The 72089-nt window shown below is 32.3% G+C and overlaps 1 protein-coding gene across 4 annotated transcripts; it reads right to left on the reverse strand.

The window, feature by feature from the left end:
* Positions 1–40877: 40877 nt before the first annotated feature.
* On the reverse strand, positions 40878–53040 carry LOC103573028 (uncharacterized). 4 transcript variants are annotated; one of them, XM_053738484.1, is made up of 7 exons: positions 52823–53040; positions 51217–51319; positions 49494–49567; positions 48385–48592; positions 42434–42560; positions 42187–42361; positions 40878–41282 (listed from the first exon to the last, which is right to left on the reverse strand). In XM_053738484.1, the coding sequence occupies exons 4-7, from the start codon at positions 48474–48476 to the stop codon at positions 41032–41034; spliced, it is 645 nt and encodes a 214-aa protein (XP_053594459.1). In that variant the 5' UTR covers positions 48477–48592; positions 49494–49567; positions 51217–51319; positions 52823–53040; the 3' UTR covers positions 40878–41031. The 4 variants fall into 4 exon arrangements, 2 of the variants coding, with proteins under 2 accessions (XP_053594459.1, XP_053594460.1); XR_549147.1 differs by lacking the exons at positions 48385–48592; positions 49494–49567 and having other exon boundaries at positions 42117–42361; XR_549148.1 differs by lacking the exons at positions 48385–48592; positions 49494–49567; positions 51217–51319 and having other exon boundaries at positions 42117–42361.
* Positions 53041–72089: the final 19049 nt, after the last annotated feature.

Consider the following 72089-nt stretch of genomic DNA (forward strand, 5'->3'; position numbering starts at 1 on the left):
CTTGTATCTATTTTTCCTGTGTGACTAGGCTTTAGGGGCGGTTTCGGGAATATTCCGGAAGTCGTATGGACCCGGTGATTTTTCTGTAAACTTTTAGTATTTCTTAGACAATTTTCTGAAACTTGCAGAGACGGCCGAGTGATGAAAATATTCTTTCCGAATCTTGTATAAATTTTTCTCGTGTGACGAGGCTTTAGAGGCAGTTTTGGAAACTTTCCGGAGGTCATATTAACCTGGTGATTGTATTTATTTTTCGCGTTAAACTAGGTGTTAGGGGTGGTTTTGGGGATCTTCCAGAAGTCGTAGAGACCTGGTGATTTTTCTGTACTCTCTCAGCATGGATGAGAATATTCTATTAAAATTTCAGTTGCGGCAGAGAGATAAAAGTATTTTTTTTCGGCTCTGGTATTTATTTTTCTCGTTCGACTAGGTGTTTGGGGCAGTTTTGGGGGTGTACCGGAGGTCGTAGAGACCTGTTGATTTTCCTGTACTCTCTCAGTATAGATCATTAGATTCTGTTAGAATTTGAGGAGGGGCAGATTAATAAAAGTACTTCTTCCGTCACCTGTATTTATTTTTCGCATGTGACTAGGCGTTAGAGGTTGTTTGAAGGATGATCAGGAGATATGCCAGGTGAATTTGCTGCACTCTCTCAGCATGAATCTAAAGATTCTGTTAGAATTTCAATGGGGACTGAGTGATAGTAGTATTTTTTATCGACGTTTATATATATTTTCTGGTATGACTGGTTTTAAATATTAGAATAAAATTTCAGTATCAAGAATAACTTTGATGATTAATTATTATTAATTTTCTAAATAAGATCCTTGAGTATACCCATAGTCGCTGACCAAAAGTTGTGATGTACCATTACATGATCAATACATGGCCCTATAATCGCTCAAAGACAATATTACTTAAAGTCCCAGGAAAAAAATCTCATGTCTGACCATATATGATCATATATAAAAATCTCATGTCTGATCATATATGATAATATATGAAAATTGGCCATGTCTGATCATATATGATTAGATATGATCATATATAATTAGATATGATCATATATAATTAGATATGATCGTATATGATTAGATATGATCATATATGATATACATATAGGTTTGAAAAAAATTTTTAAACTAAAAAAATAATTTTTGAATTTTATCGTTCATTAACATTAATTGAAAATTATTTATTTATAATTAGTTATTGATTATATTTTAGTTATTGTTCACTCATTATTAATTTTTCTATCGACAAAAAAGTATTCGGTATTTTTCTGGGATTCGAACCTGGATCCTTCTTCGTATCAATTGAAGCTTGTACCACTCTGCCAAACCATAGATTTAATAGTTGGGTCTATCCAATAGGTTTATATATTGTTCTTTGAAATCTCAACAATCATTACGTTTATATTGATATTTTACATGATATTTGAGTAGTTTGTTTGCTAATGTGAAATCAGAAGTTTTTTTTATCTTCAACGAATTAAAAAAATAATATTTAAACTTAAGTTTAACTTAAAAGTTAAACTTGAAATTTAAACTTAAGTGTTATCATATATGCTCGTACCTGATAATATCTGATTTTATATGCGTTAAACTTCGCGTAAAGATTTTTCATGTCTCTTTTTCCTGACTATATCTGATTTCATAAAAGTTAAACAACTTGTAAGAAATTTCATGTATTATCATATATGTTCATTCCTGACTATATCCGATCTTCTACGAGTTGAACATTATTAAAAAAATTTTATGGTCCTTCATATATGATCATGCATGATCATATATATTCTTATATGGGTTGTATATCGGTTAAAATTTTTTTATATTTTTTCATATCTGTTCATATATGTCCATACATGATCATATATGATCTTATATGGCCTGTATATCAGTTAAAAACTTTTAATGTATCTTCATATATGTTTACACACTAACGCAAAAAATTAAAGGAACAAAAAATTTATAAATTATTTAGTGATTTTGGGAAGACTGTAACTTTGTGAAAAATAATTGTATTGAGATTTAAAAAAAAACATCTTATAGCTTGAAATTTCTAGTTTTGGTGCATTTTCATCAAAATTTTTAAAGAGCTCTGGCTATTGCGCAAACATGAGAAATACCGTGAGACAAAAAATTTCTAAATTTTATTTTTTCCGAAGAGCCTACTGACCGTGGAAAAATTCTTTCAACTAAACCAATGCATAGGTCGTTTAGCAAATTTATTCAGCTTGAATTTGGCTTTTTTTTAACCTTGTAGGACGATTTGTCGCAGATATATCAGCCTTCAAACAAAAAATGATTCCTTTGGCTTTGATCATGGATATTTCAGGTACTAATGATCGCACAGTAAATTTAAGGGCGGCGTTAAGAACTTGAAGAAATTCTCTATAAGATCCATTTATCATTTTTCTTAAAAAAAATTTTGTTTTATTTTCAACATCCATTAGAAGTAAGTACAAAAAAAGGACTTTCAAAAAAAGGGCATCCACCACTACTCTGGAAATATTGATGAAAAGACTTATGTTGACAGGGACTTTTCTAGCTTAACGTACCCCCATACCCCTGTCAATTTTCAAATTATACTATCGAACCATTTTTTGGGAATGATCGATCAAATTTTTGCTAAACAATTAAAGGAACAAGTTTTGTTCTTTTAATTGTGTAATCATAATCAAAATGAAAAAATAATTTTTTCCGACTTTTTCACACTTGCATTGGTTACTCAGCAAATGCGAGGAAATTTCGAAAACATTTAAAAAAAATTGAAACTTTTTTTATTGTGTTCGAAATTTATTTTGTGAATTTTTTTTTCTTTTGTCATTTCCTTGCATTTAGACATTTTTTATCTCGCGGTATTTCTCATGTTTGCGCAATAGCCTGAGCTCTTAAAAAATTTTAATAAAAATGCACCGAAACTAGAGATACTAATCTATAAAATGCTTTTTTTCAAATCTCGATACAATTCTTCTTCACAAAGTTACAGCCTTTCAAAAATCACAAAAAAATTTATAAAATTTTTCTGTTCCTTTAATTTTTTGCGTAAGTATATATGTTCATAGATGTCCGTATAAAATCATTTACGATATTATGTGTGTATCATATATGAACATTTATGACTCATATATGAACATATATGACTCATGTTTGATCTTATACGGTCACATCTAATTATGTATGGGTCATTCTCAGTTAAGACGTAAATTCGACGTCCATGGTAAAAAATCATTTTTTTTTTTAAATAATTTATTAAAAAAAAATGTAATTATCTTTCAAAACTTGTGCTTACGTAAGTGACTTGAGTGAATGAAGTCTCTCCCCTGGTAAGTTTTATTTTAAAAATATTTATCTAACAATTTTAATTCATCTGTATATTTACTTCTTGTTGTGTATAGATTCTGTTTTCTTGGTTAATTGCGTACAATACATACATTTGTCATTACTTCTGTTTTTGTTACTAAAAAGTATCTCCCCTGTGTGTATCACCTCTGTCTTGTACATGCCAGGGGAAAGATACGATATCCAGGGCAGATATGAAAACTTCAAACTAGAATTGTTTTACTGTTTTTTTATTGTTCAAAGGTTGCATATTGTTATTTAATTTAACGGCTGACGGCTCTGAGAATTCCAATTGATACGCGAGACCAATTTAATTTATAAGCAACAATTTACAATCAATTCGGCCAATTAATTATTAAATCCGGGGCCTTAATTAATTGTAGTTTACCTCAATACCATATTTTGCAATCAACCGATGAGCTGCTAGCTGAGTTCTGCCTTTCTTCTCTATAAGCTGATGGTCGGCTGGATTTAGCTGGTAGTCTGTTTTTCTTAATTTTGGTGGTCTCGTCTCGTTCTCTCGTCTCGTTCCAATTAAATTATCCTTAGTGTTATAATCTGACAATGATCAGTACAAAATAGTAATTATAATTTATTAGAGGTAAGGGCCAAGGAGGGACTGATAAACAAAGTTCCGCACACACTTATATCTTCTTCGATTCGGGTCTCTTCGATTCACTCCCGAAAAAATCATCCCCACTAATTGATTAGCCAAGGAGAAGGACAAATGTTCGGGTCTCACTGATTAGCGACACCCGGTGACACGTCGAATAACTTAATTTAATAGACCGAATAGTATTTAGGAACTGTTATCGACCCTGGACAAATTCAAATTTAAATTAAATAAATAGTCTTGGGAATGTCATTTACCCTGTTACAAGGTTTATCATTAGTGGCTGTTTTGAGGATGTTCCGGAGGTCATTTGGATCTGGTGATTATTTTGTACTCTCTGAGCATGGATCAGAAGATTCTCTTAAAATTTCAGCGGGGACCGAGTGATCAAAGTATTTTTTCCGTCAATTATATTTATTTTTCCCGTATGACTAGGCATTAAGGGCGGTTTTGGGAATGTTCTGGAGGTCATATGGGCCTGGTGATTTTTCTGTACTCTCTTGGCTCGGATCAGAAGATTTTGGTAAAGTTTCAGCGGGGGCCGAGTGATAAAAGTACTTTTTTCCGACTCTTGTATCTATTTTTCCCGTATGACTAAGCGTTAAGGGTGGTTTTAGGGATGTTCCGGAGGTCGTATGAACGTGGTGATTTTTCTGTACTCTCTTAGCATGGATCAGAAGATTGTGGTAAAATTCTAGCGGGGGCCGAGTGATAAAAGTTTTTTTTTCTATTTTTTCCGTATGACTAGGCGCGTTAGGGCATGTTTTGGGGATGTTCCGGAGGTCATATGTCTAAATTTTTTTTTATTAGTTTTATAATTTGATTTTTGAAAACAATTTTGGAAAAATTATAAAAAAAAAAAAAAATAATAAATAAATAAACTTAAAAGCTGCTAGTGACAATAAGGTCAAGCTGTTTGATTCTAATGAATTTTCTTTAACAAAAAAATTTTCGATAATTTAGCACCGTTCAAATGATTTTGTTTTAGAGACTACACATACGTCTGAATTTTACGCTCCAAGTCTTCCATTAGGACTATTAAAAAATAATTGATCGTGAATGGTTCAATGATTCAACAGCACCCACTAACTTTTAATAAAACAAAAAGAGTGCGTGTATCAGTGTGTACATGCTGAATAAGTGAAACTTCTTCGGCTCATATTTATTAAATACTACAATAAAGTTTTATTTTAAATTAATTGTATGGTAATCTTTAGTTAACATATTTATTATTAATCTTATCATCATTATTTTGAACAGTATATCAAAATGTTATTAGAACGGAAAAGGTATTAGTACACTGTGAAAAATTTGCAGACTGAACGTGGAGTCAATCCAAAGTGAACGTGGAATTAATGACTTATTATTTTAAAATATTAATTGTAAAAACAAATTACTAATACATTGTAAGCTTAGGTCTTTGAGACTTGGACATTTGTATTGAGTACGGAAATAATTACGAGTTTCCTTTCCATATATTCAGGTGAAATGATTTTCAAAAATTATAAGCAGCTGATAATAAAACTTGCACAAATATAATTCCACTGATTCACAAACTGTCGTATGATTTATGTTACTATACCAAGAGATAAAATTTCATATTGCACCGAAACATCAAATATTCCCATAAAAACTATGTCATTATAGCTATTTAATAATTTGATATTTTCACTTTGTATTATATGTACGAAATTATAATTTGGTGAGTTACTAAAATATTTCATGAATTAAAAACGTCATATTTTAAGTTTAATTATTAATATCTGAATAAATTATTCATTTAAATAATCATGTTTCTAATTAAAAGCTGTTTCTATTAAATATAAATTTATTTAAGTATTAAAACTTGGGACCGGAGTGAATGCAGATTGAAATAAATTCCGCGCACTCCGAAATCACTTCATTCATAAAAAAGTCCTTATTCACTCCGAATGCGAAGTGTTTTTTTTTAAACTGCGGAACTTCTAATGACGGAGTGAATTCGGATTTGAATAAAATCTGTATCCAATCTGGATTTATTCCTGATTTTTTACAGGGTATAAACAGAATTTTCACTTTTAATAAATGATAAACTCGAAATATTTTATTGTCTATATTTACAAAAGTATTATTGTTATTGCTCTATTTCAGTTATATTTTTGGTGTTTCGATATGTACATTTATTATCGAAGGATAACGATAACGAATAAGGAAAATGTAAGTTTTGCTCTGAATATCATATAAAAATTTCGAGAACACTCCATCGATCGTTGTATTTGATTTCGTTGTTGATATCATCCTGTTATTACCTAAAGAGAGACTTCAAATATCTTTTAGATATTATATTGTCACATACCGGAAAATTTCCAATATTAATTAAAATATTTTTGAATATTTAATTTCCTATTAATGCCCAGGTTTGGCCTCGTTAGAGTGTCTATAAACCCCTGGTGGGCCGTGGTCCTCGATTATTTTATAAATTATTATTTTATTCGGTCACTATATTGTTTATTAGGGTGTGGGATTTGGATAAACCTGGACAGCCGGTGGCAGCGCCCAGGACTGGATTAATTATTAGGTCGCCGGTCTCAGCGTTCCTAATAGTAGGACAGGAGGTGAGGATCGCCGGTATCAGTGTTCCTTAATGTACGGGTGAAATCGTGGGGTGCCCATGACACCCCAAAATAAGGAGTTAATTGATTTAAAATTAATTGTGGTTTATTAAATATTTATGGAGAGTAGAGGTTCGAGCTCTATGAGCTCTCTCCAAAGACTGACTATTTAGTCGTTATAAAAATATAATAAAGCCAACAGAATTGACAAAATGTTGACGCTGCGTCTCAGGTTCCCTGTGAGAGAATCGTCGTGGCCCGGGTCTCATGCGTCGTCATCTGTTTAGACTATCTGCGAGCCACGGCGATCCCCTTATCGCAAGAGGTTTCCGTTACATTGTTGGTGATGAATAAAATAATATCGCCAACAAAGTAACGATTTATTGATTTATTATTTATTTATGATTCTAGGAAGTGTCGAACCGTTTATTCGCCTACCGTGGCGAATAAATAATTCGAGACGTCAAAAAAAAATTTCTAAAAGTTTTATTTAAATTTCATTAGAGTCAGAACGTAACAATATCGATTTTAATGAGTTGTGACTTTTTTCATTAGAAATTTGCTCCTCTTTAAGGGGAAATGTCACTGGACTTCTCTCTCACTTTTAAATATTAAATGGGACTATCTTTCTTGCACTTGTATAGTTAATGAGAATTTCAAAACAATTTTTCGGAGACGAATTAGAATTTTAAAATTACGAAATTTTTAGCTTTTTATTTAGGTTTCGAAAAATGCTAAGAACTCTCTATTTTGGGTTTCCAGTGTTTGTCTGTGAATTAAAATGAATCGACAATAAGTTGACATTACCGGATAAGGAACTTTTTTTCAAAATTTTAAAAATGTTAATAGATTTTGAGTTATTAACGACAAACTGAGTGCCATTATTTATTTTTTGATTTGTTAATAAGAATTGAAATTTTTTATGGGCTAATACATCCCCGAGAATATTTTTTGTAGACGTCATTCCAAATCGAATGAGCTATTGCTCAAATTGTGAGAGCTTTGTCAAGAATTTTCACGTTTTTAAACTCGTTGATTAGCCTAATAATTTTAAAATACATACTTATAAATCGCTATACCACACTCTGACTATGATCAAAATCAATTTTGCAAACACGCTAATTTTACCAAGGCGTCCAATTGATTCAAATACACATAAACAAACTAAATGTCTGGTATATACTGTAACATATATATATATATATATATATATATATATATATATATATATATATATATATATATATATATATATATATATATTTATTTATTTAGTGGTTGAGGGTATAAATGAATTATATTCAAATATATTATTCAAACCAACTAATACTGTTAAATAAATGTTTTATTTAACCAATGTAATAATTAACACAGTAAAAAGAAAGTATACAAAATGAATAATGCTTGAATGCCTGTCCGCAGTTCAGCGGTGTATCTTGTAATGTCTCAATGAATGAGGTAGAGACGGAATATGGAAAAGTCGATGTTCAGCGTAGATTGCCAAAATTGATCGATCGTAATTATTGTAGCAATGCTACAGAACACCCTTTGTTTTTTTTTTGTTTTTAAATTTAATACAGGATAATAAAAGTAGTGAAATATTTACGAATGAAATGAATAGATAACTAAGTAAATGAATGAGTATAATGCAGTGGTGAACTCTTACTTTGTAAAAAAAAACTTTTATTTAGAAAAATTTATGATCGTGTAAATTTTTAAATATTAAAGCGGACAAGACGTTTTTGGGTCTCGGTTGCTATGTTATTCGGTGGGGAGTTTGTTATCGTAATCGTCATGTCGATTGGATTTGCCTCGTAAACCGGCTTCAATCTGTCCACTGAAATAGCGATTTGTCGTCCACGAAAATCGACGATGAAGTATTTATCGTGTCGAGTTATTACACGATATGATATAACAGGGCTATACTGTTACTCTGGTCGTCCTTATATCAAAGGGCGCCACTGGAAGTGATAACGGCCTCCCAGAGCCGGATCTTAGATCGTCAGGGTCGGTGTAATTTGTTTAATTGTAAGAGAAGGATTAGGGAAGATGATTTACAAATAATTATACTAATTTAAATTAACAATTTTTACCTTTTTATTTAATAAACCTTTTGAACCTCATGACCTTTATAAACCTTATAACTCTTATCAACCTTATAACTTTATAGACCTTACAAACCTTACAACCTTATAACTTTATTGACCTTATGACTTTTATAAACCTTATAACTTTAGAACCTTATAAACCTTTTGTACCTTTAATAAACCTTTATCACTTGTAAACCTTTATCACTTATAAATCTTATATTTATTAACCTACAATATTTCACTTCAACCTAATTTATTTATTATTGGCATTTTACACACACTCACTCACACAATTATTTGCCAACTACCTTCGGACTTTTTTTTTCTTACTTCTAATTTTAAAATTGTTTAACCTTCGCGAGCCTTAATTAATATTACAATAACTTTAATTATTAGAGTCCTGATCTAATTTTCTCATGCACTCACTCGGTCCCCTGGACGTTATTTCACACACACACTGATTTTAAAAAAAATTTCCCTCAATTTCAAATAAATTAATTAATTCGAAGAATGTAATCAATTATTAATTAATTTATTATTTACCTTCAATTTTCCTTGGTTATTATTTCTTTTCACTGTCGTTACCAATTATTTTACTCAAAATTCCAAGACTTCAAACACGTTTACCCAAATATTCAAAGTTCTGCCATTGCAATTTCACATCTTCTACGTCGCCTATTTCAGGTACTTCGATTATCACGATAATTATTCTTATTTTAATTTCTTAATTTCCTCAATTACTTGGTTTTATTTAATTATTTATCGTTCCATTTATTAACTAAATTTTACTTATTCACTTACTATCCGTGACTTTGACCGCAAACCTTATTACAACTTTTACTGTGACAGTTTACTATTAATTTTATTTATCACTTTTTTATTTGTTTTCTTATTTAATTTACTTATAATTAATTAATTTTAACGACTAGTGATTTGTGACTAGATTCGACAGTTTCCGGTGCGTGAATTCCACGATTCACCTGGAAGCTTTTAGAATATTTCCGGCTACCTGTTAGAAGTTAATTAATTATTTTATATAATCTAATTCCGGCTTAAATTTATGAATTCTGATGTACGAGTTTACTTAAATTACAAGTGATTAGATGCGACGCTACCTGTAAAGTGAGCGAATAAACTAAAATAGATCTGGTTTAGGCGTGAGGAATTAAACAATTAAAAATTACACAGTTTTTATCAATAAATAAATAAGCGATTTATTTACACTTATTTACACCTTAAATTGTAAGAAATTATGATTAATAGCGAATGCGACAAAACAGACACGTGATAGCGAATGCAACTTTAGTGATAAGATTCAGGAATATAATTGACACGTGGTCAGAGCGATTATCTAAGCGGCAATTATTTATAATATAATTATAAGTCACAATTAATGAATTTACTCTCAGTAAATAGCAGCCTTAGTATACTGACTAAATAAAGAAAGAAATTAGCGTACGGGTTGATTTAATATCACATAAGAATTAATAAGCGAAGCGATTTCAAGAGCACGAGGTAACAAGTAGCGAAGCACGTTGTAGAATGTGGAAGATGGTAGCGTCGTTGAGTCGTCGAGAAGCTTGGTGTCGACGTGGCAGTCTTGCTGCACATAACGAATTTTCCCATTGGCTTAAAAGCGCGCCAACAGGTAGCAGTTAATAGCGAACTCTCTCATTGGCTGACCAATATAAAACGAATTATGTGATTGGCCAGCTTGTAGCGGGTTCTCAGGACGTCTTGACACGGTCCTGAATTAGAAATTGTATGTACCGGGCCCAAATAGCGAGTGACCCGGCACTATTCTGACCTTCAGTCCGTAGCGAGTTCGGCAACTCCCGGACTTAGCGGAAATGCACGAAGCTTGATTCAAATTAGTCAAGCTCGTGACTGAACAACATTTTGTAGCACAGCGGTTGAAGTTGCGTGTGGGTTGCTCCAGGTAAAGGGAGAACTTCGCTGATGTTGTTATTATTTGGAAAGGTTGCAACGATAACGGATGTACTTGTACCCACGGCATTGTTATTATTGTTAGCAGTACTGTTAAGCATACTGCCAGAAATTTGGTCAAGATCGGGTTGTTCCTTGACATGACTAGTAACTGGCACATTAACGCTGGGTGACGAATGAGGCGGGAATTGCAATAAATTATTGAGAAAATTATTGTTATCATTGTTATTAATATTCGGTTGGAATTGATTCTTTACTGGCGTTCTTGGCAGCATAATGACTAATTAATGATAACACGGTGCAGTGATTTAATTATAATTTTAATCCTTAAGAAAATACTTGAGTTAAAGTAATCGGATTATTATAAGTTATCTATAATATTCAATAAAAAAGTGATACCGATCAATCTCGAAAAATAAAATCTACTTTCAAATATAAGTTATTTAATTTATTACAATAAATTAGTAACTGTAAAGAATTTAGTTTAATAATAAATAATTTAAGCCTTCGAAATTTTAGTTTTACTTTGAACAAAATTTTACAGAGAATCTACGAAGCCGGACACGTAATCGCAAGATAATCTCTCGTGTACTATAAATTTTAAATATTTATTCCAGAACGTTTCGTTACTACAGGAATTTACTTGTGAATTTTTTTTAACAGTTTTATTTTTAATATAGTATCAAGAATATTATACTAAGTTAAATAAATATTTGGGTGTTGGGTAACGAAATGCGTAGTATATATACGCTCAAGGTTAGGATTCAAGACAAGAATAATGACAATAACAACCCGGCACACAATATTATAATGACTTATTCACAGGAATTATTGATATTTTAAATAATAAATATTGGACACAAAATAAAATTTTATAAAATCATGAATGACGGATGAATAATAAATGAAATAAATAATTGCCTGTATTTTGCCAATTTAAAATTATACAATTAATTCAAATAAATTATTAAGAATTTCTTATTATTTATTTGCCGTAAGGAATTTCACACAATCCTACCAATCGTTTGATTAAAATTAATGCGCGAAGTCCTTGTTCGAGCGCCAGTTGAGACAAATCGCTTTTTATACTCGCGATCTTTACCAGCAGCCACCAGAATTCGCGGTTTGAACCCTGGCTTAGGCCGGCCTCTACGAAATTTATATTACTAGGACAACACAGTGAGGTTCTCGCGATGAGAGAAACCTGCACTTATTCGATCACACTACAGACAGGAACTAGATAAAACACCTTGCGGTCATGCACTCTCAAATAACTTAATTATTATAGGAAAATTGGCTAAAAATGTAGGCAAAGTACAGGCAATATAATAAAATATAATGAACAATTTATTTTGCCAGGTATAATAATAAAATTACTTACAATTATTCGAAGTATTAAATTTGTGTGATATCGTGTCGCTCGTCAGCGGCAACGATTCCAATATATTGTTTAGGTGCGTGGCACAGATTCTTTATAAATTTTCACTCGTTAAATTAATCTTATAATTTAATCTTAACAATAATGAAATAAATTAGTTAACATGAAAAGTTTAAATTTCTAATAAACTTCTAATACTAGTGTGGCGAATATATCGCTAGAATAATTTACAATTTTTACTTTATAATTTAATAATCAATAGCACGTGCGCGCTTATTGTGACCCAAGATCGAAGTGAAGTTCAATCACCGCAAGGTCTTAGGGCCGAGTTTTTGGGCTCGCTCCCACTTATTCTCACGGTCATGCGTTGAGGTGATAATTAGTCATGTGACCATGGCTCTATGACTCTATTGTTATGTGGGTGACGCGACGATAGCAGGGAAACCAGAAGGCTGAGGACGACGAAGACAATCTGCATTGTTTCAATATATATATATATATATATATGTATATATGTATATATATATATATATATATATATATATATATATATATATATATATATATATGTATATATGTATATATATATATATATATATATATATATATATATATATATATATATATATATATATATAAATTTTTCAACGAATGGTATTTTTGAACACTACTTGTCTAATTATATAATAAGTTGTGACAAAATTTCTTTAAAAATTGACCATAAGGACAAATACAATAGTTAGATTTTAGAAATATTTACCTAATAAAATATATCTAAAGTCTAAAAATAAGACCAAGTTAACGGCATAACTCAATACAAAAAATAAGACAAAATTGAAGACTTATAAGAAGTTAAAATCAAAGACAAAATTCGAGGTTGAGAATAAGACAAGTTTCAAGACCAGCAAATAAGATACAAATCAGAACTTAAGATAAGATAAGATTCAAGACAAAAAGTAAGACAATATTCAAGATATAAGGTAAGTCGAAATGAAAGAAAAAAAGTAAGACAAATTCATATTAAAAAAGTAAAGAAAATTCACCTCTGAAAATAAAAAAAATTGAAAACTGATAATAACTAAGTCTGACACTGAATATAAGATCAACTTCAAAACGAAAAGTATTTCATAATCCAAAATATAAAGTAAAAAAAAATTACCACTGCAAAAAAGACGAAATTCAAGACTGACAATTTAAAGTCCAAGACTGAAAATAAGACAATATTTAAGACGAAATGTAAAAAAAAACGTCCTGGTAAATCTATTTTCGCCAAAGTAATGAAATTTTGAAAATAAAAGAAATTTTTTTTCAAAAATTCATAACTCTGTTTTTTTGATTGGGTAAGATAATTTAAAAAAAATATAAGAAATGCCTTCATTGAGATAGAAAATAAGAAAAAGTATGACAGAGAGATTATTCTTGCCAAGTCTGGTCGCACCTAGTATTATAGTCGAATAATAGGGCGCCACTGAAAGATGGACTCGGTCTTCCAGAACCGGATGTAAAATTTTATTTTAATTGAATTAAATTAATTTATTACTCAGTGTCGTTTAAAATCTTTTGTGAGAGAGAAGAGGAATCGTAGAATAGGCTGAAATAATGTTAATCCAAATTTTAATTAATTTAAGCACCTTGCTTTTATTTTTATTAACCTTATGACAATATTTATTTCTTATGACAAACTAATATACTTATGACAAACTAACGCGTCCCCTGGACATTGCTTGAGACAAACTAAATTTTCCTTATGACAAACTAATAATTATCTCATCTCCCGGACGGTTACTTATGACAAAATAAATTTGCGTCCCCTGGACGGTAAATCTTAATATTGTCCCCTGGACATTAACCTTAACCAAATTTAATAACTCGTCCCCCGGACGGTAAATGTTACCATTAATTTAAAAATCATCCCCTGGATGTATAATTATTTAAAACAAAGATGTCCACCGGACTTATCACAGACACAGTTAACTTTACTTAAAACTACTGACCCTACTTTGGACTCTATTTTATTTCATGACATCACTTTCTTTTACTCAATTATTAGAACTTGATTTTTCAATATAATATGAAAATTTTTCAAAGTAAGTAAAATTTTACTAATCTTATTCAACTCACTTATTTTTATTAATTAATTAATTTTTGTAAATTTATTGAGTTATTAATTAATTAATTTTCACTGATAAGTCTCACTAACATTTGCTTCCAAAATTCATACATTTAATATACTCAAATTTTTCTAATAAATATCCTTACCACGTATTTCAATACTCAACTCAATTTACTGACAAAATAATCCGTTCTCAATTTTTACTCGATGCAATTTTACCGTAAATTTTCTAGCGTCTTAAAATTCTGATTTTCCAATTTTATAATTTTAATTAAAATTATTTTTAAATTATTTTAAAAATATTTTATAACTAATTTTACGACTAAAATTACGTTTAAAATTTGATTAGAACATTCAGCCAGCGAGTTGGCGTCACGAGGCCTGAAATTAAAATTTTACAACACGGGAAAATTTGTCTAGAGCGGCCGACAGGCCTGGGATACTTTTATTAATAATATTGAATTTAAAGTTTAAATTATTTATTGAACGATTCATGCGGAAATTTATTTTATTCCAGCTGAGAGGCCTCGAATAAAATAAGACAGCTAAATTAATCTAATTAGACAGCTAAATATTAATTAATAAAACGCGTCGTTCCACGTGAAGCGGACGTAGACTTATATATTTACCTTGGTTATCTTTTGCGTCCTGTTACTGTCGTCGCCTGGACAACTCTCTCGATTTCACGTTCCGCAGTCCCTTATATCGTCTCACTTTCAGTTCACTTCCCCGGAAACCTATTTCCACTTTTCTTAACCTAAGGAAATGGCGAACGGACTGGCCTTAGTGATCCATGCGACACCCGGTGATTAGTCGCATCACTAACTCGCAACTTACGAGGTCGTTGGCCGGTTATTGGCGGGAAACCAAATTTAAATTCAAATTATTTAATCACTTACGTTCATAAATTTACCCTGTTACAAAAGTTATCCTCGAAATCAGGAGGGGTTGGTTTCAAAAGTAATCGATTTAGCGTGGAATGCCCCAAAAACATAATTGTGCTTTAATTGTCCGTAATCCTGACTCTAATAATGAAAGCATATTTATTATTCACAATTCTCAGTTAGTAAATTTGAAAAACGTATCATAAGAGTATATTTGAGGTTGCAATTGCGTGTTTTGTTTTCGTTCTTCAAGCTTTTGCAGAATTCAAACTTTTTGAAATAAAAAATTTATGTATAAATTGAAGTTATAACGTTCGCTTCTATTTGACACGTCCCACGGTGGAGTGTCGTTAGTGTTCAATAGCCGTCATAGCCCTCCGATGGTAGGAAATTGAAAATAATACCAAAACAAACGTCCCACTGGGAGATATTCCAAATCTCCCTGGACATGCAGCTCTGCTCAGGCTGGGTTAAAAAACCTGGTTGGGCGCCAGTTCGTGTGCCCCACGAACAAATTCAAATTTTAAATATATTAAAAAAAAAATGAAAATGAAAATAAATTAAAATACAGGAGAGCAGTTTCAGATTTTAGGAAGAGGAAAGTAAGAAAAAAATAGCAGTAATTTAAATAAATAAAATCTAAATAACTACCGGGTTGATGATCATTTGCTTTCAAATATATTTTAAATAATAAAATTAAATACTCAGTTGTATCGCATATCCCAATTAAACAATATCAAAGATAAAAATAATAAAAAATCACTTACAAAAATGATACGGGTATGCGTATACAAATTACAAAATAATAATAACGTATAAACAATAAATATATTGCACGCACAGAAAACTAATTTAACGCATGTAAATCATAATATCACTCGCCCGTAATATTCAAAAAAATTATAAATATTTGTGACTGATAATAATCGTAAAATAATATTTTAATATTTGTAAATTATGGTATCACTCGCACGTGATAGTTCAAAATAATAATAATATATTCATAAAATGATCTTTAAATATTTTAAATAAATAGTTCTCGTAAATTAAACCACTAGTGACTGCTATGCAACATTTGCATAAATCGTAACCGCAAAAAAATAATAGATTTAATAATAATAATTAAAATTAATAATAATGAATAAAATAATACTTCAAATAAACTTGGTAATTACTAAACAAAAGGTATCCTAAAAACGCCAGTTGCGCAGAATTTCTGCCTCAACAACTTCCCTTGATATTATTTAATTAGTAATTATTTGTAAAAGAATCACTGATTACTAATGATTACTATCCCATATAATAATCATTTACAAAAGTAATTCACTAATTTATATTAAATTATTGAGAACCCAGTCGCATATAATTTGTTATAACAAAAATAATATTCAATCCGTGGAAATACTAACAAACATTATCCAAATATTTTTCCCACTCGATATTCGGTAACGATAAACAATACTAAAAAATGTCACTAAATACTTTACTATCCACTGGGCTCAATAATTACTCAACTCATCATATGCTTAAGCAAATTATTAATACTGGCGATCTGCTATCTCTCTTACTTTCATGAGATTGCAAATGGCCACCAACGCGGGAAAACAAAATTACACGCCAATGAAATAATCAAAGGTACTTACAGTCATCAATGTAATACAATATGCGTATAAGCTCCATTGGTGAACCAGCAAAAAAACTCAATCAGCAGCAATTATTACAAATGTTGGCAACTCAAATTGCAATTCACATATTATGCTTTATTAGCCAAAACCAAATGGCGTCTCAAAAAATGCTTTGCTAGCTTATAAGACAGGCACACACCCTGCTCTTACAATTGTTTATCCACGTCTGACCATGGCAGCACGTGAATCTCATGTCGGCGCCATTTTATATTTGTATCTCACTTTACCCAATGGAGTTTTATACCTGTCGCATATTAATTTGTAACCAGTACCACCACCCAGGTATAAGATGTTAACTGTGTAATTTCACCTGTTCCCAACGTTAAATGTCCACTTCCTTCTCCTTTTATTAATTATTATTACCATATAATGCAAAATAAACCGATGATTTATGCATGACGATCATAAATTCATTTATAATTAAATAACTTTATCGATGCCAACTGTTGCGTCGACGCGCATGCGCCGACCAACCACAATAATCACAAGCACATAAATGAAATGCATAATTATTTTCCTAGTATTCTAAAAATCTGCTTTTATGCACAACTTAATCAGTGAATTCTCTTGATTATCACACAATTTATACCTAAGAAAACAATCAAGTAGAAGTTCTCACATATTATTGGTCGATTAAAATGTTGAATATCTCAAAAACTACTCAAAATTTTCAAAAAGGGTCGAAGGAACTTTATGCTTAGAGTCGCCTCCTCTATCTAAATTTTCTCGCTGTAAAAGTAATTTTGGATTACCCTGTATATATTCGTACATAGAAACAATTGAAAAATATGTATTCCCATGTATTGCTATATATGTCCAAATAAAGTTACACATGGTCATATACCGAATTTGAGATATATGAAATTTTCGTGTTCACTTTTATGGATGACCATAAGACTGTTTCAAATTAGGCGACCATTTTTTTTTTTTGGTGAATATTGAAAAATCGAAAGGGTATCTTCAAATATGGCGACAGTTGAAATTTGAGCTCTTAATATTGATATTTAGCATTGGCTATTGATAATTTAAGATTTTTCATTTAGTAACATGGTACAAAATACATAACTTCCGAAAAATCAAGACACAAAAAATCTCATCTCAAAAATTTTGTAGCAAATTTACTGACCTACGAAAAAAGGTTACCTGCGTTAATATCCCCGGACAAAATATCCCCGACAAAATATCCACGACAAAATATCCCCCGACACGATATCCCCGCGACAAAATATCTCCAGACAAAATATCTCAGGATAAAATATCTTCATGACAAAATATCTACGAATATTTAGGTTGACTCCAAAATTTTTAATAAAAGCAATGCAAGATAATAAGAAAGAAATAAGTATGTCAATTTCTTGTTAATTTTACTTGAAAAATTGTTAAGTATTATTTTACAGTCACATTGTAGAGAATTTTATTTATAAATTTGCTTACCTTGCTTCCAAGAACGTCCCAATCACATAATCCGTTCGAGAGATATCGTTGACGGAATAATAAATGTCAAATCTGTATCTGCTTCTTTTATCGAATAACATCATAATTACTGAACAACATAACTAAGAACTAATATGTTCTTCTTTACGCAAGTCATTGGAAGTGACTTTTTAAAAATCATCATATTCGTTCGTACCACGATATACTTACACGATATAGATACAACGAATCACGTAAACTTATTTTTGAGCTAATTATTGAACATAATTGTCAATAAAAATGTGAAAAATTTTATTAATTATTTATTCATTATTTTGGATTCCAAATTTTTCAATTTTAATATGATACGCAACCCTTTTGAGCTTGAAGCGCTCATATAAAGAGGGAAACAAAGGTATTTTCGAGCTCGAAGAGTATTTATACTAATATTTTCGAGATCTTAGAGCTCGAAAACAGCGGGAAGTTACGGGGCTGGCCAACCGATGCCCAGATTTTTTTTTACAGGTTTTGGGTGTGTGTAATCACAAAAATATGTTAACACAAATGCGTGTAATAGTATTTGCCTTTTTTTTCAGGCATTTTGTGTGTGTTCAAATGCAAAAATATCTGAATGCACCCGCTTGCAATAAAATTGTGCCCTTTTTTCACACATTTCTTCATTAATTATTCAACGATAGGGATAATTTGTCAATATATATTTTGTCATGAACATATTTTATCCTGAAATATTTTGTCTGGAGATATTTTGTCGCGAGGATATTTTGTCGCGGGGATATTATGACGGGAGATATTTTGTCGTAGATATTTCGTCGTGGATATTTTGTCCGGGGATATTAACGCGTGTCACCACGAAAAAAGTCTTGTATGATTTTTGCATAAATTCAATTATTCACAAGATATCCGATGTCAAAGTTTCATACAATTCGAAGAACTTGTTTTTGCTTGTTCAGAATTTTATACTATGTCAACTCATGAGAATTCAGAAATTCTCAATATCGTTTTTTATAGGAAATTGAATGCTCTACAAAAAAAAGTCTTCTGTCATTTTTTGATAAATCCATCTGCTCAAACGTTACTGGAGCTTGAAGTCAAGTTGGAGTAAATTTCGAGATCTTTTCACTTTTCCGGCGAAACTATCGGACTTATCATCAAATGTCATGATAACTTTTTTGTAGACAATTTTATTTTCTACAAATTATCTCTGGTAAATTTCTTTTTAATACTGCATAAATTTGTAGAAAATAAAATTGTCTACAAAAATGTTTTTATGACATTGTTGCGTAATTATCAAATATTCGCGCCAGACCATTTGATATCTCCGCGCTCTACGTTACCAGAGGTGCTGCTATCGACGCGCCTTCTGATACTCGGAACTCAAACTCAATAGCCAGCTACGCGGCAACTGCCATTATTCTACAAACCATGTTATAGAACACCACGTATTATTTAATAACAACGCAATCCTATTATTCATCAAGCAACATCTAGCTCATCACTCAACGTCATAATTAAAATCAACGTAATTCATACTCGCTGAATTATCAGGTATTTCTTGTCATTCATATTTTATCAACTTTCTCTCTTGTTTCCAATGATGTGTTGAATCAATCTGTTATCTACGCTTGGTAATTGAAGTTTATTTGTGTATATTTAAATTGTCCAATCGAGTTACCTCACAGGAGGCACCAAAAATGTTAGCGGGAAATAATCCCTTTTTTATTAATTTATTTATTAGATTATAATTCACCTGAAATGAAACTGGATTAATATTTTTCAAATTAAATGAGTTGAGGATGGAGGGTGAATGGTTGAACTAGGTGATATTAAATAAAAGACGTGGTTGGGTATCAAAATGAAGAATATATTTTGACCCAAAAAATTAGGGAAAGCACTACGGCATAAAACCCTTTGAAGATGTTACAATGATGAGACACGAAATATTATTATAAGAAGAACGATGATAACTCGTTGAACAATCGGTACAAGAACAATATGGATATATGCGTGTATGTGTGCACGTGTATGTAATATGTATGTATGAGCGTATGTAGTTATAAAGTACGCGATGCGAAATCGGCGTATTTAGTCTGTGAGAATTTTAGGCACTATATACACGTCTGTATATAGGCAAGAGTGATCTAATTGTCCGCGGCGAAAGAATTGGATAGTACTTGGTACTAGAGATCGAGTGATTGATGAAAGCTTTCAAGTGTATGCGCAGAGGCGAAATTACCGATGGATCAGATCGGTCTTACGATTTGAATCGCGCAGAATGTGTGTATAGAAATTCGTTTGAAAGAACTTAGAAGTTCGATTGTATTGTCGATGAACAATATGAGGTGATTAACGTTAATCTAATTGATGTTTAAATTAGATTTTTTGAATTTTATGATTCGGTTATGTAACGTGACAGAGACGAATATGTACTGCAGTGATTTGAATCTGATCAATTGGAATTGATCGATGATTGATTGGCGACGAGGCCGTTACTTGAATGTTTGTTGAATTCAGGTAATTGTTCACGATATGAGAATTGAAGTGTAATGATAATGACCGAACGCGGACTAATTTTAATTAAGATATACTGAATGTTTATAGGAATGAACGGTATATGATTATTACAGGTTCAAGATCAATTTGTATTGTAATTTTTTAATATTAATACTAATATTAATATTGAATACCAAACACAATTAATCGAATACGCAATAATACCTGGATGATATCAAGAAATACTTATCTCTCCACGATCGAAGTAAATTACAGCGGATAATCAATTTATTAAATGAACATGTAATTGTTGGCTTGAGAATTATAGATAGAATGCTCACAGTGTGTGCGCTCGTTAGTAAAACTCGTAGTCAACTGGTGCAGAAACACGTGGTGACGCCGGTGCGTTGGTTCGACCGAACGGAAAAATCAGACAACCGTGCGACAGAGATATGCTGAAGGCATGAGTGCGACGATGATGCACAGCGAAACCGACGCAATAATGAGCGCGCGCGTTTACGGTGCGACCCAAAGTGGTGACGAAATTAGATAAAACATCACCAGATGGTGACTTAGTTCATTTTTACCCCTTTTTTACGTTAATAGGATGACAATTAACATCAGATTTCCGTTATCGACGGAACACACGTGTATGGTACCGTGTAAATTTATAATAATAATCTACTGAAATCAATTTCATATAAAATGCGCTTTGTAAAATGAACTCATGCTCAATTATTCAACAAGATCTGTATTACAATAAAATTATGCATACAAATGCGCTCTATGAAATAATCTCGTGCTCGACTATGTACTCGATACTATTATCTGTGATATAAATTTAATAAACATGGACGATACACCAAATAAGTGATTTATTATTTCTTCCACCATTCCGATCCAGCACAGTTAAATATTTAACGTAATTAAGTTTAAGTTAATATTTTACAGAGATTTTATGATAGTTTTACCAGAAAAGTGAAAAGATCTCGAAATTCACTCTAACTTGACTTCAAGCTCCAGTCACTTTTGAGCAGATGGAGTTATCAAAAAATGATAAAAGACTTTTTTTGTAGAACATTTAATTTCCTACAAAAAACGACATTTAGAATTTCTGAATTCTCATTAGTTGACATAGTATAAAATTCAGAACGAGCAAAAACAAGTTCTTCGAATTTCATCAAACTTTGCCGTCGAATATCTTGTGAATAGTTGAATTTATGAAAATATCATAAAAGATTTTTTTATAAGACATTAAATTTGCTACAAAATGTTCAATATGAGTTTTTTTCTATCTTGATTTTTTTGGAAGTTATGTATTTTTTACCATGTTACTAAATGAAAAATCGAAAATTATCAATAGCCACCTCTAAATATCAATATTAAGAGCTCAAATTTTAACTGTCACTATATTTTAAGATACCCTTTTAATTTCTCAATGTTCATCGAAAACGAAAAAAAAATAGTCTCTAATTTGAAACAGCCCAATGACCATAGATTACTATAAATACGTGTAAATAGTTGTATATATTCATATACAAAACAATTGAAAACTATATTTTCCCATGTATCGTCATATATGTCTTATATATGGTCCATATATGATCATATATGATCTATCTATGACTATATACAATTCGTTTTTTCCGGGTTGATTAAAATTTTTACGTATACTAACACTTGTAAATTAATATTAGTTTTGCTCTTTGTTAGTTTGCCTGACTCTTTTAGGTCGTCATATTCGTACCATTCCGTACCTCTTAAGCACAGTGCTACAAAATGGCCACCACTGTTGTCTGTTGTCGATCTTCTTTAAATTCCCGGAGTTTCATAAGCAACTGCTCCTACTATTCTATGTTTCTCATCTGCAATCAGTGGGTTTGTGAAATCCATTGGCAAATTATAGACATTCATTTAGCACTCTTCTCTAGCATTAAAAATTCCAAGAATCATTATGTCTCCTGTCAAATAATAATTATAGTATTAAAAAAAAATATTCTTTTATTTCCAATTCCGAGATGTTAGATAATGATCGTACCTAGTTTTGAAATTGATGTTAACCGTTTTCCTTTGCAGTGCTCTGATCTTGTCACCATACACAAATCAGTCAATTTTTTGATGTCAAGTTGGTCATCTATGATATCGCTTATGTAAGCAATTGGGGCAATTATATTTTTTTCTTCTTTTATAGAACATTGACTACATGTTATCGCTATAGTACAACTTGGTGTTTTCTCAAACATCCTTAGAACTAATTGCATTACACTTGATTCGCAGCATAACATAAATGGAATCTGGCTCGTGCTTCGTATGCAACTGCAAACGATGCCTGTTCTTTAAAAATATCTACTACTTATTTAAGCATTTGATTTGATCCGCCATCATTTTTTACCTGTTCAAGGAAAAAATAATCTTAATTATTTACGTACTAATTAATGCGTTGTATCAGTTCAGCCCATTTATTATTTGTACGCTACAAACCCTGATTAAGGAAAATGATGTAATCCACGCTAAGTGTATGTCTATATATTAGTTAATTCGAATCGTTCTAAATCATTTCAAATTGTTTCGAATTATTTTAAATTATTTCGCTTCATTAGGGATATTAACTGAATTTGGTATTGTAGGATATCGAATCTCAAAACGTACTCAATGGAGTAATTTTGACATTGAGGACAATGTAGATTAATTATTAGACATGAACGAAATTCAAGAGAGTTGAAAAATTATCGAATATCTGAATTTTTTTTTTCTTACCTTAAAACGAAAATTCGACCAATCACAAACAGCTGCTGCGATTATCTGATAAACACTGTTGAAAGCGCACGTTAGAATTGCGTTCACTTTTGGCTATTAATTGTAACAGGATGCAAACTATCATTGTTTCCATTTTTCAGGATTACAATTTTCCTTCGTTTTCCATGAAGTTGAAGTTACTCTTTAATTAAATGAGGTTTTTCTCCGTAATACTTAGCTTTCTTTTACTTTTAACTTCTGTTTTATTTGCAAGGTTATCTTCCACCTATGTAATTTTGTTTCTTACAACCGAGGAAGTACCCTCTGTTTCATTTCTCCAGTTTTCTTTATGTCGAGATGCAAAAATAATCGAAATGTTATCTTGTTTCTTACACTTGAAACAAATTTTATTTTGCCCTAATTCTTCTTCGAGATCCAATGGACTGGCACACTCATCCAAATTGTGAGCCGGTGTGTGACAAATAAAACATCGGTGGCTACCAGTTGGGTTATCTCCTCTGATGCAAGCAGGGCATTGTGTTACGTCGTCCAAATCTAATGAAGTACTTATATTATTTAAACTTCTTTTGTTTGAAGTATTAAATTTATGATTTTGAGTCTTTCGTTGACATAGTTGACGTATTTTCATATGTATTCATTAACTCTGATTGGTAGGACTTCATTTTTTAAAAATAAATTCTTTGTTTTATTAAATTCACTTTTAACGCAGGTGCTTAAAGCCGGGATCCGTCCGAACCGAAAGTTGTCTCTGATCACGCAGGACCGTAGAGGTAGGTCACACAAATCATTGAAAAGTTTTTGGGCAAACGTTGGCATATAATGAGCATTTTCACGGTCATCTATTTGAACTTTTCCAATCAATGTGACAGTTTCATTAATTTCTCGACCCCGTTCAGACCACTTAATGGTTTCTTTAAATTTTTTTGATTTTTGTTATAATTATCATTAGTGTCTGAATCAGTGTTCACACTTTCTTCTGATTCTGAATCTCTTTCTTTCATATCTGATTCGCAGTTGAAGGCTTCTTTTTGTTGCTGAAAAATAGATTAATAATTTAAATGATATACATCTATTTAGAATTACTGAAAACCATAGGGAGATACGGATGGTAAAACGGTTTCGGAAAGAAATTTCAATGAAATTTTAAGGCTTTATGTGTGTTACTCAGTTTTTTAAATTTTAAAAGTTTGAAACTTTTATCGCAATCAGTATTCGAGCAAAAAGAAAAATTGAATTAGGTCTCCTCAGTGCTGGAACAAGAAAATTATCGCTTTAAAACAAAACTGAATACTTCAAAGAGAAAATTTTAATTTTTAACCTTGTCGTAATACATTAACGGATTTAGAAATATTTAATATTTTCTAGGAATTTAAGAAGCTTCTAAACAGAATATTTCGTAATTTCACTAAAATTGTACTATCAGAAAAAAAACAACATACAAAAATAAATTATTTTCCAAGGATCTTACAAAGTCACATAACTATTATTTATTATTACTTTTTTTTTTTTTTTCAAAAGTCCATATTCAGCTGATAGAGTAAAGATAGAGAATTTTACAATTTTTATTTTTTATTTTCTTTGCTGGAAATCAACTGAGAGTGAGGTCTAGAATTTGTAGGTTTTATTATCTTAATAGTACCAATGAATAATAAATATTTCACCATTCTTATCCCCCAATGGTAATAATATAGAAAATAATAATAATTGGAACTTTCATACTGACTCTCAAATACAAAAAATTTAAAATAAGACTACCAAAAAGAACAATAATTATATATGTAAAAAACATTGCTTACATCCTCATCAGTGATTAATGATTTCAAATATTTGTTGGCTTCTTCTACTTCAATTGCCGATCCATTATGCAAGTTACCATCAGTTTCACATTGTGAAACTAACAGTAATGCCCTCATGATTTTTTTCGCTCTGTCTCGAGTGTAATGTAACAGGGTATTTTTCAACCTTCTAAGTTTTGGCCCTTTATTAATTGATCTTAATAAGAGCGCCACTGGAAGAGAAGACTCTGCCTTCCAGAATCGGAGATGTAATTTTGAAATCAGTTTCGTCAAGTTTTATAAGAGTGAGGGAGGATGAGGAATTAAATTTAATTATACACAATATTTTAATTAATATAATTATCAATTTTTTTTTATCACGTAACAATTACACCCACCGGGGCTTAACTTCCCTTATAATTTATTAAAACAAATGTTATCTGCCGGACTATATACTCTTACAACCTAACTAGTCTACTGGACTTTTATTACAATAAATCATTTAAAAGAAAACTAATTAGTCCCCTGGACTTACAATAAATTTGGCCACCGGCCTGATCCCCTGGATCCTTAGTGAAATTGTCCTCTGGACTTTATTACCGAAAAATAATTTAGCCCCCTGGATTTTATTAACAAATTCTGAATCTCCTGGACTTATATAATTATTAATTAAAATAACGGCAACTTGCCAGATCCGCTGGATCTTAATTCAAATTTTAATTCCCCTGGAATTATTTTATCTCTCTTACACACACACACACACACACACACACACACACACACACACACACACACACACACACACACACACACACACACACACACACACACACACACACACACACACACACACACACACACACACACACACACACACACACACACACACACACACACACACACACTGTTTTAATTTACTGTCCACTGGGCTTAACTCGCACACACACACAATTTATTTCAATTTTTACTATTTCAAAATGTATCTATAATGTCTATAAATTTTACCTTTTAAATTATAATAATGCATTTTTCAACACGACACGACTTTATTTTACACAATTTTCCAATATTAGTTTTTGAGTAATGAAATTAATGGAAATTACTGACGCCAGCGACCGACGCTATCTCTCTCTATTTCCCGCGTTTATTGCTATCTCTCTCCGTTTCGTGTATTATTTTCTTCTCGTTAAATTTCAATTTCTTTTAACAATTTATAAATTTACTGACATCAATTTATTACTGAAATTTAATTAAATACAATCTTAATCTTCATCACTATTTTCACAGCACTTTTCAGTCTTGTGAATTTTATCACTAAATAATACTGATTAATTTATCATATAGCATTGACTTAAAAACTATCATAATTTCTGGCCTCGCTGCCGAGAATTATTCGACCAAGCACGTGGGTAATTTTTACTTTATTTCTTTACAATAAATTTTGGCTTTCCCACCGAGAATTTATTCTATTGGAGACGCTGGTTTATTAATACTTTTGATGGTTTTATACTCGATATTAATTAGTTTATTAATTCTGGTTGACTTGCCGAAAATTAATTTACGCACAGCACTACGATGTTAACACTAAACTTTGCACTTATTCACCGAATGTTACCCTTGGCGCCTATCTGTGATTCCTTGGTCTTCACTGGGCTTCCGGCCTCATGGATCAGGCTCACGGCAGATGAATGTCCGTTCAGCTTGTCGGCTCGACCGACTCTCTTCGATTTTGTAACTGTCCTGTGGTCATATATTTTTAGCTCGGCCATTTTCGGCAGCTTCCGGAAAATGGCCTCGCCATTTAATTAATTTTGGGTCAGAAGACCGAGCTTCTTCAATTAGCGCACCCGGCAACAAGTCGAAAAACTCTAACGGGTTCTTATTTGGGATTACGACTTGGGTATCTGACTAGCCGTGGAAAATCACGATTTTCCTTGATGATAAGTTAAATTTTACCCCGTTACAATGAAAAATGATAAGTTGGCCTATCGAAGCTTTATAAAAAACGCCAACTTTTGAAGAGATGTTTTTTAACAATTTTACAAAAGTATTTAGGAAATGAGCATTGTCCATTCTTATGTAGCATAGTAAGAGATTAAAATCATAAAAAGCATTCGCATATTCATTTACGGTTGCTTGATTAGTGAAGGCTCTGACAGCAAGTGTTAAAACGGCTCTGCCTCCATCTATCACCACTTCTTTGAGAAAAGGAGCTCCTGATCGGACCCATTTTATAAGCCAAAAGTGGAGTGAATTCGCATTCTGACTCTGACTAATTATTTGGATAACAGGAATTTGGCCCTCATTCGTTCTTATGTTATGTCCACCGCTTTGATTTAATTTAATTATCCGGGATTTCTACCTTTGGTAGCGATAGAAAAATTTAACGAGCGAATTGGAGGTTGCGGACAACAATAAAGAATACGAGGAAGGTTTTCACTTCCTATATTTATTATTTAATGTGAATTTATTCGAAGAGAGTGAAACCAAACGCCTTCGAGCATGGTAACGTTGCATTTATTAATCGATCAACGAAGAGCAAAGATATTAATATTGTCTCTCACTTACCTTTAGCTGATTCTTTCTTCTAACACGGCAGGCTTTTATCCCTTCAGAACTTTGCAGCTCACTCAGCCTCCTCCGGATGGATTTGCTTAAATGGACGCGGCTGGGGTTATAAAATAAAGGCTTATGTGCTATTTTGAAATGAACACACTAAACTAAGATATTGATCTTTTGTCTTTTTATTATGATTTCACTTATAAAAGATGTGAAATACTTATTCAGCCTTATGGCTTTTTACGCGCAGATTACCTCGTCCCGAGATCGGAAAATAATTACACTTGATTATTGTGTCACCATTCAATCGAGCTGGAATGATTTTTATAATAATTGGAAATAACAAAATAATACCGATACACGATATGAAAAAATCGGCCTAGTACTTTTATCAATTTATAACTTAACTGAATTTAAATGTAAGATAAACCGCTGCTTATAAAATAATACCACTACACGATATGAATATCGGCCTAGTACCTTTTATTATGGATGGTTACTTATTGCCTTCTCTAGGACAGATTTTTGCAATAAGATTACGGGCTATCGACGCCGTTCACGCGGAACGTAGGGCTCGAAATTTATAAATCTGATCAACAACCACAAAACCGTATTACGCGGATCGTAGAACTCGAGATCTGAAAATTTGATCAACAAATAAGACCCTGAGCCATGGTGCTAAGGTTATTCAAAAACTCTGATTGATGTTTGATGGGAGTAATTAAATTGTTGTTATTGGTGGAAAATGACGACAAGTTTTTATTTATTCGTCCATCGTTATTGCAAAAATCGTCGTGCTACTTTTGTATCCATAAATGACGGTAGAACTTACGCTGCATTTTCGCGTGCTTTCGTGAAAGAGGAGTTTCTTAAATTTATTTATGAAATAAAATAAATTAATAAAAAAAAATTTTTATTGGACATAACACTTACAACTCCGTAATAGATATATAGATTAAGATTTAATTTCTTTATATTTTCTCATTTTCTTAATTATTTTACCAGTTGTATCAATATTTAAACAGCTGTGTTCTCTCAAAACATAATTTCAATGAATATTTAATTAGTGTCGCCTCCAATAATGCACATAAAAAGGATCGAGCCCTATATGTCTGATCACAAACGTAGCATCAGTATGTTTTGATAACGGAAGCGCTTTAATTGTATCGAAATGTAGAAAATTATTTTTCCAAGATTGATATCTGGCCTCCCGTAAGACTGGTGATGATGGTAAATTCGGAGGCTCATATTCACCATGTTCCATTTCTTCGTTGGCCTTGTCAGCGCGATATGTGTGTGTAGTTTTATTGGCAATAAAATGTGACAATAAAACTACACGCACATATCGCCCTGACAAGGCCAACCTTGGACAGTGGCTTCTCTTCTTGGTCCTTTTAGCCTTTTTTTGCCACACTTTCCAGATCTTTTTGTAATTGTACATGTCATTTCGACAAATTGGCTGTTGGTTTATTACTAATAAGTGCATCCAATTTACTACCACACCTACAGTGGCCTGTTGAAGATATAAAACGATTAATATATATATTTTTTTTTAATAATTACATCATTTTTATTTTGGGAAAGAAGATTTTAAAAATTCCGAATGAATTGAAATCATCGGCCTACTTTAATATAAAAAAACTCGGTGTACACAGAAAGAAAAATATCGTCAGAATGACTATCCAATGTATCCTCAAATGACGTATCGTCAGAATAACGATTCGTATACCTAATTTAAGAATACTCACATGTTAATTTAACAATCTATAGTATCGTTAATTTAAATATACGCATTTAGGTTAGGATGAGTATTCATTTATTTAATTTAAAAATACGACAAATAGCCTTTGTAACCATACGTGGTTTCGTTGATATATAGGTATCTGTATCGCCAGCGTGAGGATAAGTATAGATAAATTGGCTATACCCTTCATCGTTCTCAGTTGCCGGATGCCTAAACACAGAGTTTGCGCAATAGTCATGTTAGCGATTCATAAAATGCCTAAAATAAGGATGCCGATCGTCATTCAGACGATCCACTGTGAGGATACTATTTAATTTATTTTATTTATTTATTTATCATTCGATCATGGAGCAACGCTCCTTGTGATCAAGACCAAAAAAAATAATAATGTAAGTTTTAAGCACAAAATATAGAACCATATAAAGACATCAGCATAGTACATATCAACTACAAAACTTTAACTTCAAGACAATCGTTCCATTTTACACTAGAGCGTACAATTATCCAATAGCAATACAGATTGCACAGATTAGTCGAATTATATAGATCGTAATAGTTAGGTCATAAAGTCATTATCGTATATACAATATGTGTATAAATTATAGTGAGTATTCATATATAATTATTTGTGTATACGGTATTTGCTGCTAAGATTGAATTTTTTTGAGTTGCATTAAGTGTAGGTAGCATCTATTACGAAATTCGTCTAACGTTGCTGACGAGGTAACATCGGTTGGAAGTTCATTTCAAACATTGCAACCAGTAATTCTAAAAGACTTTTGAAAAGTCGTCGTGCGTGCGAACGGAACTTGAAGTGTATCCGTTTGCGCGAGGTTTCGTCGAGATGCAATATTGGATCGAAGTATTAATTGGCTACCAAATAGGCCGGGTCTCATTAGACATAGAGCTTTATAGAATTCGCAGGCAACAAGTTGGAGTCTACGGGGATTTGGTCGTAGCCAGCCAAGATGCCGCCGATGACGGGATATATGCTCCCGACGCTTGATACGAAGTACAAATCGTACACAATTGTTGAAGGAAACTCGAAGAGATTTTTCAAGTTCAAATGTTAGGTTTGTTAAGCCGCAGGCACAGTAATCAAAAATTGGTAAGACTAGGGCAACTATAGGTTTACATTTCAGCGGAATACTTAGATTTCTATTCTGCATTCCAATTTTGTACAAGGCATGTGCAGAACGTGTTTTAATGCTAGCTACCTGAAAGTTCCAAGAGAGTGTGCTGTCAAAAACAACACTTAAGTACCTGAAGGTGTTAACTACATCGATTTGTTCATTAAAAAAATTAAGCCGAATGTTGTGAGTGGCAATATTATTATTATTAAGCCTACATAGATTCATTGAACTACCGTATATTATTGCCATTGTTTTAGATTTGTTTATCTTAAGCTTGTTTAATATTGACCAGTCTTCGATACGTTGGATATTGTCATTCATGCGGAGGACACCATCAGCTATATCTAATGGCTTGCATCGTAAGTAGATGACAAGATCGTCTGTGTAAAGCAAGTGAATACAGTAACGCAGGCATTTCGGTAAATCATTGACAAATATTGAGAAGAGTAAAGGGCCAAGAAGGCTGCCTTCAGGCATACCAGAGCTAGTATGAATCCATTCTGATCTAATATCATTACTAGCAGTTACAGACTGTAAACGGTTGCAAAGGTAATAATGGAACCATTTGAAAGATTCTAGTGAAATACTAAGCTCCATAAGCTTATACATTAGTAACGAATGATCTACGGTGTCAAACGCTTTTGTGAAGTCGTAGAAAACCACAAGGGTGATTTCGCCTTCATCAATATCAAATCTAATATCATCGGCTAACCTCAAAGCAGCTGTCTGTGTCCCCATACCTTCTCTAAAACCTGTCTGCCTACCATCGAACAAATTATTATTTGACAGGTGTTTTGTGATGTGGTTATAAACAATTCTTTCTAAAACTTTAGATAAAACACATAATAAAGATATTGGTCGAAAGTCAGACAGAGAAGAAGGGTGGCACACTTTTGGCAAAGCTTTTAACAGTGAAAATTTCCACAAGGAACGAAATACACCATTATTAATAGAACAATTAAATATGTCAACAATAAATGGCAATAATACATTTAGTAACGCTTTATACACTGATATAGGTATGTCATCAAGTCCTCTTGAATTAGTGGATATACGTTTAATAGCGCTTTCAACACAATTTCGATCTGTTTCGTGGAGGCTGAAATCCATTTCTTCAGTGGCGATATGTTTTTCAGGAATAAGTTCATTGAACGCAGGTAGTGGGTCACCTGAGGAGACAGCAGCAAAGTGCTTATTTAACTCGATAAGCTAGATTCAAGGCACACGAGGCGATTGAGAACCTTGTTACGATATTTAAATATCACGGCACTCTCGCATCAGGTCGGTGAACAACAGAGGGCAGCACACGCTGCTCAGACGTCTCATTCGATATTTTGTTATTATAATTATTCTGTTTGTATATAAGATTTTGTTTTTATGATGGCGTTAATAATACTTTATTGATTTCTTGGGTATAAATTGTATTTAAATTAGGAGATTTCACTGATTAATTTGAGAATACATTTCGATTTTTACAGCGTTGGGAGAAATAATTGTGCATTTTATTTATATGCTTATGATTATTTTGGCTAGTTGGCACATGCGCGTCAACGCAACAGTTGGCATTCGTAAATTTATTTATTATAAATAAATTTACTATTTTATAAATAAATTATCTGTTTATTTAACGTTAAATCATATTAGGAATTAATTATAAAAGATACAATTGGGTATATTGGGAACTGGATAAATTATACGGCCCAAGTTATGTATTATGTTGGTGGTACTGTAAAGAAATAACATGCGACGGTTATATATTTCTATTGGTCAAAGTGAGATATACGACAAAATGGCGTCGGCCTAGGTGCCGGCGTGAGATTCACGTGCTGCCATTTTCAGACGTGGGATAGTCTCTGTAAGAGTAGCGTGTGTGCTCCTGTTACATTAAAATAATTATAAATTGGACGCCATTGGGTATTTTGGGTGAATAATATCAATCCATTGGCATTGTTTGAGTATTTTGGAGAATTAATAAAGGACAATACAGTTACCGTATTAACGTGCAATCAAGGGAGTTGATTAATAACGTAAACTGTAAGTTCTTTTTGGCTAATACATTGGCGTGTAATCGGGTTTCCGAGTTGGTGATCATTTGTCCGTCTCATGAGAGTGAGTGAGATAACAAACTTTGAGTATTAATATTTTTCATAAGCATATGATGGAATGCGTGACTATTGTGCCCAGTAAATACTAATACAATAAGTGAAAATATTCAGTATTATTTTATCATTACCAAATATTGATTGTGATAAATATTTGGTTATTTTTGATCATTATTTATAGGCAGTAATTATTAATTCATTGTTATAACAAATTATATGCGACTGGGTTTCCAATAATTAAGTATGAATGAGTGAATTATTTTTGATGATGACTATTATGTGAGATAATAATCATTAGTAATCAGTGAGGTTTTCTTTTACAAATAATTACAAATTAAATAATATCAAGCGAAGTTGTTGAGGCAGGAATTCTGCGCAACTGGCGTATTTATGATACATTTTGTTTAATAATTACCAAGTAGTTGAAGTATTATTTTATTTATTATTATTAAATGTATTATTTGCTAGCATTATTTTGTGGATAGTGTATAGCATTCACCAGTGGTTTAATTGTACGAAATATTTAAAGATTATCTTAAGATTATAGTATTAGTTTTTGAATATCACGTGCGAGTGAGATCAGTATTTACATGCCTTAAATTATCTTTTGCGTTTACGATATTTATTGTTTATACTAGGTGTGCAACTAAGTTTCCGGGTTTTTTTGATCAATAAAAAATAGAAAATTTCAAGATACATACAAAAAATGGTTTATTCAAGATATCTCCCTTCGCTAGCTACACATTTTTGCCATCTCTCTTGCAATACATGGATACCGCGACGATGAAAGGTCTCGTCTTTGGACTGAAACCATTCATCTAACTAATTTTGCACTTCCTCGTAATTAGTTAACTGTAGCCCAGACAAGCCATGCGCCATCGAACGGAACAAGTGATAATCGCTAAGGGCGAGGTCCGGGGAATAAGGCGGGTGCGGTAGCAGATCCCATTTCAGCGTTTTGATGGTGTCCTGGACAATTTTACTGCGATGGCACGGTGCGTTGTCGTGTTGCAATATCACTCGTTCATGTCTTGTGTTCCATTCTGGCCGTTTCTCGAGCAAGGCATGGTTCAAATTGATTAATTGCTGTCGGTAGCGATGCCCATTGACAGTTTCACCCGGGTTCAGCAGCTCGTAGTACAGAATACCTTTTTGATCCCACCAAACGCAAAGTATTGAATTCTCGGAATATATCTACTTCTCATCGCCAGTAATAATCCGATGGCGGAAACTCTTTCTTTCATACCGCAAAAGCAAAATTTCGGAAGTGGTTTTTCGATTTTCCATCTGTCTCTTAGCCAACTCATGCGGCACCCATTTTCCTTCCTTTAAAATTTTTCCCATGGCATGTAAACGTTTGGAAATACCTTGGCGAGTCACGTTTAATGCCTCCGCAAGTTCGTCTTGTGTCTACGTGTCATCTTCATCCAATAACGCTTGCAGATCGGCGTCCTCAATTGTTTTTGGTCTACCGGAGCGCTCCTTGTCCTCGATGTCGAAATCACCACTCCTGAAGCGTTTAAACCACTCTTCACAGGTAGTTTTTGATGGTGCGTGTTCGCCGTAGGCCTCCTCAAGCAAACGACGTGCTTCAGCTGCATTTTTTTTTAAGTTGAAGTAGAAAAGTAAAACTTCCCGCAAATGCCGTTTATTTGGCACAAAACTCGACATCTTTCTCGTTAAAAAAAATATCTGTACGCTGCGGTACTTGTTGATATTACCACTTGTTATTGTTACTAGATGTCCAAGCTAGTAAAAAAATACGATTTCAGACATGTACGTCGACTACATTTATCGCTAACGGCATCTATGTGTGAAACCCGGGAACTTAGTTGCACACCTAGTATTATCATTTTATAATTTGTATACGCATACCCGTATCAGTTTGTAAGTGAGTTATTATTATTTTATCTTTGGTATTGTTTATTTTGGATATGCAATACAACTGAGTTTCCAAATTTTATAATTTAAAATATAATTGAAACAAATGGTCATCAACCCGGTATTTAGTGAATTTTGTATTTATTCATCCATCGCTTTCTTTTTCTTGCTGTCCTTTTCCTAAAATCTGAAAATACTACCCTGTCATTTATTTTAATTTGATTTTCATTCCTCCGTTGCATTTTATTTTGGATTTAAATTTTTGTTCGTGGGGCACACGAACTGGCGCCCAATCAGGATTTCTAACCTAGCCTGAGCAGAGCTGAATGTCCGGGGAGATTTGGGATATCTCCAAGCGGGATTTTCTTTTCGGTCATATTTTTATTTTCAGTTTTTCACCAACGGAGGACCATAACGGCTATTGATCACCAACCACACTTCGCCGCGGGACGTGTGAAATAGAAAAGAACGTTATAATCTTTTAAAACGATCACACGTTCTGGAGCAGCAGCAGTAAGCAAATCATTGACAAATGAGTTAAAGACATCGAGTTTGAAATCAATGTCATTCTGGGATTCAAAGAGCTCAGCATCATAGTTGGCGATGAAATTTTCAACTGCATCAGCAGAGATATTTTTAATAGGCCTTTACAAGAAATGTTTTGGATTGCTGCATAGTGCTTGATATTTGATAGATGCATAGATAAGGTCATGTCCAGAGAGAAATGGCTGTTTAGGAAAGATCACCGTTTGAAAAATTAAAATATTTTGATTTTTCACTTTTTTATTAACAATCTAAGGCATTGAAAAATGAAAAACGTAAATAAAAGAATTAAGAAAATTTGTGTTTTTTACTTTTTTTATTATTTTGGTTTTTTATCGCTAAAAGCTACATAACAATAATTTTTAAAAAATTTTTACTGGCATTGTTTAAATAATTGTTATATACAAATGCATTGTTAATAAGATTTTTGAAAATTTTTTTGTTGGGAATAAGATGCTTGATGAAAATAATGATTTTTAAGAAAAAAAAGCGCTTCTTAAAAAAATTTACTTATTGCAAAAAAGAGCCTTTGCTAATTAACAATTATTTTTCGTTCATTAATATTAATATTAAGGAACCATTTTCTTTTCTAAAATCATAATTCATCATGTTCTCTTATATTATAAAAAAAAAAAATTGATTCATTTTTTATTTGTTTATTTAACAAACAATTTATAATCAACAAATGAATTTTTACGAAATATTTTTTTTTTTAAACACTTACACTAATACTAAAAACAACCATGGGTATTCTTTATTAAGAAAACTTTTTTTTCTATTTTTTATTGTTTTTAAAATTGTTGTACACTTGGACTTGTCGCTACCTTTTTGTTTTTCTTCATTGTTATTTAAATAACTTATAAACTATGGAAGATACGACTAAAACACTTCAATCCTTATGTTTTCTTTATTAAATAATAAACAATTTGAGCTCTTAACCGAAGCTTTAACTTAATTATACAATGAATTATGAATGGACGTATTTTCGTAAAAAAAATTCTTTAATTTTTTTTTATTTGTAGTTCATAGAATGATTAGACTTTAAAAAAAAAATAAAAAGAATTTTTTTTACGGAATTACACATGGTTGTTTTTAGTACTTTTTTTAGTATTTAACAAATAATATTACGTAAAAATTCATGTGTTGATAACAAATTGTTTGTTAAATAAACAAATAAAAAATGAATAAAAATTTTTTTTTTATAATATATGAGAACATGAAAAATAATGATTTTAGAAAAGAAAATGGTACCTTAATATTAATATTAATAAACGAAAAAAAATTGTTAGCAATAAATAAATTTTTTCAAGAAGCGATTTTTTTCTTAAAAATCATTATTTTCATCAAGCATCTTATTCCCAACAAAAAAATTTTCAAAAATCTTATTAACAATGCATTAGTATATAACAATTATTTAAACAAAGCAAGTAAAAATTTTTCAAAAATTATTGTTATGTAGCTATTAGCGATAAAAAAAAAAAAAAAATAATAAAAAAAAGTAAAAAACACAAATTTTTTTAATTCTTTTATTCACGTTTTTCATTTTTTGATGCCTTACATTGTTAATAAAAAAGTGAAAAATCAAAATTTTTTATTCTTTCAAACGGTAATCTTTCCTGAACTCTTTTAAGAATAGCTCCAGGAAGTAAAAAAAATTATGGGTTTTTAGTTTATAAATAATCATGATTTTATGTAATTTTTCAACAGGTAAAAATTAACTAATTAACAAAAGCATAGTTAATTGAAAAATCGGGGTAAAATATTTTTTCGGCGGATAATTATTTATTCATTTGTTTTGAAAGTACCAAATTTTTTTTATTCCTTAATATTTATATTTTATCCGTAAAAATAATTTTTATTCATCATGCTATTGATTCGGTCGACACGCGTCCTCGCGCCGTTACCCGTTTTTAGTCCCATTTTCACCGTTACATTAAAATTATAAATATTGTCGGTACGACTCGGGGAGGCAGTACTTTTCTGTAGGAAATTTTCTCCTCTTTGAGAATCTTTTTTTAAATTTTGGATGCCTCAAATAGTTTTTGAAATATCTGTGAAAAACCAAACCCCTTATTTTTTTTCTTTACTAAATTGCTTATAACTTTTACAATTTTTGCGAGCCCCAATTTTCCCTTTGAACATTTATTCTAGATGCCATTTCGAATCAAATGAGACCAAAATCATAATTTTCGATGAGGTTAAATAGGTTTTCGTCCAAAAGGCACTTGTTGACTAGACTATTATGTTAATAGAGTCTTTAGTGTTTAGTAGCATATTAGTATTAAAGTCACCCATAACACACACAAATTTGTATTTTTTTACAAATTTCGCCAGCTCGATTTCGAACGTTTCTATGTCGCCCACAGATGGTGGTCTATAGACGATTGCGATAACTAGTTTGGGCTGTGACGGGCTCCAGACCTCGGCTAATAAAAATTCCGGAACTTCAGTGCTTGGTAATGATTCCAACCAAGTTAGTATACGAGCTAAAAGACCATTACGAACATATAATTCGACTCCTCCTCCAATCCTTCCACGACGATTCAGACGCAACACAGTGTAAGATGGCACGGCGACTTGTGCATCAGAAATAGCGTTATTGAGCCACGATTCAGTAACTGCGATCAGGTTATAGTTATTGCTGTGGAAGTAGTCACGAATTTTATCCATGTGGGCAGTGGATGCTAACGACTGTACATTAAGACAGCAGATGTTGATGATTGGAACAGATATTGATGTAGTAGGTTAACTCTTTCGAGTAAATCTTTGAGTCTGTTGTGTTTCTGAGGTATTGTTAGAAGCAGTGCTGATTTTTGAAGAACGCTATACGTTGAGTTGTGAAAGATTTGTAGTGGGCAGTATTTTAATTGGCTTTGAATTTGGATCTTTAGGTATGAAGACCGCTCCATCTCTAATCTAGATAAGTCTAGAGTCTATTTGTGGAAATTTTTTGCAAACTTCCCTGCGTAGCTGACATAGCTCAAGTGGTATACGTGGGTTGATGCTAACTTTGCTGGAGGGCAACAGTGCATCTATTGAGGAAGCCCGTAGGTCTGGTACTTTCTTCTTAGCTTTAATAGTTTGTTTACATTTCAGCGGAGATGTGAGCTCAATAGGATTGCACAAGATCTTGTTCGGGTATTACTACTATTATTATCATCGGGTTCAGAGTTAGGTACCATGCGACTCATCCGATGAGCACGGACAATTTCACCAGAGCGCAGAGGCACGCTGAGTCGATTAAACAGGGCAGGTACAAAGCCCTCAGCTAATTTCTTTGGATTAGTCGTGGAATCCGTTTCCGGAACTCCCGTGACGACTAATTGATTTGCAACACTTAGGCAGGCCATACACAGTAGAGTTGCACGATTGGAAGAAGAGTTTGCAATAGACGAAGTATCAAAGATTTTATCTTCAATCACGTTTAGGCGAGAATCATAGCGAGCAATATCATGTACGGCTTTATCTACACTATCTGAAACAATACAAACATCTTCAGCAATCGAACTGTAGGTAGCTTGACATACCTTAAGATCGTCTTGGATTTTCTTATTGTCTTCCTGGAGCGATTTGATTTCGGCAGACATAACTTCAATAGTACTCTTGAGATCTTCAAGACCACCCAGTCTTTTATCAATTTTATCAAGCAGGTTGGACACGCGATTTTCAAAAGTGTAAGATGGGCATTTTAGACTAACAATATTTCCAGCCTCTGTAACATCGATAGGGTACTTTCTAGCCGCGCAATCAGCGTGGAAAGAATGAAAACACTTTAGCCTAGTTGTTAGCGAATCAGATACTTTGGTAATCTCAAGGTAACATAGAGCGCACTTTGATTTAGGCATTTTGATAGTTAAATTGACAGTCGGCAGATGGTAGCACAAGTTCACGGTGCCCTAACAGAATAACCGAAGACAAAATAATCGCGACAAAATAACCGCGGACAAAATAACCTTACGACGAAATAACCGCGGACAAAAAAACCGGACGACAAAATAATCAAGGACAAAATAACCATAGACAAAATAATTACACAACAGAATAAATATAATATGGATTCACTTTGAAGACATAAATAAATCCAAATATCTTTATCATGAAAATAATAAATTTATTAATTTTTAAACAATAAACGCGTATTTGACTTATACAAAAATATTCATATTACACATTAATGAACAACATCAATAAACAAGTTATATTAACTACAATTACGTCAAACATTTAAGATTTACGTTTACTTAATGCGTTAAACATAATACTTATTAATCAGTAAAATGCATTAACAGAAAATTAATACTTATTTTCATTTTTAATCAATTAAATTACATATTCCTAACTCATTATCACGAACATAATTAATTTTTGGAATTCTTAGCATAATTATTCAAGTAAATTCATAAACGAAAACATAAAATACATAAACAATAAGTTATACGTTTTGACCCTACTCAACAGCGTCAATTAATTACTTAATACGAAGAACCGCAGCCACGTTATGTAAATATTGTATTATATCATTAACATCATACGCTAATACGATATTCTTTAATCGATAATCGAGATCAACGAACACCCTCTTGAGCTTTCCTTTAATTCCTAATCCTGTAATTGCCTGTGTTAAGAGAACAGATATTTTAGTTTGTTCGTTTTTTAGAAATTCAATCAACTGACTAAATGAAGGATGTAAAACACGAACTTTCTTCTTAAATGAACTGTACCACGCTCCTACCGTGTAGTGGTACGAATGTAATCATTCAGAATTAGTTCACAAACATTCCACATTTTTTAAAGAAAAAAAAGGTTTTAATCTTTTTTTGCCGCTACGAGACAAAACTCCTACCCATGTTCGTTCGAAATAATTTAATAATACGCGTAAATCTGCTTTAGTATCTTTATAATATTGGCTTTCGACGAGCTTTTTAAAAGTTTGACAAACATCATTTATTGGTACACATAACAATGCAAGTAACATACGTATGTTTAAGGCAAAATGAACGTCTGTGTTATAACGACTCTGTAGACCAACAAATTGAACATTACGCCATATGCACTGGCTATAGTAAAATAAACAGCCACTTAACTCTGCTTCTGGAAACCCATTTTGAAATGCCGTATGACTTGCAACTTCGAAATCTAACCCTGATAGCCAAGTTGGCGGTAAGTTGATCGACAACTGAACGTCCAACCTGACGACAAAATGACCGCAACAGTTTCCAGTCAGAAATTTGCGCCAACTTTCCCCCAACTTTTTCCGAAGAGATAGATCGGTATAAATTTATATTTGTCACCATTCGACAAGGTAACTTACCGATTACTGGTAAGTATAAAAGAAAGTTCTTGATTATCAATCGTGAAACTCAAGTTTCTAATCACTAGAGATAGCGTTGTTAGTTTCAGGTAAAAAAAAAAAATTAAAAAAAATTAATTGAAATTGATTTAAAATACATTTAGACATAGGTAAGGTAAGAGACCCAGTACTCGATCAATTATATATTTGTATATCCATATTTTCTCAATTTTATTAAATATAGATATACAAATATATAGAGCTAGTGGGTACTAGTTTCCTGATTGGGTATTATATTTTTTACCTTACATGTTTGATTATACTCCGATTCTGATTTATTAAGTAAACATATTTTCAATAGAATGGATCATTTATTAATACATTCGCATCTCTACATACGATAATATACAGATCAATAAAGTAACAAAATGTTTGGAACCTTTTTGTATTTACATATAATATACGTACTTGCATTAAAAAAAAAAAAAAAAAAATCCGTATTCAGAAAATTTGACTGTGAATGGTTCTTGTGGATCATGGAATATATAAAGTGTTATTTATTAGTTATTTAACTATTTAGCTATCATATTACAGCTTTTAAGATACATCGTATATAACTAATAATAAATAACTAATTAGTTAAAGATATTAAACTATTAATAAATAGTTATTCACTTCTTATAAATTATCGTCTTCGTGATTTTCAAATTCTTCAGTATTTTGCGATGATCCTTTAACGAAGGGGTTCTCATAAAAGCCAGGCGGACGAGATCTCTTCTTTGACCTCTTTTTTGCTTTTGGAGAAATCTCCGCATCGTCTGCCTGAGGATGCTTCTTACCTACCCGCTTATCTGCGTTTCTTAGTGCCGATTTCAAAGCCTCGTGATATTCCTTCGATTGGATTGTGGAAAACATCACACGCATTACACCTGAAATGATTTTATTGCAAGACAATAGATTATTAATAGACCATAAATGAAAAATATAATTTTTGAAAGTTTTAAAGGTGTAACCCTGATCGAATATTTCGATTGAATCTGATTGGAAAATTCTATTTGGATTTCCTCGGAAGGTTCTGAATTGAAAATTAATCGGAAAAAATTACTTTTCGATTGAATCCGACTTCAAGTTCGAATCGGATTCAATCGGGAAATAATAAAAGAAAACAAAATGATTACCCTGCGATAAAGTCTAATTTAAATTTATCCTTTATTTTTGTCGAAAAAGGATTATGTTAGTCTCGAATTAAAGTTGAAATAATAACAACAACTATAGTTTCGCCAGTATATTGAGGTAAATGAAGCTAATAACTATTGCTGCAAAATTGTTTGTGTAACGATACGCATAAAGGAATTCTAGTAAAATGTATGGCAACATTGTCACAAAAAATTTCAAATATTTTAATTTAAAATACAGTTTTAAATGTTTGTTGGACTATTAATTCAAACCTATTGTAGCAGTCATTATTTTTTTTCACATTTATATATCTGTGAAATAATGAGTTCGTAATCGTCTTTTGTAATTACTATTTCAAATCTTATCAAGAGATGAAGGAAATTTACATATAGCTATGCGAGTTGAAATTTTTTTTGTCGAAAATATTTTTTAAATGAAAACTCTAAACGTCAATGAAAAATGATACACAATGCATTACACTATTAATCATTTATCACCGTCTTCATCCGTTATAATTCTAGTTTGTTTGAAAATAAACGTGTACAAAATTCCCATATGTTCTACAAATAACAAATTAAACATAATACCGGTCGTCAACTTCCGAATGATAGAAAAAAAAATTGCGAGTCCTTCTTCAATATTTATAAATATGCCTACTAAAAAGATCGTGATCAATCGCCACGCCCAGAAAGACATTGGACTTTTTCTCTAATAGCTGACCAAAATTATATGCGATCAGTAATTTATCAACGAAGAATAAGTTGTTTTTCAAAAAAAATTTGAGAGTTTCCGTTGCATCTTGACCACCGCAGAAGGCACTCAGATAATGTCTCTGTAATAGATTTAACATATTAAAATATAACAAAAAAAAATATAATTATGAAACAATTTAAATAATCCTTACTAATTTAGCACGTCCATCTTCACTGAAATCGTCGTATTCGTCCACCTCTTGAACGGTTTTGAACGGTCTAATGTAACGAACTGGAGCTCCTCGGATTGGAGGATTGTTAATTTTCTCTGATAGCACACTAAAAAAATTAACTTTTTAAATATATTTTAACAGAAAAAATTTACACGATAAGAATTTCAGCACCAAAAAAAATTTTTCGAGCTCAGTAAGTAAAATCATGTACAGAAAATTATTTTCGTTTTATTCAGTTATTGTTCAGTCACGAGCTTGACTAATTTGAATCAAGCTTCGTGTATTTCCGCTAAGTCCGGGAGTTGCCGAACTCGCTACTGATTGAAGGTCAGAATAGTGCCGGTTCACTCGCTATTTGGGCCCGGTACATACAATGTCTAATTCAGGACCGTGTCAAGACGCCTTGAGAACCCGCTACAAGCTGGCCAATCACATAATTCGTTTTATATTGGTCAGCCAATGAGAGAGTTCGCTATCAACTGCCACCTGTTGGCGCGCTTTTAAGCCAATGGGAAAATTCTTTATATGCAGCAAGGCTGCCACGTCGACACCAAGCTTCTCGACGATTCAATGACGCTACCATTAATTATTCTACAACGTGCTTCGCTATTTGTTTTCTCGTGCTCTTGAAACCGCTTCGCTATTCGTTTGTGATATTAAACTAAACCGCTACGCTAATTTCGTTCAATATTTAGTCAGTAAAATTGAGGCTGCTATTTATTGAGAATAAATAAATTGTTATTCTGGTGTAATTAGTATCTATATTAATTTCCGTTTATTTAACTGCTCTCAGCAACGTGTCTTTTATATACGTGAATCTTATCACCAAAGTTGCATTCGCTATCACGTGTCTGTTTTGCGGCGTTCGCTATTAAGCATAATTTCTTACAATTTAAGGTGTAAAAAAGTGTAAATATATCTTTCATTTATTTATTGATCAAAACTGTGTAATTTTTAATTGTTTAATTTCTCACGCCTAAACCAGATCCACTCAGTTTATTTGCTCACTTTACAATTATTCATCCCATTTTTCGACACTATTTAATGGAATGATTAGATAAAAAAAAAGTCCTAATAAATTTACTTACGTAAATTGGTCTGAGAGTGAAGTTACTTTTGGTGTCAATTCTCTGTTACAATAACAATAGTCTAATTATAAATCGAAGCTTTGATATATTTCGTTCTTCACACGTATTATTATTTAAAAACAAAATCTCAATAAGTATCGAAAACTTTAATTCAATAAACAAAAATTTCTTTTTCCGATTCAATGCACATATTCTTATGATAAATTTAATTCTCTACAAAAAAGCTCTGAAATATTTTTATCGTACACGGAGAATAATGTTGGCTCAAAACCTACCAAATTTTACTATGCTGCCGACTAAACTTCAAACAGAAAAAATAGCATCCACAAAATTATTATGCTCATACGGAAAATTATATTGCTATATCACAATACTTACTACGCGCGAGAAACTTATCGATAAGATTTAATAACAATTACTTTCATATATTATAATAATCGCGATGCGGCTTATTAATTTTTCGTTTGTGCATGATAACTTTTTAGATGCCTTAAATTGGTAGGTTTTGAGCCAACATTTTTCTCCGTGTAATTCTAATGGGTAAAAAGTTATTGGGCTTTGAATACCCGCAACGAAAAAATTTAATAAATTATCTATCAGTCATCACATTTACTGCAAAGCTTTGCGCTTTATAACTATCCTCTTCAGAATTTATTGAGTTGCGAGTATTTAAAGTCTGATAACTATTTACCGATTTTAATGACGATAAAACCATTTAAGAGCTTTTTTTGCAAAGAATTAAATTTCTTCTAAGAATATCTGCATTAAAATAAGAAAAAAAAATTTTTTTCGTAAATTAAACTGAAAAAAGTTAAAAAAAAAAAACAAAACAATTTTTCCACATGCTATTTATATAGAAAAATAAAAAATTCTTGAGCTCCTCGTAGAATCACTAACTTTACAATGACATTGTACACATCTCATTTTATAGGAAGTTTGATTTCCGACAAAAAAGGTAATGAAAGCCGTTACTGTAAAACTAATAGTTTTTGAGATAAATCTAATTAAACGCCTTAAAATTTGAAAAATGGCTGTTTTATCCGAAATTTCAGTACATTTTTATAAAATGATGACCGAAGAATTATATAAGATGTATATTTACAAATGGAAAAATTTAGAATTCATTTAGTGAGTACTTAAAATCAAAATAAAGAGCTCATCTTTGGTGAAAATTTTTTGTTATATGTTTAGAAAATTATTCCGTCAATGGACCAGGAAAAAAAATTGTTCGTTTCAAATAAAGCGCCCTAATATATATATATATATATATATATATATATATATATATATATATATATATATATACACATATTAATAATAATCACATTTTTTACGTAAAAGTTTCTACTTACGCTAGTAGTCGTGTATTTTCTCGGCAGCATAATAAAACTTTGTTTATACTTTGGAGAATAATTTTTTTATTTATCTAATCTACATTACTAGTTGCTGGTTTTGTTTGTTGATTGATGCTTTTGCCAGCTAAAAGAATTTTCACATAGTTTCCTAACAATACTTTTGGAGGTACTTTTTGACTGGAGGCGTTTAAAAACTGACGGGCAGCGTTGCTAACCTTTATATTTGATTTTAAACTACGTTTGGAGTTACTTGATTCACTGCCATCAAGTCGACGCTGCTAAATTAAAAAATTAATTAAAAAAAAGAACAAAGTTCTGATTGATTTGATAAAACTGAACAGGCACATGCTCAAACGCAGCGTGGAAGCTTATCCCAAAAAAAATTGGAAAAACGGTGAATTTTTACGCTCAGAGTTGTTAGGATATTACCTTGTTTGGAAAATCTCATAAAATCCAATAAATTCTCATAAAATCCTATCGAGATTTTATAAGACTGAACGAGTTCTATGAAAAGTGATATATTTAAGTATAGGGCCTTATACTTACAGCTATAAGAATCAATCGAATTTTTTAAGGAGGATAATCACCGACTTCTATACTAGCCTTACTTGATCTTGCAAGAAAAACATCTATAGAAATCAGAGCATAGATTTCAACGAATACTTGACGAAAAGATACTTACTCGAGACAAAACCAGTAATAGTGAACCTGGAAATATCAAAATCGTCCAGAGAAGAAAAGGAGATTCTAATCAAAGACCAGTCTTTCCTTCACATAATATGAGAAAATAGCAAACAATATGTTATTAAGTTGTAAAGGTCGCGGATGCTGTATCGCTTCGAGTACCTATTTAAGCTGCATAAAACCAACGGAAGTAGGAAACAAAATCAAGAAAGGATCTGTTAAAGTTCAAAACTCTACGTAAAGGAGGTTATTAAACAAAACTCAGGAGGAATAATCTTCTACACATAAGGATGAAGATCACTAGAAGACCTAATTACGGGTATCGCATTCACATGAAGGAGTCGCAGGGTACAAAGAACTATCAAACAAGTTCGGACTTTACCATCTACGAAGGTTGCTTAAGCTCTAACCATAATTCAAGCTCTCAATTTTATAAAAAAAAAAACAAGAATAAAAATTAGCGTAGGTATATACAGACTCAGTAAGCTACCTACCAACACTAATAACAATTGAAGTATATCAGACCGAGTACACCTATTAACGCTAGAAACAAGATTAATAGTCAGCAGACTGAAATAGGCTAGCAGAGAAATAGCTTCTTGTTGGTATTCAGGTTATTGAAAAAAATGAGAAAGCAGATAAATTTGCATAAAAAGTAATGAATGATGTGTTACGTATCATTAAGAAATCAAACTTCGGTATTCACCCAAAAAAAAGGTAGAGGAACGACACTATCCATCACAAGCTGATCTAATAGAAAGACATTTAGAATATTTAGAGGATTATTTTCAGCTGAAGGAAGCAAAAATACGAGCCATTTGGTCACCATTCAGTTTTTCAATCACGTAGTCGTCAATTATTTGCCCATCCTGTTAGTGCAGTCAACTAGAACAGGATTCAAGTCCTATTCTATGGGAATGTTAACTGACAGCAGACAAGAGGAAAGGCCTAATGAAAGTGCGGAAAAACAACCATACACAACCTCCATATGAAATCCGGAGCTTCATATTCTCGGAGAACACTGGAGTATTGAAATCCATTATAAACTTTGCAATCGAAATCAAGAACACAGTCAACTTAGTACATATTACAACAAACAACAATAAATAGAAATGCCTTACGAAGATTTGAATTAAAAATGCAATTCACGCCAAATAGAACACTCAAAAATCTATAGTATCATACCATCATTGACTGTGTGAGAGCGCACACTCAGGACAGCTAGGGAACTAACAGAAACGAAAAAACATGAATATAGCAATGAATGTAGTTTTTCTATTGTAATTTTTTCGTCATTCTTTCAATAATCTTATGATAGTTTTTTTAAGAATTTTTAATCTAAACGGCCTTTGTTAGAACTACAATGTTAATAAGTGAAAAAAAAAAAGCCTACATATATAAATTTGAGAGTCAAACATCTAAAATTTGGATTTAGTAAACGTATAATCCACAATTACGATGTAAGCATCGTTAATTTTACTGGTAACCTTGTTTTATATATAATTTTATATGATTTTACAAAATTTTTCTTATTGGGCATTAGAGCTTACACTTAATCATTATAAATTTTAGATTATAGACATGAATATATATATATATATATATATATATATATATATATATATATATATATATATATATCTACATGTAACAAATTTTAATGGGTTGAATAATGGTAATTGATCGGCAAAATGACAGCAAACTTTGGCTGAGCAACCCTGACTATCTTGGGAATGTATCGTTTAGTCGTTCAAAGTGTGTCATGACATTGTAAAAATAATTGAACTCTAAAATTCACGGTATACCGTAATTAATTAATATGAGAAAGAAAAGAAATTATAATCGTTTTGTTATCATCCGATTCATAGGAGACAATTTCCTAAATTAACAAAACAATTATATGCTCAACACTGCAGATTTTTTAGTTTTCGAAAATTATTCGAAGCCCTAGTTAACTTTACGTGAAGTGTTCGAAATTAAGTCATCGACGTTACGCGGACCATGGAGAGATTCCATGGCTCATTAACTTCGCACGGACCATGAGAGAGACTGCTCGCTCTCAGTACGCGAACGACCAATAGGAGTTAACTCGACCCCCTCCACACTCAGCTAAGACATCTCATTGGCCAGCGCTTAACTTTTCCCCTTCTCCTTGAAAGCCAGGCATCTCATTGGAGCGCAGATACCGATGTCTCCCACTCCGTCGAGAACATTCTAGAAGCCGGACTCTCGGGTATAAAAGAAGGTAATCTGAGAGCGGCATTCATTCCGTTCTGATCAGTCCTACTGTGAAGAATACTCTCCAGATAGCGAGCAAGGCTATCAGCGATTTAGTATAAATATTCAAGCGAGCAAGGCTTGAATATTCTCCAGCTACATCTCGACACCATCAGTTCTTTTTAGAACTTCCTCGTCAGGTTCTGACTAGCTCGCCTCAGGGCTAGTCTCACACGTACTTGTTAACTTCACGAGACCTCAGGGTCTCCAGCTAGACTACTCGAGCAACCTAAACGGTTCTTCTAAGAACCAGCAGTCAGCTCACATCGTCGTCTCCAGCTTCAACGTCTATCTCTCAAACGGTCTTTCTCAAGACCCCAACGGCATTTTTTAAGGCCACCAAATATCAACGTGAGAATTCGCTTCAGTATAAAGTTCTACCGGCAGACTACTCGTTGAACATGAAGTAATTGTAATAAATTTTAGAGAGCGCATTATAACCCAGAATTTATTTTTTTTTTTTCAATTTCCAAAATAATATTTTTAACTTTACAATTGTTTTGTAAGGATTGCAGAAGTGACATACCACGAATTAAAATTGTCCCTGATTAAGAAAATGATGTAATCCATGCTAAATGTATATTTATAAATTTGTCGATTCAAATCATTTTGAATCATTTCAAACCGTTTTTCCTTCTCAGGGGTATTGAAAAATATTATCTTTTATCATTGAATTATGGGATCCTCCTCAATTTTTTTGTTTCCCATCTATATCCTTTTCTCCTAGACATTCGCTATAATCAATAATAAATATATATTAGATTATAAAACCAACTTTGGTATCATTTAAATCGATCATACTTCAATAAATGAATAATTTTTTTTTTTTCATAAATTTGTGAACGCATGTTTATGTTGCTATATAATATTTTTATAGTCGAGAAATTTTAAAAACTCAATTTTCAAGAATCGGACAAAAAGCAATAACTTCTCTTTATTGGAAAAATTACAATGTTCATAACGGGAAGTTAATTAATCATAATTCTTATTATGTGTTAATTCTTAATATTTGTTGATTCAAATTTTTAACACCGCCCTCAAATTTACTGTGCGATCATTGGCAACTGAAATATCAATGTTCAATGCCAAAGGGATCATTTTTTGTTTAAAGGCTGATACCTCGGTGACAAATCGTCCTACGAGGTTAAAAAAAGGCCAAATTAAAGCTGAATAAATTTGCTAAACGAACTATGCATTGGTTCAGTTGAATGAATTTTCTCACAGTCCGTGGGCTCTTCGGAAAAAAAAAATTAGAAATTTTTTATCTCGCGGTATTTCTCATGCTTGCGCAATAGGCGAATCTCTCAAAAAACTTTGATATAAATCCACCGAAACTAAAGATTTCAAGCTATGAAATGCTTTTTTTTAAATCTCGATACGATTATTTTTTACTAAATTACAGCTTTCTAAAAATCACTAAAAACTTTACAAAATTTTTTTGTTTCTTTAGTTTTTTGCGTTAGTGTATTTCATTGAAATTTTATGATAGGATTTCGTGACGTTACGTAAATAGGAAAGTAGTGTTTTAATATAAATTGTTGAATGGTCAAAAAGTTGTTAATATCAATAGAATAATAACAACTAACAAATAACTTCAAATTCAACGTAATTGATATACACCCTGCTCTATATTACCATTTTCTAATCGATGAACACATCGTAGTTTATCCATTCTTGATATGAACATCAAACAATTATCAAGTTCAACGCTGAAAAAAAGTTATTAAATTATGTGACAGTCACTGTTTTTTTCAATGTAATTCAAATAAATTTCTATCACTGATATAAGTAAAACATACATTAGGATTTGGTATTTTAATAGTATATTACATATCTAGTTCAGTAAAATACGAATAGTCTCGCTTCGCTTCGGCCGACAACTACATATTGATCTGAGGCTTTCTACTTTACTAGCCAAGGTATGTAATATACTATTTTTCTGACATACGCCCTTTTAACTTTAAAAAATCATTTTTTTTAATCCACCAAGGCGTACGGTCTTTTTTTTTCTTCATTTTTAAAATTATAGTAAATTCTTTGCGAAAAAAATTAAAAGAATGGTAAAATAAATGAATTTACAATTTTTTTTACGCCCCTTTTAATTCTGCAGAGCCAAAAGAGCATATATTCTGAGATATGCCTTTTTGGCATTAATAACACGATATAATTTAAATTTTATGAAAATAACTATTAAAATCTATCAATAACAAAGTTATCAATATTATATTAACTTATTAATATTATTATTACTATTATTGTTTATATTAATAATATTTATACTTTTACATAGTTCGAGATGCAGTGATTTTATTCTACGATGTGGATAAATGTAAAGAAATAGGTGGGATAGAATAAGAGATATACGCGCTCGGCACGATAACGTGCCACACGATAGGTTATTCCGAACACAGGTTTTTTCTGTATCTTTAGACATTACGTTTATTTTATTCATTTATTTAATAAGGACAATTATTCCAATATTTAACAAATAGAAACCTATATTGAAATATATATGGCGCAGAATCACATAAGCTGAAAATCCTTCTAATAATATATAAATATTTCTAATATCTTATACATATATGTAGTATTTCTTTTTTAATCTATAAGGTTAATGATTAGTCGCTTTTAAATATGTTATACTTTCCTACATCTCTCCTTCTTTCTCTTTCTCTCTAGTATATATTAGACTGATTCAACAAAATCGAATATTTTTTTTCTTCATTATATCGAAAATATTGATAAAAATGACGAAAAAAAATACTGTGCTTAAAAAATTTTGTTACTTAAAATAAATTATATTAAATTTTCAGTTGATTGCAAATAACTTACGACATGTGAGAAAAATATCGAAAATTTTCCTTAAGATAAATTATAGGAAATAAAATGCTCTACAAAAAATGTCCAATAAAATTTCCCGATAAAATTGATGGTTGCGTCAAAAAATTTAAAAAGTAAAAATTTATCGTCAATCTAACTTTAACTTCAAATAACTTTTGAAGAAATAAAAATATCGAAAAATTATAAGAGACCTTTTTTATAGAGCGTCAAATTTGCAATAAGAATGTGTCTCAAACATTCAAAAGTATTGGTCCCACCGTAAGCTACAAAATTCCAAAGCTTCAAAAATGAATTTTCCCATGTTATTTGAATAAGAAATAGAAAATTGCGATGCAGCAGCTGTTAATATTAATATTGAGAGCTCAAAATTTCACGGTTTTTTTTGTCCGTCATTTCCCACAATATTTTCGATATAATGAAAAAAAAATAGTCAATATTTTTGAAGCAGTCTGATATATATATATATATATATAAATGGGTGTGTAGAGAAATATGGGCAAATTTGAAATTTACAAACCACTAATCGTTCGGATTAAGAAAAAAATTCAAGCCGATAGATTTTGATAGATGAAACCATAAAAACTCTCCATCATATAGTGAAAGTGATGAACAGCATTACTCTGCGAATGTAAATAACATAATATTTTTAAAACAATTATTATCTAATTATTTGTAATCATATCATTGTGTAAAGATATGGAATCTGTTGTGATGCGATGTGTAAAAGAAGACCAATGAAGAGGTATTGTTTTATAGGAAATTGTAAGCAATCAAAAATAAACCAATTTAAAAGAGACAGCGTATAAATTTATAGTCATCTTTCTATTTGCAAGAATGAAAATCAAGTGTACCGAGTAAAAACTAAAGGAAAAAAATTGGTAAAATTAATTCAAGGCAGCACCTTGATTATAAAATTTTAAGATAATATTTTATGCAACAGAAAGAACAATCAACTATCGGTAATCCCATAAAATTCATGTCAGTTAAATTATAAATAATCATTCAAAAATAAAATTACAAAAAAATTGAAGAATACTAACTCGAGGTTCATATTTTCAATGATAAAATTGAAGGCACATAGCAACTTTGTCAGCACATGGTCACATGCAAAAGTTAATATTGTTTATGATAAATAAAACATTTTACCATTTATTCAGGCATTTTAAATTGAAAACAGAATTCAATATACATTTGTCTTACGAACTATCTAGAGAGTAACTGATTATTCATTACTCTTTGAAAAATTTTATAAATTCACTTAATTCAGTATATAATATAAGTTAGTGGGCATATAATTATGTTAGGATTTTTTCAGAAACGATACAGTAAAAAGTTAAAAAATTGCACGCATAGTTGTTAAAATTTTTGGAACACTGAAAAAAAAATACTATTTTCAAGGTTCTGCCTGTTTGTATCCTCCCGAGTAAATATTTGTTTAATCATAGTAAAAAAATACTCCAACCAAGTATCATTATCTTGATTTAAGAATTTTTATACCTATTTTAAGAAAATATTCTTGGTTGATATACATTATTGCTAAGATTAAACAAATAATTTTCTCGGGAGAAAACAAACACGCACATACTTGAAAACATTTTTTTTTATTTCAATGCATATGTGTATTTTTCTTCTTTTTGCGATTAATTTATTGAAAAAAAAATCCGAAAATTATTTATTGTTAATTAATTTCAGGATCATCAAATAAAAATAAATTCATGTGGTTAGTATTGTTTCAAGATCGTTAAATGATTATGAAAGTTGTAAGTGGTCTCTTTTTTAATTGACACAGAGAAATAAAATGATACTATCGAAAGTTATAGTATTCATTATATACAAGAAGTTTTTATAGTAAATAAAAAAAAATATTTGTGTTTTGATGAACATATCAACTCTGTATTATGAATAAGTATGATGTACAATTATACAAAAACAATGTATGAATATGTGTGCATAGGTATATTTGTATTTGTGGATGATCTGTGATAAATTTTATTTATATACTATACAGGCTCTCTGATTTTAATATTTAGATAAATTGTAATGTTAAAAATCAAAATTATGAACAGAAAATTTACGAGATCGAGTTTAATAAAATAAACAACAGATAATATAAAATAACTAACCTTATTTAGTTTCAGCGACATGGTAATTATATAGACCAATTAAAGCTTGGTTTAATATTATACGATTGAAAATACCAGAATTTGGTTACATATTATCTACCTAGGTTAAATATGATTTTATAATATAAAAATAAATTTCAATTATAAAATTGTTCTGGCGTCCTCTACTAAGTCAAAGGCGTCTTTCAATATGAGCTATATATTCATCTGGGGACTGAGGTAGCTGGGGCACTTATACTCGCTTACTTTCAACACATATCTGTAGATGTACATTAACACATACAATCAAACTCACATAAGCACCAGCTTTAGTCGATAGAGAGAGCGAAAATAAGCTAAATCCACGTACCTATGAAATATCCCTTATGCTATAAAGCGGCTAGACGCATGTGCTACATGCTTCTCAACGATATATATATATATATATATATATATATATATATATATATATATATATATATATATATATATATATATATACATATATATATTTATATTAACATTGGTGTCTGTTACATTACATATTCAAATATATACGCAGAATCGATATCTATGGCTTTTTAGAAATTGTGTTACCTGCGAACGAAAAATATTTTTTGAATTAAATTACTAGTAGCTAATTATTATTATCATCTCCGGTAATAATTGACAACTTCTAATTGTATTTATTTCAAAGATCACTTTTTATTTACAGTTTATTACAAATATATAAGGATTCATAGGTTAGTTACGGTGTAAATCGTAGGAAATCACAAAAAATAAAATATAAAGAAAAACTCAAGTGGCATAAAAAACAATTGTCGCCATTAACTTAACAATTTATTACATTATAACGAATTTTTATCTTAAATTCAACAAAATGTCAAAAATCACTTATTGTGCCGCTTATATAAGAGCATATCTATGGCGTTTCTTGTTTATAAAATAAAAATAAATTTAGTTCTTGTGTGTTATGTCCAAACAATTTTTTTTTTATTCTAATAATTATTTAAAAATAATTATTACAGAGCTCTTCTTTTCAAAAGCGCGCGAAAACGCAGTGTCAGCTTTTTCCACCTTTTCATGTGACAAGGAATAGTGGGAGGATAACTGCAATAAGTTGAACGAACTATTAATAAACTGTCGTCACCTTCCACCAATGACAATAATTAAAAATTCCGCATCAATCGCCAAATCAAAGTTTATAAAAAGCCTGAGCACCCATAGCTCATGGCTAGTCGGTTCATATAACTTACGGTCCGCGAATATTTGAACGTCGAACTTTCGTGCACTCTTATTGTAGGATTCCGCCCCAGGCGTTGAAAGGTCAATAAGAGGATCTGTAATATATTCTATTTAAACCTTATTGCAGGAATCCGCTTCAGCGTCGAATAATCAATGAGGCATTCTAAAATTGACATCTTTTTACAGTCAATTATTGCAGGAATCCGCTTAGGCGTTGAAAAAGCAATAATCGAGCTCTTTATCTATTAAAAATCCTCAACGATTGATAGAAACTTCCGGTCCGATTGAAGTAGTGACGCAAATCACGTGAATTTGCGATTCCATCTCGGCCGATTTATTTTGCGTATAAAATCACTTTTTGGGTGTGTAAAAAGGACGCATTTAAACATAAAATAAAAATCTTATATAAATATCTGTGAATAATATATATTCCAAAAATGTTAATTGTTTAAAAATAGTGAAAAGGATTCAGTATACAAGTGAATTGTAACGAAATCAGTAATAAAAAGTCAAAAATCATAAGTTCAGCCTTCCGAGTTTCATTCGAGCGTAGCACATAAGTTTACATCCTACTATCCTAGCCGCGCCCATCCAACCAAATCCTACAGGAGGAAGCTGAGTGAGCTGCTACGTTCTGGAGGGATCTTACCTGCCGTGACTAGAAAGAAAGAAACATCGAAAGGTTGGTGAAAGATTTACATTCCATTCTTTCATAAGATAACGGGTTCAACACAAGATCACCAGTCTCTTCAGAGACGTTTTGGGTATTTACTTTTCGAAAGATCCACCATAAATAATAAATTATAGGAAGATACCTCTTCCTCGTATTTTTTAATGTTGTCCGCAACCTCCGAATCACTCGTCTAAATTTTTTTATCGCTACGAAAGGGAGAAATCCCGGATAATTAATTTAAATTTAAGCGGCAGACATAACATAAAGAACACTGGTGGCAGCGGTGGGATTTACAAAGTAAAAATCCTTCATGTTGAGCCACAGTCATAATTCTTCTACCATTTTGGAGAAACCGTAGATTTTTGTGGTTATTTTTCTCTTCTCGAAATTTTCACATCTTAGAATTTCGAGTTTCGTGGCAATTTCTTGAGAGTGCCACACCCTGCTTTCGTGGACTTGCCACACCTTAACAGGTAGCAATCCCACGTATTGTGAATTCAGCATCTTTCGCATCTCGATTCGAGTTGCGAAACGTCTGAGTTCACCGTTCGCGACTTCGCGACCAAATCGCAATCAGTTCATTTTCAGAGAGACAGAGGCTACGACCGAGACTATAATAGACGTTACTCGAAAGATGACTATCAGAGACCTCGCAAGGATTGTTACGATTACGACGACCGTCGAGAAACTAGAGGACGAACGTTCTCTTACTCTAAAAAGCATTACAGACCGAGTAAATACGATACAGACAGCGAAGACAGTGTGGACTCCGACGATAGCTCAGCGTCAGCTGATTACCGAACGTTCACTTACACCTCAAGTAAAGGGGGACGTGGACGGACTTACGACGACGACTCGACGTCACGAACGTTAAAGAAAAGTTCATCACGTTCACGAACAGAAGAACCTTCTTCAACGAAGAAAAAGGTTGTGACTTTCGACTCTGCAGACATTGACACAGAAAAACTTGAACATCTGAAACTAGAGGCTCCTTGCTGTAACTGTCCCTTCTGCCTTTATCGCGAGGCATGTAAATCTGTCTCTTCAAAAGACAATGACGAACATTTAAACTCAACGGGCGCTCGACAGACCGAGGCGACTGCGAGTATGCCCCGAGAGTCTTGTCGACCTACGAATCTTCATTAGAAAACTCAGACGGTGAAGGAGTTTAGAATCCTTCAACGTCCGAAACCCTTACATTAGTCATCGGTAAAGGTCAACGAGTCTGGATCACATCTTCAGACCTCTCCCAGGATGGATGCAAAGTTTTGTTAGATACAAGTTCTGACCTGCATCTCCTTTGAATTGATGCTCTGGGAGATGATACCACCTTTTACCCTGAAAATGGCGGTGTGGTGGGAGGCATAGCGACCAGCAGTATGCCAATAATTGGAACTGTGACCCTCAAGATCTTTGACGTAGATGTTTGTTTCCAGGTTGTACCTAGACCACCAGGTAGTTATCTGAGCATCCTTGGAAATGAATTTTTTATCGAAGAACGAGCTGGCATTTCTTTTTATTGGAATACGCTGGTCCGCAACAATCGACCTACTCGTCCTATTCCTTTTTCAATGGATAACATTCTTGATGTGAGACATATCCTGTCCCTAGGGACAGGGCCAAAAACTATTGACTCATGTAATTCGCTTCATAGAGAATTACAATGCTTTCTTATAGATACATGGGGGGGGGGTGTGTTTGATAAATTCTTCCGCCCTTAAACCCGAAATTAGAGTGAATCGTATTAATACGATGCTACTCCATGATTTGAATGGACAGTCCATGGAAACAATTGGTACTGTAGGATTAAAGGTTTTGGGTTAAAAAATCCGATTCCATGTTTGTGATGGGAATTTACCTTTCCTTGGTGTCGAAATTCCGGGCAACAACTTCCTGAAAAATGAACAAGCGGAGATTTCATACCAACATCAATCTCTGAATTTATCATCTCGACCTTCCCGACCTTTACCTTTCAGTCCCGGAATAGAACCATCCCGTTCATACGTAATTCCACCTCGTATGCGAATATCCGTGTCGGTACCTGTTGTAAATCCTGAGATCAAGCAGGGCTACTTCCGTAAGATTCCTCTTAAAGAGGGAATCTTAATGGGCGAAGCCGTTGTCTCAGTTGATGACGATCAAGCGATGTGTATGGTCATTAATACCACATCAGATCCAGCAGAAATCAAAATTGAACCTCAAATGCTTGAGGAATTTGAATTTGATCATTTTGATCCATCTGATGAATTTTCTGACTTAGTGGAAACTTTATCTGTAACACACTCACTCTCTAAGCGAGATCGTATCCAAGCAATCTTTGATAAAATTTCTACCAATCATCTCAGTCGCACTAAAAAGAAGCAAATTTTCCGACTTATTCAGAAAAATCATGGCATATTTCACCTCCCTGGTGATCGCCTGGGACGTTCTAAAAAGTTCACTAGCAAAATCGAAACCTCGAGTGACAAACCGAACCGAATCAAGCAATATCGGTTTCCTCAAGAACACCGCAACGAAACTAAGAAACAAGGGGATAATCTACTCAAACAAGGAATTATTCGAAAATCAAAATCTCTGTATAATTCTCCTTTATGGATTGTCCCTAAGAAATCTGACGCTCAAGGAAACAAAAAGTTGAGAATGGTTATCGATTTACGAAATCTGAATAAGATAACCATTGGGGATGCTTACCCCCTCCCACTCATATTCGATATGTTAGACCAACTCGGCAGAGCCAAATACTTCAGTGTATTTGACCTTGCCAGTGGGTTCCACCAAGTATCAATGGACCCCAGAGACGATTGAAAAACGGCGTTTTCCACCCCTGACGGTCATTGGGATTATTGCTGTATGCCTTTTGGGCTTGAGTGTGCTCCAGCAATTTTTCAAGGTTTGATGGATTCTACATTGAGTCGTTTAAAAGGTACGGAACTATTCATCTATCTCGAAGACTTCGTAAGTTATGTATCTTCGCTTGAAGAACATGAGGTACGGGCCCAAAGACTCTTCAACCGCCTTCGAGAAGCTGGGCTAACTCTTCAGCCCGAGAAATGCAAATTTCTCTGCCCCGAGGTGGAATAATTGGGTCACATTAATACTAAAGATGGTGTGAAACCCGACCCAAAGAAAATCTCATCCCTTAAAAACACTTCGCACTCCCGTAATCATACAGAAGCTCGAAAATTTATGGGATTAGGAACCTACTACCGACGACTCATTGAAAACTTCGCTGAAAGAGCAAAACCGATCACTGACCTTACCAGAAAAACTAAACCGTTTGTCTGGTCGGTTGATTCGCACAAGGCTTTCGAGTATATTTAGAACGCGTTATGCGAAAGCTCATTCCTTGCCTATCCAAACTTCAATCGACCTATTATATTAGCAACCAGTTCCTCCGATGTCGGTATTTCAGGCATCTGGAGCCGGGAACTGGAGAACGAAGATCGTACGCCTGGAAACCCCGATGAAAATATTGAGAACATTGTCTCCTGTACGTCTGGAGTCTTGCAAGAGACTCAGACAAGATTCACACAACGAAAAAGAGTGCTTGGCAGTTTTGTACGCAGGATAACAATTTCGGCCTTACCTTTTTGGTAAACCTTTAGCCATGTATACAAGCAGCCCTTGTATGTCTTAATTGAAAGACAGCCAAACTGTCACCGAACGACAAATAAAGTGGATATCTAAACTAAGCGAATACAAATTTTCGGTTATCGTTCAACATAAAATCTCAGAACAATATGCCGAAGGGTTGTCCTACAACCCTGAAGGTAGATCTCCAGAGGAAATGGCTTCAAACCAAAAATCGGTCGAGAAAGCAGTGATGCTACCACTCAAGAAAACTTTTTGTCCTAACGAAGAAGCCATAACAGCTGTAAAACGAGGGAGAAAACCTTGAGACAATGTGATTTGTCTTCGTCGTCCTCAGCCTTGCAATTTCCATTTTTCCCCGTCTTGTTGCCGTCTGAAACTACACAAGTCATAGTGCCGTGGTCAAATGACTAATTTTCACGTTGACGCATGACCGTAAGGATAAAGTGGGGGACATAGTTCAGAGGCGAGTCCCAGGCCCTCAATTATCGGTCAATCACTTCGATCCTGGATCAATTAGCGTACAGACATTCTTATATTAATTATTCAGTATTAATCCCGGCAATTTACTTGCAAAAACCTAATTGTAATTCGGGCAATTAACTTGCGATATTTTGTACATTATTGGCAATTATCTTGCAATTATATTTTATTGTTTAGTTATTAATTTTTATAAGTAAAGTTAGTTTAAGTAACTATCACTGTACGTACTGGCGAGATACTCGTAATATAAAGTTATACTATGCTACACATCTCTCTACATTACATCCTGCGCTTGCATTTTCTTGAAAGTAATTTTTATTATTATAATTGGCAATAAACTTGCACATATTGTTAATCATTCATTGTACCTACTATTTGTTCATCCTATTCATATTCTATTTTACTGGTAAGATCCTTCAATAGTTTAATAAAAGTATTATTAATTAAGTAAGAATTGATAAGTTCGTCAACAATAAGAAATCTATTGATAAGTCATAAGCCGTAAGGTAAGTTAGAGAGTTTTACATACGTTGCCGTGTTTAAATAAGTGCGGGTCTTTGCTTTGCAAGAACCCCAGCCCATTGCTCTGTCCAAGTAAAATCAAATATTGTGAGAAGCTAGCCTAAGCCAGGGTTCAACCCGCGAATTCTGGTGGCTGCTGGTCAAAATCGCGAAAAGAAAAGCGGTTTGTCTCAACCTGGAAGTAAAAACAAACCTCGGGTTAACAGCGCTCTACGACCTCGTGACACAATTGCATCTCGATTACGAATGAGACGGGCTACGGAACTGACACAAAACCGGAAAAGGTGAACTATTGTGAAATAAGTACGACCGAACCTGATGTCTCAGAAAGTATCGAAGATGACGTTTTTGAAGTAAATCAACCAGGGCTATCCTCAGCACCTCAGGCTCCAGTCAACCCGAAAGTGGAGATTGGGCCAGAGCCCGGACGAAAACCAGAAGAAACAGATGAGGAGGGAGAAGAAGCAGTCCGACTCATGAATGAAAAATATCTGCTCAATGAATTGGAGAAAAGTTCCAGCGATCAGGGGGATGACAATTCTCCTGAAGCGATAAATCGACAGCAAATGCGCGAAGATTTGAGAAAATGATTTGAACGCTTCAATAAAGTCCTAGAAAAACGAGCAATTAACGTTCCAGATGAAGAAGCAGATCGTACTGTTCGTCCAGATGATTATTACAATCCACTGCCTGTAGTCAGCCCTCAAGTAGCCAAGGAAGTCAGAAAATATCTTGAACGGGGCTACTTATCAGACGAACACGACGAATCTAAAGACTCGGATGAGTCTGACGAATAAAGAGAAGAAGAATTACTTCGTGAAAATCGAGATATAGAAGAAAATGAAGATTCAAGTGAAGTCAGCTGCTCTGAACCGGAGTTCCAAGTGGAAATAACCCTTGCAACTCCCCAGACACCGCGAGCCGACGAGATTTGAGAGAAATATCTCACCGCAGGTAGTAGTCCTTCGACTCCTATATGGAAGAACACGGTGCTGAAAGCTGCGCAGGCAAATTGCAAAGAACTTGACTACGACGATCATACAAAAAGCTTTTTTTGGAAGGACACCGAAAATTCTGATGACAGTACATCTGCAGTCATCGCAAGGCCTTCCACTTGCCAAACTCTGAACGTCGAAGACGTCCCTGCAGCTTCATCCAGAATGGCACACGTGGAAACGCCCAAACGCAAAGTGACATCCACAAGTAAAAATCTAGGACAAGAAAAGACCTTGCGGAACGAGAATCAGCAGCCCAGTTCAACAAATCAAGACTCGGTAAATGATCGCATAATCATAGCGAAGAGATCTTCTCAATCAGACCAATCAGATGCCAGCCAATCTGATGGAACCACAGTGATTCAAGTGGAAGTACATCGAAAACAAGAAGACGGAAATGCCCAGGTAAATGAATCTGACCCTCTCCACACGACTCCATCGGAAGTTGTTGACGAACAACTGGGAGATGAGCCGGAGATAAATGTTGATTTACCTCCTTAAATTCCGAATCAAGCTCCGTGGTACGTATTTGATCCTCCTTCCTCAGATATAGCGAAAGATTTGAGTGATCAACGCTATTCACTACCAGAAGTTTCGTCTTCCTCGAGCTCTGAGTCTGATAGGCCTCGGAAATTACCTGAAAATCGAATCAAATTCAAGGACAGTCGAGATGGGATTACCTATGTGAGAGACCACATGGTACATTTCCTGTCTCTGGATTGTGAGTTGGTAAAACCAGTTTCACGATTGTTAAGAGATCTCACTTTCATCAATCAGGAAGACCTGAAGACAGTTAAACCAAAAATGGGTGATGTATTAATCACAAAATTGGGTCAGTGCTTTATCTTCACGGTCTTTGTCAAGAAGAATCATTTCGAAAAAATCGATTTAAATAATTTAATTGTAGGATTACGAAATTTAAGAGTGTCCATGTTCAAGCACGAAATCTATACATTCCGCATGGCAAAACGGGGGATGAATTCGATGATATAAACATTAAGTCTTATCTTATACGAGAATTGGGTGACTCTCCTATCGTCGTAACACTTTGCAAAGAAAATATAGAAGTTCCTGCCAAAGAGTTACGTGATAAAATTATTGAAGAAAACCACTGTAGCCCTATTGCCGGCCACAAGGGTGTCGTGAAAACTTATTGGCGAATTCGAGAGAGATTCTACTGGCCAGGCATGAAGAAAAGAATTTACAGATTCATCCGGAAACGCGAAATCTGCCAGAAAAATAAACTCACTCGAATTAAAACAAAACAAACAATGATGATAACCGATACTCCCTTCGAGCCCTTCGAAAAAATCTCCATTGATACTGTGGGACTACTTCCTATGACTAGGAGTAGAAATGTCCACATTTTGACTATTCAGGATAACTTTTCGAAAGCCGTAATAGCAATCCCGATACCTGATATCCGATCGACAACAGTGGCAGAAGCCCTTATTGATCGTTATATGTGCTATTACGGATGCCCGAGAGTTATCTTCTCAGATAGAGGAACTTCATTGACCTCTAAAATAATACAACAATTTTCGAAAGCTCTAAAAATTCAAAGACTGACGACTTCGGGTTATTACCCCCAGTCAAACGGTTCTTTAGAAAGGAGCCATCAACCATTGATAGATTTCCTAAGAGTAATCTCGGATAAGTATCCGAACTGGGATCGATACGTGGGTCTTGCAGCGTTAAATCGCAATATCGATGTGCATACTTTCACTAAATTCACTCCATTTGAGTTGATGTTTGGTCGAAGAACTCGGTTACCAACCCAATTCCCCGATTATTCCAGAATCGAAACTTATTCCTACTATCTCGCCGATCTTATGGGAAGATTGTCAGAAGTCAGAGAAATCGCTGCTGATTGTCTTAATAAGGCGAAACAGGATTTCAAAATTCGTTACGATCGACACATACACGTCAAAACCTTCAAGGTAGGTGATTTTATTCATTTTTTAAAGGAGCCACGGAAGAATCAACTCGATGTTTATTATACCGGACCTTATAAAATTGTCGAAATTAAGGAATTTAGGAGTCTGATTCACCTGAATGACAAAGGGAACCGTAAATTGGTGAACCCTAATAAAGCTAAACCTACTTTCGACCATAATGCTAAACCTTTATAAAGTTCTCTCTTTCAGATCCATAAACCTCTTACCACCATGAGACGATTATTAATATTCCTCATCATCATTGCTGAAGGAAGTTAATCCAAGGACGTCCTGACCATCCAGCCACTGGCAGACAAACCGGGTCTACTGTATGACCCGTTTAAGAAGATTCACCTGGTAGAAGAAAACTGGTATATTATTTCTTCCATTAACGTCCGAGAATTGGTCGATATGTATCCCTTTGAGTGGGACCATCTCCACTCAACCATGCTAGGGTATACCAAAATTATCGGCTCTGGGTCCTGCATGCACTACCTGAAGATGGACTTGATAACTGAAATACAAACCTCAATAAACCAAGCTAAAAGCCGCTTGGACCAGCTCCTTGAAGAAACAACATTTACAAATCCGCAGTTTGACCGTAATCAACGAGCTCCATGGTTCGGGTTCGTCGGCACAATTGCCCGAGAACTGTTTGGAACCATGGACTACGAACACAAAGAACATATCACCAAGGAGATCAACAAATTATATCAAGACAATGCAGAAATGTTGCACTTAGTACAGAACGCCATTCACCTCGTCAAGAGTGAAATCAATACTATTCTTCAAAGCAAGGCGCAAATACAGTCCAATCTGAATAATCTCGCAGACGCTACTACGAACTTTATGAATTCCACCAATAATTCCTTGGGAAAACTCGCATATTTGATGAAAGTCATGATGCTGGGCGATGAACGAAGAGAAATTGCCAATAACCATCTTTGAGTTCTGAAGGAAGCTGAAACCAAGTTAACTCTACCGAGCAACCGTCGACATCATAAGGAAGCATCCGGATTTTAATCCACCTCAACTAATTGACCAAATGGATATTTCAACCTTGTCAGCTGTGTCTACAGTAAAGGTAGCAAGGGCGAAAGGTTATCTACTTATTATAGTAACCTTACCCCTGTTCCATAAAATTCCGTTATTATCATACGAAATGAGACCATTGCCGAAGCCAGAAAATCTGAATGGACAAATTCAAACACTGACGATACTACCATCGAAAAGGTTCCTAGTTACGGACCCAGGCTTGAGAAGATTCTACGTAGCAGGTTCCGAATATATCAACAAATGCGAATTTATCGGGGACGATTTGTCTTGTCGTCCCGACATACCATTTCAGTCTACGAAAGTCCAAGAGGAAGTGGACCGCGAAATGAAGCTGCTTTTGAAGTCAACTGAAGATATCTCAAGAACCTGCAATGTCCACATCATCCCAGAGTGTGAAACCACGTGGATCAAGCTCAATCAACCAAATTCTTGAGCGTATCCGACTTGTAAAGAAGAAAAGCTAATTTTCAAGTGCTTAAATCCAGTTGAAAAAGAATATCACATCAACGGAACAGGAATGGTCCATGTTTCCGGTAGATGCGAAATTAGAAGCGGAAAATATATAATTAAAAGCATAGATGAAGAGATCATTCAACTGAACATCACCTTGCCAAAGTTAAACTTAACCTTGGAAACGCTATCAACGAATTTATCAGCTGAACCAAAAATATCCGGATTTCTCTTCAAGAAAAACGTTGATCCGTTAAAAACAGTAGACAAATTCCAACTCTGGGAAGCAGGATTGGAGGAAACGGAAAATCGAATGTCCGAAATATCGTTGCACCATTAAGAAGACGATATTCATCGAACGATGACGGCGAAAAACATGTCCACCCTAGCTGTCCTGTGTGTCATCCTCGTCGTTCCAATATTCTTCAAATGTTGCGTATGCTCAAGCAAGAACCGCTGCTTTACCTACAAGAAAAACAAGCAGCCAGGTGAGGTACATCCCAAAACAGTAAAAGAAACCAGACGTACCTCAGACTCCAAACCGAGGTCTGTCCAAGTCAAGGTCCAACCAGAAGTCATCGAACTCCAAGAAACTCCACCAGCTCTTCTAACTCGTGTCGTCTTCTCTGTGAATAAAACAGCAACTCCAACTCGTACCACGAGAGGCCTTCGCCTCTTAGATTTTAACGCTCTGATCGTATCATCCTAAACAAGATAAGAATAATGTATAAGTCAAATCAAAATTTCACAGAAAAATAGAAATTCTCTTTTAAATTACTTTAAATCCCGACCCAAAATAATTTTCGGGCCATTTAGTGACTTTACAAAATTCTTATACATGTACCGACACTTTACGTCGTCTTGAAAGAGGATTCGTATTTTACCGGCATAGCATTTTAAGAAAAAATTATGTTACTATATTCTAATTAAGGAATGTTTAGAATCTAAATTTATAAGATTAAGTTTGTCACGTAACGATTCAAATTATTTAATTTTTATTTAGTTATCAGTTGAATATTTTAATTATATATTTGAATTTGAACCGTTACGCGGGCATTCCGCCATTTCGCCGATGGAGACAGCGGTCCGTGCACGGTGCTAGCGCATGCGCGAATGAATATTAATTTATAATTTAAAAATGCAAATACCTGATTTTTTGTATAATTCAAGTTTTTATTTATGATTTTGGAACAGTTGGGATTCATAATCCAGCGTAGCATTATGCCCCAACGATTGTTTAATGTATTATTTGATTGAGACTTGTCATCCGACTAAGGATGTCAGTTAGTTGACAATAATGACCGCCGGGTAACGGTAAATCGATACCTTGGCTAATAATTCCGATGTCAAGTTAATAAGTTTCAAATAGTTATTATTTCAGTTACCGGGTACAATAAAAATAGGAGTAAGTTATATATAAATAGTTAATATATTTAATTAATTAATTATGTATCATTCAGATGTCCAGGAATTGTTTTTATATTTTATATTTTTAATTTATAACTAGGCCCAGGGCTAATAGAAATAATTATGATAGAAATTAAGGGCGACGGTGGTGCCATGTGCGCAACGACCAACAGGTGGAGGTTGAGATAATTAATTCAGAAAGATACGGACTAGCACTGTGTGTAGACGCTGTTTGGTACAACGCAGATATTACGTTATATTTTGGCAATAAAGTTTTTTTGGTTCAAATAAGTGGATAATTAGTAAAGTTCACCGGGTGAATTTAATTGAAATTTACTTCAGTATACATTTTTTTTTTTTTATTATTGGAAACCGTGAATTTTGAGTAAGTACTTTGAATTCCTTTCACGGCATTTATTTTTCACGTGGTAACCCCCCCCCCCCCCCGGTAGTTGTTGGTCGCCGCGGCGAGGGAAAGTAATTTAGTAATAATTGATACTGGATGATGCATGATTTCTATTGTTCATAATTATCATTAATTATTATTATCATTAATTGTTGGTGGATTTATTCTGATATTATTGCGCATCTATATATATATGAGTTGAGTGCAGCGTTGGAAAGCGTTACCGGTATACCTATATCTACACGTATAGTATATATAGCTATAGAGCGCATACAGTGCTTGAGTAAATTCCTCAAGTACTGATGTCAGCACTCGGGTGAAAAATTCCCGAATTATTGTAATTATTATTCTTATTTAAAATATCTATACGACATTATCAATTATTATTTATATTTATTATTATTTAAAATAATTAGGTAACTTTACATTCTGTGATTTATTTATTTATGTACCCCAGCGGTAAAAAATATTAATGAGATTTTTATACTCAAATTATAATTTAATTTTATATTTTATAAATTATAAATTGGTAATACCGAGAAATTATTAATTTGAGCGTGAGTGAGGAAAAATCCCGTATCTTTCTCTCTCTCAAGCGTGTTGAGAGATAAAATAAAGTAAGATTATTATTATTATTTATTATCTGGGAAAAATTTAAGTGAAATAATTGGTTTCTTTTATTTAATATTAAAATTAATAGTGTTAATTAAATTAAATTATATTTATTTTGGGTTGAATTTAGGTAATGTTATTTTTTTTTTCATAATCACCGAGTGTTATTATTGTTCTAAGTTTATCTGAATTTAAATATTGTGTCAAATATTATTAAAATTTATATTGTTTATATAAATTAAAGACTCAGAAACCAACAGCTGCGAGGAAAATTTTATATTTATTTTCCTGGATCTTTTCCTACTGCTTTATTTCATTTTTCTGATCTTATTTATTATTTGTAATATAATTATTTAATATATATTTACTGTTTTTCTTTTTTTTGTTATTATTCATTTCATTTTTTTTTTTTTTTGTTTGTCCGCTTTGTCGTGAGTCACTTGCTCGGATTTTCCCTCGCAGATTTTCCCCTGAATTAAATTTTGTCCGTTTTATGATAAACGGTCTGGCGCGTGCGTGCACTAACCCAGCCTGAGGAGTTGGTTCAGGCACAACCAGTATTTATTTTATGTTTATTGTTTAAATTTATTTTGTTTACTCATATATACTTTTGAATATTTAAGTATTATTATTTTTTTTTTGTATTATCTATTATTAATTATTTCCTTTTTTTTAACACGTGGGTGACCGCATACGGTTTACCGGTTGATCCGCGTCTCCGTCGCGGAAATTAATTACGGTATACTTTATAAGTTTTGAAAAATTATATATCTAAATTCAAAATTTATTTAAATTATAACAATTTTTTAAGTCACCTGTACATTTGAGAAAACAAGAGAATTGGTAATTCCTGTTAAAACTGAAGAAATTATTTTTAAAAATCTAAATAAGAGACAAGTGCTTACCTCTCACAGCGCATGTGCAACTCCGAACATTATTAACAGCCGTTGACATAACTCCTGAGGAAACACCATTCTCCATTAAAATACGCCGTTTTTAAAACTCATCTCCAGGAAAACATCCTTATTATTCCTATTTCACCTCTTATAAAAAAAAAATTGAATGCAATAAATAAAAAAAAAATTTTCTCTCAAAAACGAACATCAGGACGTTACTCACCTCATAATGGTCACATGTTCTTTAAAAATTTTAATTAACTTACCTGGCGAATTTTGCTATTCAATAATAATAATAATAATAATAATAATAATAATAATAATAATAATAATAATAATAATAATAATAATAATAATAATAATAATAATAATAATAATAACAATAACAATAACAATAACAATAACAATAACAATAACAACAACAATAACAATAACAATAACAATAACAATAACAATAACAATAACAATAACAATAATAACAATAACAATAACAATAACAATAACAATAATAATAATAACAATAACAATAACAATAACGATAACGATAACAATAACAATAATAATAATAACAATAACAATAACAATAACAATAACAATAACAATAACAATAATAATAATGATAATAATAATAACAATAATAATAATAATAATAATAATAATAATAATAATAATAATAATAATAATAATAACAATAACAATAACAATAATAATAACAATAACAATAACAATAACAATAACAATAACAATAATAATAATAACAATAACAATAATAATAATAACAATAACAATAATAATAATAATAATAATAATAATAATAATAACAATAATAATAATAATAATAATAATAATAATAATAATAATAATAATAATAATAACAATAACAATAATAATAATAATAATAACAATAATAATAATAATAATAATAATAATAATAATAAGAATAAGAATAACAATAATAATAATAATAATAATAATAATAATAATAATAATAATAATAATAATAATAATACCCAAAACATCTACTTGACACGGAGAATCAAGAACTATCTGCCTGGATTTAGGAAGATTCTACTTTACTCACCATCAATCAGGCTGTCTACGATGCTGCTTTTCTTACTCTTGACTCCAGCGAGGAGAAGTACTTTTTCTCCTGAGGCTAAGATGAGAGGGCGCATTGGGCAGCTTTTACTGAAGATTGATAATCTCCGGAAACATGTCTCCCGTATTTAGTGTGTGATTGAGTATGTAAATGCACGTAAAGCATTCACATCTAAAGTCTGCCGCATTGCGGCTGATTTACGATATCGGCATCACACATTGAACAAGAAAAAACCTTCTTAACATCAAAGAAGGTTCCGTTAATAGGCTGCGGGCTCCAGTGACTGCTAAAAAGTCACTATAGAAAATATTTTTTTGTATTTATGTGATCATGTTATTCATTTAATTCTATGTTTATTAGGCTATATCAAAAAAACGACTGTTTTTATTTTAAAAAGCACATGATAATATTGTCCAGGAAATTGAAAAAATGACACTGTTAAAATGCCAGCTCTTAATTTTAATATTAAGGGGTGCCTCATCGCGATTTTTTATTTCCCTGTTGAGTGAAAATACAGCCTCCTAAAAATCACTGACAAATTTATAAAATTTCTTTGTTCCTTCGATTTTTTGTATAAGTGTATTTGACATTTTTATCCCTCGCGGTTTTGAATCACCCTAGATACACGGTGGAATGACGGTGGGGATCCACGGTGGTTACACGGTGTACCCACCGTGATTCCACGTACACCTCGTAATCACCGTGGAATCTCGGTGAATACACCATGGAATTACGGTGAGTACACCGTGTAACCATCTTGGAAACACCGTGTATACACGGTGATAAAATGGCACAAACCCACCCTGTAACCAGCCTGAATCCACCATGATTCCACCGTGCTTCCACTCCCCAGGTGTTTCCAGGCTGATTCAAAACCGTGAGGGATCAAAATTATCAGGCTTATCGAAAAATGTTACGGGACCTTCTTTGTGAATCATTTTATTTCCTACAAACTATCTTGACCGATGTTTCCAAAACTTTCGAAAGTTCTTTAGGTATTTGCATTTAAATGTTTGTTTATTCTAAGAAAGTGTAAAAATATCTTTACTACCAAAATTATTTATTTATTAATTGCTATCAAGTGTGCAGTTTTTCTGGGAAAAAATTAAATAATAAAGTAAAACGTAACAAACAAGCAGTGATTTGATATTCTTACTATCTCCGGTAGAGAAGAAAAAATTGGGAATGAGGGTTTGGAACAGAATAATTTTCTGAATTCGGACGACATTCCCATGTGTTCTATGAGATAAGTATACCTTTGGAAATAGAAAGTGGCAACACTGGGGTGTATACTTACCATTTTTTAGCTTTCTACAAAAAAATAGAAATTTTTCCAAAAAATTGATTATGAAGTGTACATCATTTGATAAAGTAGCTGAAAATATGTGTTATAAAAAAAATAAGTTTGCTATTCTTATCACTAATTCCTGTCTTATAAAAATAAAAAAAATAAAATTAAAATAAAAGTGATAGACTCAAAGGTCACCTAATATTAAAACTGCTAAAATTATTTTGAAGCACTAGGTAATTTTAGTTGGAACGACATTTCTACTTCATCATTTTTTAATTTTAACAGCTCATTACAAGGTCGCTTGACTTGTACTAAAAAAAGGTGTTTGCGAATGAACTGTTTATTTTGCTCTTGTTGTAAAAAGATATAATAAAAGAATGAAATTTTTTGTAATTTGTTTTTTAATTGATAATTAAATAGCTTCTATTTTGAAATAAAAATAACAACACTGGCCACAAAAATTAGAGGATATCAAAAAAGTTTTTTATCATTAAGGAGTGTAATGTCAATCAATTTTTAATTCAATTTAATTTACGGACAAACGCTGGAAACCTAAAAATTCTAATTCGTCTTTGAGAGAAAACTGTTTCAAAATTCTCAGTTACTCTACGAGTGCAACAAAGATAGGCTCATTTATTTTTCTGAGTGTGAGAAAGAGGTCTAGTAGCGTTTCTTTTTAAAAAGTAATAGCATCGGTTTTCTTTTAAATACTTTTAAATAAGAACGGATCTTTTTCAAGTGTGTTCACAAATTGTATAGAAATGTCAGAAAACAAAAAAAAAAAAAAAAACAAATTATGAAGAAATTCGAATGTTTCTAAAAAAATTAAATAAATAGACGAGAAAATGAAAATTACAAATCTCTTATTTTTTTACTATTTCTGCATTTAATTGAATTAGTATTTTATTAGATCTGTAAAGCTGACTTAAAAAAATCACAAATGTTTAAAAGTTCTAAAATAATTACCTAACTTCCATTACTTGTAAGCATTTTTACTCTAAACATTGTTATGTTGATAGTTTAAAACATAAGTAATTGGGCTAACTATCCTTTTTCTTGATCTTTGATAGAAAATTTTCTGAAATCAATTTTTAGGAAGGTTATAAAAAAAACATCCATTTTTGTCTGTAATTTTCAGGAACTGATGAAAAATATTATTCATTAGAGAAATAAAAGTGTTTACTGATCGGTATTTTTTTCAATTCGGAGGTCTTTTTTTCGAAATAAAAAAAAAAAAAAACAAATCATCCCTATTTTTCGTTGGAATGCTGACAGCATACTGATATTATGAATAACAATCATTGGGACCTCGAGTTATGTGAGGCCCTTGGGTAAGAAAGAAAAACTATTGCCATCTTCAGGTTTTTAAAAGAAAATAGGCCTTACCATAAGTTCATTTTCATTTCAATATATCGACCTAGATCCCCTACTCTTTGAACCTGCAGGCGCCAACTACTGAATTTCTCATTGGTCAACTTTAATTAGTTGTAATTTAAATTTTATTGCTAATTCGCAAAAATGGCTCAGGAACTTTAGATCCTAAATATTTTTTTCTTTAACGCTATATACCTATGTTACACTTTTTTCGGGACACCCTGTATATATATATATATATATATATATATATATATATATATATATATATATATATATTTATATATATGTTACGTCCAGCTCAGATGCTAAACTTTTTTTATTAAATTCTATTTTCTTATCAAAATTACGTGGCGACCAAATTTTATTTTTCTTTAATAATTCTCAAGCGATCAGAAATAATTTAGTTGTAAAAAGGTTTTAGAATTAGTAAATTAATTTGCTCTGATACACTTAAAAATACTAGAACAAAGAACCAAATGCATTTTCAATGACCCCTCGGGTCACAATAGAATGAAGGCTCAAAGGCCATCCGGAAACAATTTTTTTTAGGAATTAACAAAAAATATTTATCAACAAAAGTGTACTTAAAATATTTTAAAGGAAAAATTGAAAGTTTAACAGTGACTCATTCCAAATAAATAAAATAAACAAAGTATATAATCTTATAAGTCTTACATTTGTAAGTGCACTATTATAGATAATAATATTTCGGTGCCCACGTAAACGTAAAATAGATATTCAAGGAAAAAATGATTTTAATGACACGTTGTCGAGAATATTCGAATGAATAATTTTAAATGAAATAAATTTAAACAAAAGATTTTTAACACAAAACATTCACATAAATAATTTGGAAAATAAATTTTACTTGAAGGAAATTCAAATAAATAATTTTTACATGAAGAAAATTAATAACAGAATTATCTGAATAAATAATATTAAAATAAATAATATTTATCAATTAAATAAATAAACTAATAATATTTACATAAGTAAAGAAATTATGAGAGTAGATATAAAAATTGATATAAATAAATAAGTAAATCAATAAAATCTATATAAATAAAAATTCATGCAAATCAATATAAAACTTTATATAAGCCAAATAAATAAATTAATAGAAATTAAACATATAAAAATTATGAGGATGGACATATCAGTTTATATAAATAAATTAAAGTAAATTTATCATAAGGAAAATTTATAAAAATAGATATAAATTTTTGCTATTGTATTATAATAGTTATT

This window comes from Microplitis demolitor, chromosome 4, assembly GCF_026212275.2.
Source record: "Microplitis demolitor isolate Queensland-Clemson2020A chromosome 4, iyMicDemo2.1a, whole genome shotgun sequence".
NCBI lineage: Eukaryota > Metazoa > Arthropoda > Insecta > Hymenoptera > Braconidae > Microplitis > Microplitis demolitor.

Excerpts from the sequence above, each read along its gene's own strand:
- LOC103573028 (XM_053738484.1), bottom strand. The coding sequence starts at position 48,476 with ATGATTCAAAATGATTTGAATCGACAAATTTATAAATATACATTTAGC. Across the intron at positions 42,561-48,384 it reads AGGGACAATTTTAATTCGTG|TGTGCTATCAGAGAAAATTA; the intron begins GTATGTCACTTC and ends TAATTTTTTTAG. Across the intron at positions 42,362-42,433 it reads AAGATGGACGTGCTAAATTA|AGACATTATCTGAGTGCCTT; the intron begins GTAAGGATTATT and ends AATCTATTACAG.